This window comes from Chaetodon auriga, chromosome 9 (assembly GCF_051107435.1).
Source record: "Chaetodon auriga isolate fChaAug3 chromosome 9, fChaAug3.hap1, whole genome shotgun sequence".
Lineage (NCBI taxonomy): Eukaryota > Metazoa > Chordata > Actinopteri > Chaetodontiformes > Chaetodontidae > Chaetodon > Chaetodon auriga.
Window position 1 is genome coordinate 22,998,451 of NC_135082.1, and position 72,089 is coordinate 23,070,539.

Consider the following 72,089-nt stretch of genomic DNA (forward strand, 5'->3'; position numbering starts at 1 on the left):
TCTCCAGCTTTTTGCCTGCGTCCGTTTACCACCACATCAGCATTTTTGCTCCAAATGAAATCTGAAGGCATTCCTTTCCCTTTCTGCACCCTTTTCAGAGACCTCGTCAAAGCCAATATGGCTTTCTCTCCCACTACAAGACATGTACCTCAGGAGCTGATGTTGTACAATTACTGTACACTCTTTAATACAAATGAATAGCTTTAGAGCTTACAGAGATAAAGAATTTATCATGACAGAGATAGAGTTGATGGACGGACTGATTGCTAAAGTCTGGTTTCTTTCACCACAGCAAAGGTTTAATTATGAACTGGCCTTAAAGAGTCCCAGAATATCTGACAAATTTTGGGGCTGTGCTACTTTAAAGTCAAGATCAGAAATTTTCGTCTGATGCAAACTGTGCAAAAAGTCTAGACGGGAAATGTAATGGAACATTTTGTGCAGTGAAATACAGTGGTACTTAATACTTGTGGCCCTGCAACTGCACATTTCTAGCTTAATACAAATAAGAATACACCATCCGTGTGCGACTCAAAGTGTCTCACTGGTGACAATTCTTTTAATTTAGACATGGTAAGTTAACAAAATCTCCAATAATGTACCGAGAGAGCACAACTGGGCATTATCCAGTTCAAAGAATCCATATTTTTTGTCGATTATGGTTCATATGGATTCTAAGTGTTTGATTTTATATGTGCATAACATGAATTACAAGTGATTTCCATTCTATGCAGCATTTGTAGCTGAAAAAAAGATCTGGCTCTGTTTATTTAGCTTGAAGTTAATCAACTGAGTGTAATCTGTATCCTCAGCCTATGATGATATACAGTATATATACAACTGTAACTCAGTGGTACCATAGAATCTACTTTTTCCAAACACGTTTTGACTGAGATCCATCTGATGTGAAATTTCTCCAGAACAGATAACTGGCAGTCTGCAAAATAAATGATCTATTGGTTATTGTTCTGTGCTACATGAGCATATCATTTACTCTTAAGTCATTTCACCTTAGGCTTGTGCACAATGTCTACAGTAATATCCTTGGATGTTTTAGATCTGCTGAACACAGTGAGGCAATTTCTAAGATGGAACATAAATATGCACTGGCAAAGGCTGATATCTTGTGGTTTCAGAACTTATCCCACAGAGCTACTCATGGCTGAAATGATTGACATATTAAGTTTAAATAATGGTGTAGCCATCCCATGCTGTCTTCAAAGTGCAACTCGTGCAATTTCTGAAATGTTAAGAAGTATTAAACTCTGGGTCTGTACTATAAGCTGGGGCAGGGTTTCATCCTATAAGAACTGAATGCTGCAGGGTGGTTTGAGAATTGTATGCATTTATCCATTTTAAGAACCCAAACCTCTGTCCAAGTGGTGTATACATTTCACATACAGCAAGAAGCAGCAAGAAAAAGTCCATTGTATTGTATCACAGCAATGTCTGTTGATGATGCAGATGGTTTCCAATAAAAGCTGGCTGATAGACAAACTGTAGTTCAGGCGGTAAAATCTGGTCACAGCAGAAAGTGTCCTTCCGAAAATGGCGGCCCTGGAAGCTTGGTCATGTACAAGCTAACAGCTAACATACTAGCCAGCTAGGAACATTTAGCATGAGTCAATAAAAGCTCTTCAACCAGCTAATTTGTGAATGAATACCCTTCAGCATCTGTATGAGACAGAGGAGGTCTAATCTAACTCCAATGCAAACCCATCCACTGCAATTTTAGACGCTCAGTTAAAGTTAAACGTCTGCAGGGTGGATGGAGGGATAAGACTGTCGACCAGGAGACTGGAGTTCGTCTCCTGTTGAAACCAAAAGTCAACGTTTACTACTATTAGCTTCCGTCACGCACACAAATGTACTTACTTTAACCCAAACCATGATCTTTTGATCAACCTAACCAAGCTGTTTTCGTTCCTAACCAAACTGTGACTGGTATACATTAAACCACCTGCCGGGGTACATGCAGGTAGTTGGTGCAAAAGAGCCAATAAGTTCCTCTGTTTTGGTTTCTTCAAAGGTGAGCAAAGTCTATATGGTGTGCTATAGGTCAGCGGAGCGAATTGTTGTGTCAAAGTTCACCAAAGCTGAATTTAGTCTAGTTTCGTTTCTCATGATCAGAAAAATAATCGTTTCATAAGCTTTATATAACGGGATTCTGATGAGATACAAACACTGATGCTATATTTATATCAAAAAGATCATAACATGACTCAATCAACAGTTTGATATCTTGCTTTTCCCCCACATGCACGCAAATCAAAAGGATATTACTGTATCACATAGCTCACCACTTTTCTGTATTCTGCACTCATCTATTGTTACCATTTCTGTCTGAGGAGAGTAAAAACTAGACGGTATGTATTTAAATGTACTAGAAGTGTTTGATAATGTTATCCGACCGTTGCATCTTCTGCACTACTTGTAGCAGACAGCACTTGTGAGTCTCAAGAGTCCTCATTCTCCGCTTGAGTTGACCACCACCCAAGCCAAGAGAGGCGGTATGAAGTCATCACAAAAGTGGAGAGCTACTGTGCCACAGAGACTGATGTTCAAGGAGGGAAGAAAAGTTGGCAGAAAATCAGTGTTGTGTCACTGGAAAGGATTTGCAAGTGGGAGGAGGGAAAACCAGGGGAAGTAGGGAGGGAGGAATTGAGAGAGGAACTCGGGCTGAAGCGGAAGAGGGATGCTTCGGAGAGAGCAAAAGGAGGTTGAGGGGAAAACGTTGGATGAATAAAGCAGAATGAAGAAACACTGGGAAAGTTCTGGGGAGTGGGAGAAGGTGAAAGAGACTATTGGTTGTGAAGGAGAGAGAATGACGGTGTTGATAGAGGAGGTGAGAGACATTTTCTCTGGCTCCAGGCCCAGCTGGTGTCTACGCTGGACCGCTGCGGGTGTCAGATCTTTATTCCAACCCTGGAGACAGCTGGAGGTGTCAACGCCACGCCAGCCTCAGTTATACTTCCCCACAAAACTCAGCCATGTGTTTGTGCACACAGCAGTCCCACTGTCACAACAAGCAGATATCATATTGACACAGGTTCTGCCTCATCTTTCGACTATTTGTACAATAATCCTGAATCAATGGTTTGATTTGTTATTCCACCACTTCAGAAATTCTATTTAAAAAGGAATAAAACTTACTATTTGTATTTTGAAACTGTAAAATGGCCACTTGAAAACCAGAAATCACTTGTGGGATTTATAATAGAGCATGACAAGACCCAAAAGAAAAGTTATAGAGGGGCTTTCATGCCCCATTTACATTGAAACAATCACTCACTACTGGGGTTTCAAATTCTCAAGAACCACAGACAGACATCTCAGGGGTTAACCGTCCCACTACAAATCAAACTGGTAGAAAGGCATTTTATACATTTCTTAATGGGTTCCAGAGGAGAGGATGGCTCTCGACTATCATGTGTGTCTCTGAAGCTCCCGTGTCACCTTTAAAGAGTTACAGCTTTACGTAAGAAGAGGGCAAATTCAAGACATTAGAGGAGATGAGAGGAATTTGTTTCTTTTCCTGTTTAGTTTGATGAGTTCTACTCAAACTGAGTCCAGAAAGGTAGCACATCCTCCCACTGAGACATAGTGTGGAGAGCAGGAGGCTGAAGCATGTATGAGTGAGGCACATTCCTCGGTAATGAGGTTAGTTCTGGTCTGATAGGTGAATGACGACGATATGACGGTCCCTGCAGGAATCTGGTAACAGCAAGGTCCAAAATGATACTTTGAATTCAAAAATAATACTCGAAACCTTTGCAGAAGAAACAAAGTGAGTTATGTGCACTAAAATAATATTTTATGATTTAAAAAAAAATCATCTGTCTGCCCTTCGCTGGACTGGAACTCTTCCAGCTGAGATTTGACAGATCACTCTCCACTCAGCTGCAGCCTTCTTCAAAATAATGTGTCCACTTCATGGAGGAAAATCATTTACTATCTGTAAATCAGACGGGATCGAGGGACTGAAATTCTCAGAGTGATCACTTATGCTTCACTTTTTCACGTGATTGAAGAGGGTTAGGGTAAATAACTATGACGAAACATTATCTGCAACATCGCCGTCGTTTATAAGATTAAAATAAGCGACGAAAGGGAAGTTAAAACTGAATCCTCAAAGCACTTTGTTTCATTCTCTCCACAACCAAACAGCTCTGAAATACTTAACATATCGTCGCACGGCCTGCATCAAACTCAGAGAGCAGATGTGTTTATGGGAAATGGGATGCCTAATAAATCTTTGGCATAATGTTATTGAATTAGTAGGGACTTAGGACCAGATACCATATTAAACCCTGTCTTTTCCAGTTCACTGCTTTTGATAGCGATATATTAGAGTCCCACATGATATACTTGCGTATCCGCCGTCGTTTTTCATCACCTCTAGTGAGGCACCGGTGAGGGGGTGACCATGAATAATAAATGAGTCTGAATTTTCTGATGGAATTTCCATTTGCGCTGTGAACAATTTTCAGGAAAGAGGATTTACACTTAATACCTCGCGGTGCCCCCTCCAACAGTTGCTGTTTGTAGCACAGATTAACGGTGAGATCTCCATCTCTTCCATGGCATGATGTGATATTTGCTGCCATTTAAAAGATACTTATTAATCTGAGGACTCAAATCTTAGACGTTCAAGCTGAATTAAAGCGACTACCCCTGGAATGAATATTGGTAAAGCATCAAATCTACAAATACACAAGTCTAATGCACTGCAAATAAACACGTTACACCCCAATATCACATCTTTACAGGGCTAAATCTTATGATATCTTATTTTCAACAAGTCTGTGTGCCTGGTTCAGGAAGATGTACTTTTAGCTTTGCTGATAGCGATCCATTGTAAGTACAACATTAATACTGTCAATGACATGAGGATCAGTTACATGAATCATGATGCTGATGTCATGATCACCAGCCAAAAATTAGATACTGATACTGAGATAAAATCATTAAATTGAGCTCAACTCATACATTTTATTGCTACAGTTCCTTGATTAAAATGTTCTTGCAGATGCTGAAAGCCACACATTACCAATGAATAGTTTACTTGAATGTATAGCCCATCCAAAGTTCCATACTATGCACTATACAGTCAATATGAAGTGTACTGTTGATGTTATCCACAGTATCAACATACTCTTGTGTAAATAGATAATAGTATGTATCTTTTCAAGCATACTGGTCAGCAAGGAAGTGACACACACGCCGCTTCCCGAGAGCCTCCTTGGAGACACACTTAACATTACTCTAACAGTTTTTTAAAATGCAGTGTCGAGGCATCTTTGTTGACGTCAGTGCCGCAATGCATTGTGGGTTAGTGTCCAGTGTTTGCACACTGGAATAGCATACACCTCAGGTACTATTTAGTTCAGACATAAAAAAAAAAAAAAAATCATACTATTACTATATAACACATTGAGCTGAAGCCCATCAGGATCCTCTGGGGTTCCTGATCCCCAGAGAATGAATGAACCAAAGTGGTGCACCCTCCCACCAACTGGAGTTAGAGCCAAGCTACCAGCATGTCTTAAAATTCAGACAATGCCCAGCCCTAATTTAAGCCATGGCTGCGGTGTTTGAATGTGCAGGGTGCAAATGTATAACCAAAAAATTATAAACTGTAAACCAAAGTTTTGCATGCTCATCATACATTTCCTGTTTTCAACAAGCCTCAGCCTTTTTGCCTTCTTGATCCAGACAAGACAAAGCCGGGAACATCTGGGATAAGAACTTATAACAGAAGTACAAAAGCGCCAAGCATGTTTTTTTTCGTCCGGCAGAGTAACAGACACCGTTTGATTGACAGCCTCTTATCACCTGACATGTCAACAACAGTCCCAGACTCTCCCTCCCATAAACTTCTTTCATGCATCGCCTCCTTGCCGCGACCTTTCCTCTCCTTACAACGTTTGCAATGCAGGACATTCATCCCACTTTTCCTCAGGATGAAAGCAGAAGCTAAATACCTCACAAGTAAATGTAAACAAGCTCACACACCCTCACATGACACATCTTTCCTTTCTTCCCAACATGGCTCGTAATCGGATGCCTGGATGCCCCTTGCCATCGCTCATTACCCAGCATTCCTGAGGGCTACATGCCGAGGGTGCGGCAGAGAGACTGGTGCGAGGTTGGCGCGGGGCCAGGTGACAGTGATTGATCGAAGTATGATTGATGGCTGCAGCTGATGCTCCAGCTCTGTTTTCAATTGTTGTTGGATCTGGCACTTCTCACCTTGTAAAAGTGCTTTAAGGGGAGCTTTGGGATGGATGAGGGTATAGTGTTCGAAGTAGAGGATGGTAAGTGTGAAAAGTGGTTGAGTGGTAGAACATGAATGGATGGACTGGACATTTTCTTACACTGCCGCTCTCGGAGAAAAGATGGCTGCTGTGGAAGTTTAATGACACCGGCTTTGTTTTGTATGGGGCCTGTCCCTACAACTGGTGCTGGGTTGTGCAGCCTCTTATGCACCAGAATCAAGTATTTCGCATTTTGCATCTAACTGACTACAAAAGGTAACATTAATTTGACCTTTATATACATATTTTAGCATCCAGGAGGCAAGCTGTGGACTTAAAGAACTGATCTTCCACAGGAGTTCACCAGCTTCCTAAGTACAGTAGCTTGTGACTGACTCTAATTTTTTGCAGAATAGTTGTATAACCATGGTTCAGTCTAGAAACAACTGTTAGAGTGAATCGAGCCAAAGCTCATTATGATGAGACGGCCCTCCCACGAAAACAAAAGCTTCAGCGGTTTCAGCAAATGCCCTAAAATAACATTTGTTTACATTCGAGTTATAAAGTGCAGCGTGATGTTACAGAGCCACAAAGGCTGCAGATGGAGGAGGTCGGGGCGGAGGGATGGGTCAGCAAAACGTCGGCGTTCGACAAAGTGCACCACTGTTCGCTTAAAGTTTCCAAACAAACGTCAACATTGGTTTCTCTTAACCGTGAATAGCATTCCCTGACCTTAACCGAGTAGTTATTTTAACCCAAGCCATGTTCTTTCCCTAAACAAGTCGCTTTTGTGCCTTAACCGAACCGAACCTAAACCATACTGTTTAAACAGTTTTAAAAATGATGACAAGTAACAATGGCTGAAATCCCCGATGATGACTGAAATCCCACCGATTACAAGATATGACAAGACATGCGCAGCATTCAGAAATAAAATGCTACAAGAGAAAACCACGACCAAATACAGAAAACACTGGAGCTGACACCTTCTGGTCACTGGTCGACTGGGGGTTGATAATCTCATTGGCATTCAATCTCTGGTGCTACTTTCATAAGGAGGAAACACTATAAAGACGCACAACAAACTCCACTGCAAACGCATCTGTGGCAAGAGCAAGTCAGCTGACGTAGTATGAAGTCTGCGTATGGAGGAGGTTGGGGTGGACGGATGCGTCAAACACACCCAGGACAGCGCTGTTCGTGTCCCACGTGAAAGCAAACGTTGACGTTGACCAGCTAATCTCCTCTCCAGGCTGCCACCTGAGCTTGATTTTAATCAAAAGACCGAATAAGTAAACCAATATGAATTTCCTGTTTTCTTCAGTCATCAATAAAATTCCACCTCCAGTCGGCCAGAATGCTACTGGACACACTTTGCACATTGTCTGTGTGGGTCAGCCGGTGCATTTGGAGATACATGTGTAAGGCAGTGATGTGTTTTAAAGGCATAAATCTCAGCGCACTATTTCAGCCACTGGTATTAATGAACATCCCTGTTAATCCTCAACCATCACCGTGGCCATACTGTTCTGTGAAGGCAGATACAATCCTAGCTGTTTCCATGTTAAACGGAAATACCCGTCCTCTCTTTCCAAGTGCTCCGTGTTGGACGTTTAGCTGAGGCGAACAGGTGGTGCCTTCATTCCTCCACCCTGCTAGCCCACTGTTTCCTGCTGGGGGCTGCATAGCTGACACCTTGGCTGTATGAGTTCCTGCTTCGCGGCCAGGACTGAGTCACTATGCGTCCCAGCAGGGAGGCAACCTACCAGGAGAGCCAGGGTGCTCCACGGCATGCCAACAGAGAGTAAGGAAGGACATAAGAGCCTCATCTGTGACCTTCTGAGACACCAATAGCTATCTGCCCTTTACTGCACTGCTGTGGTCCCATATTACATCAGTAGAAACAAACAAAGCAGCTAATGTCAGAAGTAAAATTACAATTGTCACACTCCTAAAGCTTCATGTCATTTATGGGAAAATAAATTATTTTGGTGTATTAAATTAGCAGGATTCAATCAGTGGAAAGAGATTTTAAAGTATTTCACTTGATGCTTCGCCTGCTCAGAGAGTCACCAGCCTGACATTTTTATCAAAGCCGCTGATATTAAAAGGTACTGAAAAATGACTCCCTCATGCAGTGTACCAGCAGACACTGTTAAACCTGTGATAAAAAGTCTGCTCTGATTCCAGCTCACTCTTTGATTTGGCCGCTCTGGTTCAAAAGCTGAAAGGATCTGCGGTTCGTATGCTGAGCTAATTGGACTGATCGCTAATTGGGCGTCAGGAGAGAAAGAAGCAGGTGGGCACACTAGAAATGTTCACTTTTTTTAAATCAGCGGAGGGAGAAAGTAGACCTTTTCTGCTTTTTATTGTTTGATGTAACTGAGCATTGTTCTAATTTCATTTCAAGCCAGTTTTTTTTTTTTCCATCTAATTTGAGGTACAGGTAAGCTTGAGTGCTGGAGCTCCACAGGAAAAAAAAAAATCTGCTTTATGGTGTTTTTCTTCTCTGTGGCCATAGACCAGTTATGGAGTCAGGAGTTGATCGATCTGTTTCCCCTAAAGATCCTTGAAGTTGAGTGGGATTGGTGACAAAGCCTTGGTTCTGTTAATATGGGCCCCCGATGACCTGACGGTATTTGAACTGCCCTTCAGGTCCAGTGATCAGAATGCTCTGTGTTATAACCATGAGCGCCATGGAAGGGGTTAAGACTCAGTTGGTCCGCAAGGGCCAAGCCTCCAACATACTCGAGGATCTGCGGTTCTCTTCGCGAGGATCATGGACCTACAACCTGTCAACCTTGGCTGAATTCATGTCTCGCTGGCCGATGGAAAATATCAATCAATCATTACCTGAAGCCGACCATTGAACGGCAGCAAATCCAGTCTGTAAATGTTTTATCTTCTCGGGCTATTCTTTTTAAAACGAACAGTCTTGTTTCAGTTTTTCAGTCAATAATATTTCAAAGCATTATCTTCCCGAAGACGTCTCCTACAAACTTTGGGGCAAATATTTAGGTTTTTTTGGAAAGCCAGTTCATCTCTATCAGTATTGTGTTCAAGGCCATTTTCTTAGTTGATGTGTCTGTAAATTATTGTGTGAAGCTGAGGGTTATGGTTAGTTGTGGAGGGACGTATAGATGAACCTACAAGATTAGGACCCCAATTCCAAGCTGTGCCTCTGCATGCACTCAAAGGTCTGCAATACGTTAAATAGAAAATGTTTCAACCCTGCGAGCGTCTCCTCGGATTACATTTGAAGAGCAGCAGTATGAGTTTGCATGTCAGATGTGTCATGTCATGTTAAATGTCTGTCTTTAACTGTCTCTTCAAGCCCATTTTCACAACTGCAGTATCCTCTAATCTTGGAGTGTTGCTTTAACAAGCCTTGATAATGACATTTATATCTTGGTTCTTAAAATGATAACACGGCCTCAGTTATGTTTTGGAATAAAGCCCCGGGAGAAGAGGAAGAAAAACAGGTTTTGTTGCATCACTTTTAGGTGATTTCCATTCAGCCTGCCAACCAGAGCAGACTTCAGTGAACACGCCTACATTCAACCTGTTGCCTAGAAATAGAGAATATCAGAAAGAAGCACATTATTCCTATTAAAACATACTTTTGAGGCACTATTGAGGTTTCATATGATTTTCCTCAGAAAGCTCTCAGGTCCTATTTATCAGCTCCACAACCTCTCTGAGTTTGATCTAAATAATCGCTTTATATATTCTTGCCTGAACTCGGTCAGGATACGAGGCGAGTTCAAAGGGTCGTCCACAGCTGATTCTCACAAAACAGGAATGTGACCGAAAAACGCACCGATTCATTTTGATAATCAAATTTTGCTCGTGCCGTATTTATTAAAGTAACATATGAGAATATGCTGCAAAAGCAACATGAGAGCCTTAAAATTGCCCTGGGTGAGTGTTTGTCCCACCACACATGCAAAATGAAGTCATGCGCACCACCAGGGAAGCACAGCGTTTGCGTGATCCATCACATCAGGCATTATCAGTCATATAATGAAGGCTTTGGTTCCGCTCCCATGCTTTCTTTTTTCTCACACTCCTCAGACGTTTTTTTTTTTTTTTCCCCAAATAATAAACTATCTCATCCCTTTTTCATTACACAAGTATTCCAACACTGGAGTACCCTGAAGGTTAGAGAAGCTTTCTTGTGACCGGAAGGTCATATAGTCTGAATCTGCCAGATCTGCTATGAAAACCTGGGTGGGGTAACTGGATGAATACATCACAACCTCCATTAAAGTGCCCCTGAGCAACACATCGTGCTCTCATTGGCTCCAGTGCAGCTGCTCAGAACAGTTTACAACTTTTTTAGTTAATACCAAAAATCTTCTGAAATTCATAAAACAAAATCACACTTGAAGTTTGCAGAGCTTTTTAGGAATCAATTCCTAAAAGGTTGATCAATCTATCAACACAACAACAGGTTTGACGCATGAAATGAAACCTGTTAAACATACGTTTAAGAGCGGAGGGAGGCAGAGGGAGGCGGCGCAGTCGTGTGAAACGATCTGGAATGAGATTTAACACTTCTAATTGCGTCTATCAACAATCGGGGCATTCACGTCAAAGCCAATGTGTTTCCTGTTAGCTGCACACCGTTCGTGACAGCCCTGCAATTAATTGAAACATTAGAGAGAGGGGGGAATGCTCCGGGGGCTTATGTGGCCTTGGCTGATGCGTCACATGCACTGCAGCCCCCGAAAGACACGGAAAGCACGAGCTATCCAGCGTCGGCTTAGCCTAGCTTGAGTGTCAGCAGGCTAGCTTTCCTCCCAGTCAGGGGGAACCAGATGTAACTTTGCACTCAGCATTAGCACTTCTATCATGTCGAGGCAGCCGCCGCGGAAACGTCCCTTTCGTGACGAGGTTACTGCTCTGCTGTGTATTATTGTGTAAGTCTGCTCTTCAGAAAGTATTAGTCAGGCATCTACTTTCTGGTGCTCATATGATTCACTGACTTGTTACACGGAGGTGTGTTCTGTGGATGAATAAGGGAAAGGGTGAAGTAAGGAAAATGGGAACAGAATAGGGAGTGGCAGGAGGAGACCATCCTGAAGCCAAAAGGTCTCAGTCTCAGCCGACGTGTCCTTCAGCAAGACACTAAACCCACTGAGTGCATTATTTAATGAAATCCTAAAAGTAATTTAGAAAAAACTCCCACGTCAAGCATTTGCTTTGTCATCATGTCACATATTAAAGTTAATATACTGAGAGACTCGTCAACAAAACATTTGCTGTGAATTTTTAAATAATATAATCTTTTATGTCATCTATCAAGCAAAAAATGCCAAATCTTTGCTGGGTCTGTCTTCTAAAATGAGATTTATCGATGTTTTATATGTTTTAAATTGAATATCCTTGCATTTTAGAGTGTTGGCCAAACACAAAAAAAAGCTTTCTGAAGATGTAACTTTGTGTTCTGAGAAATTTTAATAAGCGTTTTTAGTTATTTTCTGGCATTTTTTTTATAGTAAACGATCAATCAGCGACCTAAAACAGAGTCAACAGATAAATCCTTGATGAAAAATATTGTCAGTTGCAGCTTTAATCGTGTCCTCGAGGGACACATCAGTCATAATACACTTTTGGCCTAGTTTGTCTCAGCTATTCTGTGTTTTATTTATGTCACGATAATTAGGTTTTTGGTTGTCATGCTTTACAATGAAGAATATTAAAATTCTTTTGCAGTAAAATAAATAAAAAAAATAAATAAGGTAGATGATTTTGCTTCCTGGCCCAAGTGTATCCATCTGCAAGGGTTTAGGCCACGCTGGCATTTTTTCACATTTCTCCCTCTACAGTTAATGTGTGTGCATCAGTGAATCTGTTGTGGCGACTGACTGAAGCGTTCTGTGTCTGCGCTGGAAAAAGAAACTGATTTCCTCAGATCTATTATTGAGCATCGCTATAGGACTATGAAAGTGTTTTCATTCTGACAGTGACAAACTACCACTACTCTAAATCCATACCAACATTTGTGAGACTCCTTTTTTTTTATGTTGGAAAACTCATTTAGTCATGAAAGTCATGTCTAACATTGTGTGTCTGTTCATTACAATGGAAACTGTTGTGTGACATTCACTGCATGCCAGGGGTCAGCAGCGCCAGCCCGAAGCAAACTAACACGTCAGTCAAAAGACCGACTTGGAAACAATCTTAAGCATTATTTATGAGGCTGGCAACTGCCATTACAATGAACTATGACATCACCTAAGCTTCGCCCATTAAGCATTTATTTGCAGCAATGTGGCACCTCACACATCAAAGCTGTCCGCCTGGTATTCCCTGCACCTCCGACAGCCTGCAGCTAATTACATGATCTGATGGTTACACAAGGAAGGTTGTGGCTGGATGCTCGCTGCTGGGACAGTAAACGTGCTCACCGCTACCTCGACAACAACAGCTGCTGTGCCCTTGAGCAAAGTGCTAAACCCACAACCGGCCCAGTAGCAGCTCACTGGCCGACAGTGCGTAAACTGGGCAGCTCCCTGATATTAACCAAATCTTCTGTAATGAGGGGTTGCCAAAAGAAAACATTAGAAGGGGGGTCATCTACAGAAAAGTGGACATTAGACATCGAGGCGGTGGATATTTAGGGAGTTGTTGACGTAACAGATTAGATTTGCTTAGTTTTTTTTGAAAAGGGACAACAGCAAACTCCACAGTGTTAATTGTTTTTTTTTATTATTATTTATGTCTAATTCTGTTTTCTGTCTCTCCTGCTGTGTCGGCTGATAAGATGTAACTTCACTCACAAGCAAGATAATACTGCACGCACTAAAAGAGACTTTTTATATCCCTGATTCCAAAAAATACTGTGTAGAATAAAAAATTGGACTAATCCATCCATCACAAATTTTTGACTCAATTGAAAACAGTACAAAGACAATATATTTAATGTTTGACCTCCTCAGCTTCATTGATTTTTGTAAATATCTGCTTATTCTGGATTTAATGCAGCAACACGTTTCAGACAAGTTGGGACAGGAGCAACTAAAGACTGGAAAAGATGTTGAATGCGCCAAAAACACCTGTTTTCAGGTGCATTTCAGGAACATTCCACAGGTAAACAGGTTGATTGGTAACAGGCGAGAGGATCATGATTGGGTATGAAAGGGGCATCCTGGAAAGGCTCAGTCGATCACAAGCGAGGATGGAGCGAGGTTCACCACTTTGTAAAGGATATTACTACATGGGCTCAGGAACACTGCATAAAACTTGTCAGTAAACAGTTTATTTTTTAGTTTTTATTTCATTTTTCATGGCATCTTAGCTTTTTTTTTTTTTAGCTCTAACCAGGCAGAACATCTGTAAACATCTGTTTTGGCAAATGAGTGATGAATTTGGGAGCTTTCATGGTGAGGAAATGTGTGCTATGTTTACTAGAACTAGTCCGATATTGAGATTTCAAGTTACTGTCACAGTACAAATGGGACAATGTGAGACAGCATATAAAGACAAATACATCAAAATACAAACAAAAAGTTTGCCCCATTACCAAAACAATCTGAGATTGGAACCTCGGATCACTCTCAAATTGTGTAAAATGTGTTTTAAAACATGGAGTAATGATGTTTCATGCTTTCTGAGGAGTAAAAAACACCTTCGCAGTTCAATTGTTATGATCTGAGCTCTCACTGCTAGATTACAGTAAACCTTCACACCAGTCCTTTAAGTATTTGGGAGAGCAAAGAGATTAAATCATCAGTCTGTCGAGCTCTTAAATGTCCAACAAGAGCCTTTCTGAGGGCCACATTTGGTCCACAGGCCAAACTTTGGGAAGCCCTGTATCAGGTTTTTACATCTACATAGTAAATAGAAATCCACTACAATGTCTTCTCTAATCAAAATATGATCAGATATCACACTTTCACTCAAGTTCTGACACCCAAATGTGCCCTCTGGGATCAATAATACAGTTGATCTTTTCTAATGTCACTTTGATCTTCAGATGGAAGCAGGCGAAAGCTTTGATTAATTTTCTTGTTTTGAAATCTCGCCTCGGGCTGATCTCACTTTCAAGTTGGAGAGGAAGCGCTCCTGGAACAATCGGGCTCCTTTCAGACTGACAAGAACAAACAGGATTTCTGATCAGCTGGAACAGGAAGTTCACAAACAGGTGGCTCTCAGAAAACGTTTCAGGTTATTAATGCTGCCGCTGTGCCAGAAGACACCTCCACCTGTGGCATACGGGTGGTTTGAGCGGCTCATGTGTTTCTTGCCACATTTGAAGCCTACAATTTTGTGGGTGTCGTGAACTTTACGAGTCAAATCAAAGATCCTTCCTTGCTCTTTTCTACTTGAGAGGGAAAAAAAATCACAAACAGCCTGGAGCGCCGGGGTTTTGTTGTGCTGCAGAGAGCTTGTAGCTTGTAGCTCAATCCAGTAAATTATCTCATATCAGTTACACAAAGGCCACATTAAACAGCAAAGCACAGCTTGTGAAACTGAATAATTTTCACTTGAAATAACAATATAAAAGGATCAGGGCCTTTTGTAAGAGTTCAAACTGGACGTCTCGAGGTTATAACATTTTTATTGATATCCTGTGTCATTCATATGAGAGTCACCAGCATGTGAAGAGGTTTGACTTCACGTTCAGTACAACATTTTATTGACACTCTTCATTTGGATATTTGGTTATTTCAGTGAGTGGGCATTTGTTCAGGCTGAAGTTTTTTTTTGCAAAGATCAAAACTCACCCTGGTTTCTGCATGTTTGTACCGTAAGACTTCACTATGCAACCATCAGCTGGCTCCCAAAAGAACAGTGCACAGTTCAGTATCCAGTCTGAGCAGCAAACAGAGCGAGATGCCACTGGTGGAGGGCGAAACCACGAGTCCTTTTGTCATTTGCTCGTATTGGAAAAGCATGTATATTGAGCAGCATTTATTAAAAGTTATTAGCTTTGAACCAGAACAGAACAAGCGTCAGACCATCACTGAAGCCCTTCGAGGCCATCCGCCTGGGAAACGGCAAACATCAAAGTCTCAATCTCTCCTCTATTACTCTTCTTTCCTTTAATCTTTCTCTGACTTGAAGAATTCCACTTTAGCAGAATGTCACACAATTACCGAACAGGTGCTGATGGACTCTCGTAAGGATTATAGTCCCGTCCTAATAACCTCCACTCGAATGGTAAACAGTGAATTTTGAAGATGCTGTGGTGTCTGTAACCATGGATTTCCAGATTCTCTTTCCTCTTTTCCGCTTTATTATACAAAAGGTGTTAATTATCAGGACATCTTTGGTGCGATGCAGTCATTGTTGCAGCGTCAATCCCAGAAATCACTTCCTGTTGAGAGTCAGCTTTCGGCCTTTCAGTTGATGGAATTTGACTTTTTGTCGGTGCTGCTGTTTTCGATTTCATTCAAGCACAGCGGCCATCAGAGCAAATGATAAATACCTACTTCTTCTCCTCCCACATATCCTAAAATATATATTTTTCAAATAATGTTGTTTGCAGAAAATATATAAACTGCATTATTCCCTACACTCATTGAATTTCTTCTTAGTAATCACAAAAGCTTCATTGAAATGGACATAAATGAATTCACTTTGTCTTGCATCAATTGATGATAATGAGTCGCCCTCTGGCCTGCATTCACACGCTCCTATTGTCCATCAGCTTTATGAAACACATTTCTTCTCCAATTTGTAGAAAAAACCTGAATTTCCAAACACCTTCACGCCACTGGTCCTTATTTGTCTCAGACCGTGTCTCCATTGTGTTGACAGAAATCAAAGCTGGCAGTGGAGAGAGAAATAGTGAATACGTACACCTTTAATCCCTCTTATCCTGCTGTTAGGCCAGGGTGTGTCCCCCGGTCTTCTATAATAGTCTGCAATGAGAAGCTTGAGTAAACACAATCAATGGAAGATAGTAGCATACGCACCGCCGAGACTTCCGAAGTCTCCCCCCTTTTATTCACCCCTCCACGTATTTGATTACACACCCCTACCTTTGTGGGTTCCAGGCAAATTACAACCTGAGACAAAGGTATTGATGCAATATTACATGTGGGGAGCAATAATCGCTGATGTTATCGCCGTCACAGGATCGCCTCGCGAGGAAAGCCTGATTCTGCCAGAGGGGTGCCCTCTCTCCCCGTCTCCCTCTCTGCGTATGGTGCTCCTCCATGCTCTCTTACTCCTGGATTACAATCTCTTCATCCATTATTAATGAAGTTAAACTACTAGTGGCATGCTGAATGTGCTGCATGGGAGATTTGTAGCTAATCCAGCGCAAAACAGCCCCAGTCACATAATGAAGGGAAAAAAAAGCACAAATGTCAACAGTTTCACACTGGGACTGGATTAGACACCCCCACCTCAGCCTCCTCACTCACACACACGGCCCCGCTCTCTCTGCCACACACACACACACACACACACACACACACACCAAATCTTGCATCATCCAGCGTGAAGAGTTATGAGTCTACAAACATCCACCTCCTTCCATCACCTTTTCTGGGATGTTTCCCCGCTAACGGATTAGTGAATCTGAAGTGCTGATTTGAAGGCCAAAGGTCTGTTGAGGTCTGTATGTGAAATCGTTCAACTTCCGGCGATTAACAGCTGCAGCGCCGTTTCTCAAAATCTGCCACATTTCAGGGACGTGACACCGACATACGCAGGGCATGCTGACAGTATGATGGGATGCTGACCCTGCGTCGTCTTTAAGGTTCTCGCGTGTCGCGTGGGGTTGGTCGTCGTGTTGTGGTGAAACTCTGCGCTCATGTACAGTTCAGCCATGCGATGTGGCTCCATGAGACGCAGAGACGAGCATGAAACGCTGGAACTAATCAGAACACGGGACATGGGACCGGCATCGTGATTTCAGATTAGCCACCCTCCATCTCTCCCTCTCTCTCTCTCTGTCTTCATATCTTTTATCTTTGTCGTCTTTTGTCTACCTTTTCGCGGTGATGTGTTTGATCTGCATCTTGTTTTTTTGTAAATTTGTCATGATCTTCCCTTTGTTTTATTTTCTGCTTCAGTCTTCTCATCCATCTCATTAACTTGTGTCCATTTTTCTCAGATCTTTCTGAAACGATGTGCTTTTATCAAAACTTCTCTGTTCGTGCTAGTTTGTACGTGTCGTGTTGTGTTCGTTACATTTGCAGTCCACGCTGTAACGTCAAGCGTCAACCGATAATCAGACTGAGTTCATTTTGTTTTCACTTTACTAATGAGTCTGACGTGTTAGCCATTTTCTGTCAGTCAGGGTTGGTTATTTTGTCCTAAAGAACGAATGTTCAGTCAACAAACAAACAGCTCGCAGCAGAACGTTATAGGTCCACATTTTTAGTCCCGCCTACAGAACTCTGATTGGCTCGGTTATTTTCCCAACCAGCGACACAGCTGTCATTGAGGCCTTTTCGTCAAATCAGGCGAGCTCTGATACATCGGACTCCACAGTTAATTAACGAGGCTGTAGCTTTACACCAATTTTACTCCAATTCTGGAGCTTTCCAACCTCATTTCCTCTTCTTCATCAGCAGTTTGCTCAGTTGTCATGAAGATGTCCTTCGTCTGATTCGTACATGATTCGTAGATCAGCTGAGCCACAGCCTCACACACTGATGAAGGCCATGAGACGTGTTCGAAAAGCCCCAGAAAAAGCTAATAAGTGGTCTTTGATTTAACAAGGATTAAATTTCAAATTCATTTTTCAGATGCTGCAGGTTGAAAAACGTTCGCTTGCTAAACTTAATGATGCCAAATAAAATTTATCCGGATGAGTGAGAACATGAAACACAACATTTGAGGGTTTATTTCACACATCTCAGCCACGCTACCCTCAATCAGCCTCTATCTCCCTCCCTCTCCTCATGCCCCCTCTCGCTCTCTGCCACAGTAGACCAATTAGGACTAAGCTGATTCCAGTTGTGACCTTTGGGTCCAGCTCGGGTCTGCTGACAGCAGAGTTAGCATGTAGCTGAACTGTTTTACATGTTATCGACAGAGTGGGAGGCATCATAGTCATTTTATCACACCAATTTCATTCTTGGCCGATTTCCCCTTAGGCAGGTTAGTGGCAGCTTCCCATTGATTTTTCATGTAATTGATCAGAGACCTGCTTGAGCAATTTATTGGCCCGCTCGCACCTGTGATTAAGGCTGAGGCCGCATGTGTTTATGCATGCACCCGCTATTACTTTCCCCAAGATCAACCGCGCACCATAAAAGCGCCGCTGTGCCGTCTGTCTGTGGCTGTCACTGTAATGAATGCCGTCGAAGTCTCAGGGACATTTTTAATCATGCTTGACCAAAGCCATGTCATGTCCAAAGTCAAGAGGAACGGAGACAGGCTCGTCTGACTGACCAGCAATGACAGGAGTTAATGTGTTCACATAAAAACATGGACCAGAGTTTAATTCAAAGTAATCCTTATTCATTTGAAGCCGCTTCATGCATGGGATTAATATTAGAGCAGTCGGGGGGCCAAAACCACAATGACATCAGCTAAGCATTTTCTTTGGAAGCCGGGGATAGGATAATTACAGAAGAAGACAAAGACGAAGAGCTGAGTACTTTTTAAATATACACCATGTTAGCTGGGCATGTCGGGAGAAGTGAGGGTAGCCTATCATGTAAGTCATTTACTGGCCTTGCGTATAATGTTCTAAACCACAAGCCATGCTGCTGAGTTGGAGTGCTTAGCGTTGGTGTAGCTCGTCTCCCTTTGGTACTGTGACAGAGCTGGAATAGTAAGGATCAGGCATAAAGCCGCTCAACAAGCTCAAGAGCTATCAAAGAGCCGCCCTTTTAATTTGGTTAATTTACAGGCAGCTTTTTCACTAATAACGTTCTTGGAGTGATACTTGACAAATGGAAATACACACAGGATATTTCTGTCTCGGCGGAGGCTCATCTAATGTTTTGTCTTTTCTCTTCCTCCTCTCTTGTCTCTCTACCTTCCTCTCCTCCTCCTCCTCCTCCTCCTGTTCTCTCTCTATTTTCATCCTCTTTTCAAATCAAAGACGAGTCACACCCCACAATAAAACTGAATTCCAAGCCATTACTTTATTTCTAACATATTAGCAGTACATAAAGTGATTTGTTTAAAGATTTGTGGCTTTGGAAACACCAATTTGACTCCAAATTTTATTACATGGCCACAGAGTGTTGGCCAGACAGAACACTAGGCGACAATCGCATGTGGTTTGAGGCTAAAACTGAAAAAAAAGAGAAGAAACTCAGGCTGGTTTCTCAGGCAAAGAGCACCCCTGAATAATGGAACCACTTCACATCCGCATTACTCAAGCTTCCCGGTGCAACAGAATGATGACAGTGTATAATGTGAGGACTTGTATATTTCACTGTGGGAAAAAGGTTCAGATTCACTTTTAATCACAACCTATAGGAATTAATTCCAAAGTCATGGTGTGAGGTGAGGGGAGAAATGATTTAAGCGTAATTTAATTGATTCCTCATGGCATGAGAAGGATGCAAAGGCTGCAGACGCAGGAAGACAACACATTTGTCATAGTAAACCATTTATTCTATGTGTCTTTTGGAAATAAATCGAGGCCTCATTTCACAGTAAGACTAATAAGTTTATGTCAAAGCGCAATTTGGCACAGAAAAGAGCCCATATAACAAGCATTACAGTGTTTCAACACAGTCTTTATTCATGGAGATATTGGGCCATATTCTGCAGAGTGTGCATATCAGATAATGATGGATGTGCATATTTTCATCATTCTGTTTTGGCTTTAGAAAACAGCATATTTAGCCGCTTAAAATAATCACGTCAGGCCTTACAGATCTAAATATTGGTTCCAAGGGGAAATATGTTGGGTTTTATGCATCATATTATGAGCACAACCTGTTCTTAGATGATGTGACGTTTACAGGTTGTGAAGTATGAAGAGCTGTAATTACTCACAGTGCAAATTATGTGCAAAAAGGCAGATAAATCATGCAAAATAAAACAAAGAGTTCACGCATTTCTTAAGTTTAAGCCAAACTAAAGTGGCCTAAGTCTTAGACTGTGTGTGTCTGCTGTGGCTGGCTTGATGGGCAGAGTCTCATCTCTCCTCTTTAAAGTGAAGGCTTGGATGCGCGCTGATACACATGCGAAAGCCGGGAAAGAGTGTTTTAAAGTCCTCTCCAGTATGCAGGAGGAGGAAAAGTTGAAATGTCCAACTGTACTGGCGCTGGGGGGGCTGATGTGCTCGTTAAGAATCAGGAGAGAGCATCAGCAGAGCAGGTCACCCTGTTTCTCACATCACAGCCCCATCAGAAATTCTTTCAAGTGTCCTTCTGCGTCGCCAAAGATGACAACGGCGAATCGATAAGCGCTTGAAATGAAAAGAAGCCGCCGGTTTGCCCCCGAGGCGAAAGATTTCATACCCGCCAGCCTCCTCTGAACTTCAGGCATTCCTCTGCACCTTTCTGCGTGAGAAAGAGGAGGCTCTTGACTGCTTTTTTTCCTCCTTTGTATAAGAAGGTAAGCGGAGAATATATAGCCGTGCCGTCGTGCCTCTCCAGACGCCGCTCACCCTATTTTTCTCCCCATGCAGGCGGGGCGTGATTTGAAGATGTGCATGATGCTGCAGGGTTGATGTTTTCTTCACGGGTTACTGGGTCGTTTACTTGCATTTACTGTGCGTGTGTATGTGCGCGCACACATGTTGGTGCTTTTGTGTGTACGTGTGCCACATCACAACGTCTGATATTAAAGCGCACGGGTCAAATTGTGAGGAACTGGTCGAGCTGTGTTGGCAAATAGGCAAATTTATTTATTTTTCCTATATTTGTTTGCACTGAGTCAACGCGCTGTCTGCACGCGTGTTTGCGCGAGTGGAAACGTGATAAAATATGGCCTTCTTGGGCCTTTGTAGAATGTTATGAGGTATTTGTATAATGCATTTAGTCCTGACTGAATAGGCCTGATTAAAGCAGCTGTGAAAATTGCATCAGCTCTTATAATTACACATGTATCAGTCGACACAAGCCTGCAGTAAGCATTTATTATATTACATATGTGTTTGGTACACGAGGATTCAAGCCATTCCTCCCTCACCAAATTTTGGTCGGGGGATGGAAGGGGTGGGCTGATGCGCACGTCTTGCTTCAGTGTCCCCTTTTGCCAGGAAATTCCCGTGTGGATGTGGGCATTAATTACTGGTTTAATGGGAGTATGACTAAAAATGTAAAAGAAGGATTAGGCGCGGGGAACGCAAGGGCCTACGTCCGGTCTGCTCGCCTCACTTAAGATGCGAGTGCAAAATCAGTCTGTATCTAACGAAACGGATCTATAAAGAACATTTGCATCCGAGCCAGCTGTTCACTTCATCTGCACATAAATCCGCAACGCGATAGGGCTCTGTCTGGCCCCGAACGAGCCATTTAAAATGCGCTTCTGGTTTCCACTCACCTCTAAATATTCTGAATATTGTGCTTTTGAAATGTGGTAAATTATTTTAGAATCAGTGCGCGCAGTGGTCAAACAATGAGCTTAATTGGACATTAATTAGGCTATAATTTCCTGATGATGAGGAGCTCTTATAGCAATCAGTATTCGTGACTTATTCCTGTAAATTAACTGCCAATAGATGCGTTTTTCGTGAATCACTAGTTTATTTTGCGTGCTCAGAGTTTAGACCATAAGCAGCCGGTTTTAGGCAAATTGAACCATTCTATGTTTTGCATGCCTGCACCTCAAACGTCGCAAGGTGACAGTAAACGCACCGGGGCGGACTAACAGAAACATCAGAGCTTTTATTTTCTTAACGCGCGTCTTCTATTTCAAGATGCCATCCTGAATTTTTGTGCGATTGTTGATGAAAGTTGAGAGGCTCCAAGTTTGCCCTCTGCTAGACGACACAGGCGCATACATACACAAACACACCCCTTTAAAAGCGCGCGTACAAACACACACAGACACACACAGAGAGAGACACACACACACACACACGCGGGGTCCCTCTCTGAGCTCAAAAGAAGGAGGAAAAAATGCGCCACTCTTGGAGCGTCTTTCAACGGGGGAAAAGTTGAGGAAGACAGAAGAGGACGAACCAAGGGGAGACTCGGATGAAAGCGCCTCCTTCGCTATTTCTCCTCACACTGTAAATAGATGGTTATTTATGCGCATAAATGAAACTAACTTAAACGTAGCGCAGCGTCTCTCTTTTTTTTGGATAACATAGCCGGGGAGCCACATCCAAGCACGTTTCCGGACACAAACTCCAGCGGCTCTGGACCTTGAAGTTGCCTGTTTTTGTCGCTATAAACACGCCCGCTGGTGTGTGAGTGTGTGGACGGTGGAATTTATCTCTTCGCTGCAGAATAAAAACGCCGACGGCTGGAAAAACCAAAACCCCACCGGTGTCAACAACTGGTAAGCGCAGCAGAGGAGTAGAGGCACTTTAAAAAAAAAAAAAAAAAAAAAAGAATAAAAGTGAGGTGTGAGTTAATGCAAGAGGAGGAATTTGTTCCACCTCGTGTTTTTTGGGCGTTTCTGATGTGAATTTCAAAGCGACGGCTGTAACATAACGGAGCATGAAGTGATGTGAGGGCAGGGTTCGCCTTACAGGTCGGCGGATGATAATGATGGATCATTAGCGGTGATGCGGCGGGGATATAGAAAGAAGGGGGGAAACCGGACTGTACTGTCCTGTGCTGCTGGTGGTGATTGTAAGAAAACTGTCACATGTCGGTTAAAGAATCAGAAAAAAAAGACACATTTGTGTGTTTAAGCATCAAATCCTGCTCCAAAGTGATGATTTGTCCGAGCGTAAAAGTCAACGCAGATTCCAATAAAATGCATGAAATTGGGGGTAAACGGATCAATCAAAGCTTTAAAGCCCCCCCTAAAGTAAATGGTGAATAACTCTTTGCAGAAAATTACACATAACCCTGTTAGTAAAACGGGAGCATCATGAGTTCTGTTTCTCCTCATATGCATCATTCTGCAATATAAGGAGAAGGGGGGAAAAAGTTGGGGGAAAGAGGCGACGTTCACGGTCTCACGCCTTTAATTAATACGGGACCATATGGTGGAGGTTAGTCGATTCATCTCCCGGTAAAGGCTGCAGTCTCATGCTCCACTGTGTTAATTTCAGAGGTAAAGCCAGTGTGAGGCCATGCCAGCTTTCTGTCTGCACTGGGCCCGATGCCATGTGAGTCACCGATTCACATCAACTGTTAGTGGTGAGAGCGCGGAGCGTCCGTGAAGTGACAGTGAACGGACGGTTAACAGAAGTATTGATAATATTCATGCAGCTGTATTTATAAAACACTCCTAGTGGATCTACACTTGTGCCATATGTCAGACAAATAGAAATAAAATATTTATTACAAGGCCTAATTAGCGTACTACAAAAAGCACCGTTACTACATGATCAGAAATTATTATTATTATTATTACCATGAGGACATATGAATTGTTATTACATCTCATATTATTAAATACTGTAAGTGTCACATATATTTTAAAACATTTTTCATCCTCGGTAATTTTTTTTGCTCCATATGTTTTAATTAGCGAAATAATGTCCATCTTTCTTTACCTAAAACGTACGTTTATCACATCATTTACCTTTTATTTATTGATGTTAAGTATTTTTTCTCTCTTTTTTTCAGATCAGTTTTTTTTTCTTGTTAGTTTTAAGAGAATTCGTGCCTTTAATTTGAAGTCTCCGCCAGAAAGAGATTCAAAAATAGATAAAAACAAATCGTTCGATGTGGACATTTTTTAAACAATAAAATATAATACGGTTAAATGCATGAATAAGAGATTTCAGAGGCCGCAGAGCAGGCAGGCTGAAATATTGGAGGGACCCCTCATTAAATCGCACTGATTAGATAACACGGAGCTGCGCGCAATAACCTCACACCCTCCGGCCTGACCCCCACTATTTCATTTTGCTGTGGGGAGAAAGGGGAGGGATGGGCAGAGAGGTTGTGCAGGTACGCACCGTAAAACTTAACCTCCAATATCTTCATCTTTTGAATTAAAGGGGGAAAAAAATCGCCTCACAGAAGATGTAGAGCAGGTGAAGGGAAGAACTGAGGAAAATGGTTAACAGCATGACTGCATGCAAATTCCCCCCGACTTGAATTATCATAAGCAAACAGTGTGAGCCTGGACTAATAAAACCCCATCTGTGTAACTTCATATCGAGGTAGTATGAGGGCTGCGATAATGAATTTTGTAATATCCCACCGACAGACATCTCAATCAGACTCTAATCCCGTGATTTTACTACGGAATCACTCCACTTCCAACTGCTGCAGGCTGCACCACAACACAAGATCCGGCTCATGCAAAACACGGCGGCTTTGATATATTCACACTGTACACGACTTACACTGGAAAAAATATATAACAATACATGGCGCGCGCTAAAGTGGAGTTTTAGAGTCGAATTTGTCTTAAATCGAGAGAAAAGGAGCGTCAGGATGATGAGATTAGTCGTTTTCCTCCAACGCAGAAATCATCTTTCCTCTTTGTTTTGTCCAGAAAGTGTTTCCTGAAATGCAGATGTCGGCGCTCAGAGGATGGGCAGATGTTTCCTAACACAAGTCAAATTAAACAGGAAATAAGTTGTTCCAAATAAAAATACACTTTCACACCTGCTCACGTCACAACTTCTCTGTCCATCTAAACTCATCAGCTCTCGCTTCGCTGAAGGCCTGAATTTTGCATCAATTTGAAATATTTTCTTCCAGCATTTTTTTTTTTCTATTTCTTGCCATCTAACACTCATCCTCTAAGCACACCACTATTCTTTTGGGTTTTATGTCGTCTCCAAACATTATTACTGCGCAGGTACGTCAGAGACCAACACAGGGGGTTGTTGACTCGTCTTAAAGGCTAATTATGGCTCTTTTGTCTGTTATTACAGAAGCGGTTTCCTGAAATTGCCATAATGGACTCCCACTGCCGCAAACTGGCCACCACCTGCGCGCAAATAGGTGAGTATCTGATCCATGAGTCAATGCACGGCAGTTCTCACATATCATAGAAATAAATGTATATATATATTTGGAGATTTAATATAAAATAATTGTCAACTTAATTGTACATAAAAACGTGATTTTAGTTTATTTTATTTACAGAAAAATGGCACTCTTGACAATTATAGGCCTACAGGTTAACAGGTTAAGGGTTTATTGTAAGTGTTGCTTCCAAACATATTTATTAATTACAGCTAATATCTTATTCTTTATTTACTGCATTTTTTATTAATTCGCCTTCTTCAGAAGTGACCCAAACCAGACACACACTGATGTCTTGATCCTAAAATCAGATTTGGTTTAAAAGCAGTGAACAGTTCTGGCACTTTGTGAAGTGTTAAGCTTAACATCTTACATGAAAAGGAAAAATAAGGTTGATTTCTTCATTAAAAAAAAAAAAATCAGTTCTGATGGATTTTTCCCAAAATAATCCTTCATTGTTTTCTTCGTGAGACTCTGAGGTGTGAAGCGTGCTGCTCAAAGGCTGCTGTAGCGGCAGCTTTGCGGTGGATGTCACCGGTTTGTTCAAACGCAGTCGCTCAGGTGTTCTGGCCTCTCTGCTCGTCGCTGTGAGGAAGCTGCCGGCGTGTCTCTTGTTGTTTGCTGTCTCAGAGGGACACCTGGTGGTCGGATGTGGACCTGCAGCTGCAGGTTACACACAGCATCATGTGCGGATCTGACACAAGTCAAAGCTCTGCAGCGATGTTATCTGTTGCAGTCAAAAGGTGGACATATGTGACCACTGATGCTTCTTTTGTGACCCTTTAATCTGCAGTTTTCTGGCCTTTGGCACAGTGAGGTCGCTGTATGACGACAAAACAAAGGCTATATTTAATAAGGTTTCAGAGCTGAATTTAGATTCTGCTTGCACTAAGATTTTTTTTTCCTAGATAGCATCTAAATCAACGAGAGACTAAACAAAAAGCTCCAAACCGCTTGCTCGACAGAGTCTGGGATTTATTAATTATTCTCCAACGTAGTGGGGAAATTACATCAGGTCTTGTTAGGGTCTTAAACGAATAACCAATAACTCTCATTCGGTTTCGTTTAGCCGACATTGATGGGGCTGTGTGACAGAGGGCAGGCTGTTCACAGCCTCCGAGCTGCGCAGTGTGGACGACCATTGATTAAGAATAATAAGATAATAAGACATAGACACACCAGCGTCAACTGTTTTGCTGTAATGTATGCAGCGCTTGTTGGATTGACTCCGGGGAAAACTAAATGTATAATGAAAGCCCATTCGTGAGGAGGAATATACTAATGGAGGAATCTGATGTCTCCTTAATCCTATGTAAAAAGCCTTGTCGTCTCCCCCTATATTGACTGAATTGCTAATTAATGGCCCTCTATGGCGGAGGCCTATTGCGCGCGGTAATCCGCAGAAGAGAGATAAAGCATTCAGAAGGTAGAAATGAAGAGGAAACCGATAATCCACTTCAAGATTAGTATTACAATACGACTGCAAGGGGGAGAAAAAGGAGCAGCAGAGTTCGTTGTATGGCATAAAATAACTAAAATAACACATGGAAATGACTGTTTTATTATTGTTATTTATAATAGAATAGTAGCCGACTTCTGAAATATATGAAGTTTATCCGCTGCGCATTCTTATTAATTCTGCTTTCTGTTTATTTACTAAAATACACCTGGTTTATTTTCCTATTTTAAACTGCCTGTAGCGAACGAAAATGTAAGGGCGTGATTGACTTGCTTAACCTTAAACGATAAAGCATCAATAAAAATAAAAACCATTACTCTTCAATTGTACATGAATGATAATCACTTAAACCATGCATCATCTTAACTGAATTACTCTGGACCATCCAAACAAGGTTTTATTGCTCTGTGTGAGAGGCGATTGGTTCCCGAGTTTTCAGAAAGTATCTTCCCTCCCTCAGTCTGTGTGTGTGTGTGTGTGTGTGTGTGTGTGTGTGTGTGTGTGTGTTGCATACACTCTATGGTCTGCTGGTATTTATATATCAGGGGCTTTCACGGGATTAGCCCAGTAACTTCTTAACATCGCCAAGTCCAAATGCGCTGGCTGAATGGGCGTCCGCCTGGCCACGTGGACATGGGAAGTGTGTTATTTGATGGTGGTGGTGGTGATGATGAGGATGATGATGATGATCCAGTTGTGTTATGGAATTTAAAAAAAAAAAAAAAGGACCAAAAAAATGAAGACCCGAGTGTCATCAGTATTTTTCACAGGTATGAATCGCACTAACTGTCGCGAGCGCTTCCTCCTGTCTGTGCAGTCCGTCCATCACTTCAGTCACCTGTTACCCGGCTGACATTTCTCCACCCTCAATCTCCCACCTTGAAAATTGAAGCCGCATTTGTTTGATTAGACGTGTTTACTTTGTCTTAACGCGTCACAATCTTTGGGGAATTATAGGTACAAAAAAATTATTGCTGGCATATGAGCCTAAACTCATTAAAAGTCCTCCTTCACAAATTCTTAGGCAAATGAGAGTCTTATCAGATTAAAAGAAAAAAAAAACCCTACGGGAGCGCTGGCTGAGAACGACTGAGGGGTCCAAACGCAAAGTGAGGAGAGATCTCCAGTTAAGCACCCAGATAAAGTAATCCGTCGTCAACAAACTGAGTCTGCGTGGTTAACTGTGCTCCGATGGGGTTGATTTAATGGATATTTGAACCTCAACTCTGTGGAGATCAAGAGGATCGCCTCATTTGACAACTCGTGTCACTGGCAGTGCTTTTCCTGAGCCTATAGGCTGCATACCGGGATGCAGCGGATAGTAAACCACTTTAGGCCAGTTTGGTCACGTTTTTGGAGCGTGTGATGGAAATGCACTACAGACATCTCCCTAAGTAGAGCTGGATATGAGGATTAGACCTCCGGAGAGGGGAAAACGCTTCAATTCAAACTGTTGATGTTTGATTGCCTTTAAAGTAATTTTACCAGCTTCTTTCCATTACTTCTTTCCTTTGAATGACGCTAAAATTCTGCATTGCTTTGCAGCGCCGCACCAGCTGCGCCTGTGCGCCTTTTAACATACATGTCTGGCAGTTAGCGTCAGTTGACAAGTGCGCACAGACAGTTTTAAGGCCGGCTGGCACATCCCTCCTTCAGAAGTTACTTTTCTTCCTTTAATCGGGCGTCCTTTCACGGGATTATTGGGCTGTAGTAGGTTTTTGTGTTTGCAGTGTGCATATTTTTTTTTCATACGGCTTTCAGTACAATCCGCTCGGTGGCTCGCTTTATCCACACTGAGTCCCTGAGTAAACTGCGGTGACAGAGGCTGCGAGCGTGCAGCTCAGCTTGGGTATCAATAGAACGGCGTCGTTTTACTGGGCCACTGGACCCATCTCATAAAATGAGACCAAACTGTGTTATTTTCATTTTTATTTGGTCTTGGGCTGCTGCGCAACGGCACCTCGGAGCGCCGCGGGTACACCGTGCGTCCCATCTCTCTTTACATGCTTTTATTTGGAAGAGAAAAATAAGCGCCAGACCCGGCATAAACACATTGGCACACATATCTCGTTTCTGCAAGCTCCGGTTGGCTGGGCTCACCGTCATATCCACATGGATGTGCCTGTCAGAGCGAACATGGGCGGGCGCAACATGGTGACGTGGAGGTCTAGAGAGGGGCGCAGTTGGATAGGCGGCGCGCAGGCAACAGCTGAAATGAACAGAGAGCGGTGTAGAGTGTGTATGCCTCTGGATCTAATATCACCTACCTGTCCTTGTCACTCTGATAGTCAGCCGAGGTAGCCGCTGCTTACCACCGATGCTAGTATGGCAGCACTCAGTGATCTATTTTAAAGCATTTTCCGCTTAAAACTGAAAGGGGGCTTCATCTCAAGCTCAAGAGGAACCGCTCTCCTGCGCGTCTTTTTGGAGAACTGAACACATTCCGCCGACGGACTTTTCCGCTCATCCTCGTTGTACTAAAGGGGACTTAATCTGCTTTTGACAGCCAGTTTTTCGATCTTTTACCGATGATCTCTATGAGGGATCCATTAAACATAGACCATCACCACCTGACAGGGAATAAACTTGCCTCCACACACCACACGGCTCTGGCGATGGCATCAAGTTTACAGCCGCTGCAGCGGTCTGTGGACTCTAAACACCGGTTAGAGGTGCACACCGTGTCGGACACGTCCAGCCCGGAGTCTGTCGGTAAGAACCGCCCGGGGTGCAGATGTTCTCAGCACGGCGCCGCAGATGTCACATCGATATCAAACAAAAGATGGCTCCAATGAAGGGAGCCTTACATGCATGCAAACAGGCGATTACAGCCGTCATTTAACTCGCAGATCATTCGTCTTGACACTTGTCTGTTTGTGGTGTAGTAAAAAGTTTCTGTGTTATGTAGATGAGAAACAGCTTGTCTTGTGGCAACTAAAATTTGTAAGGCATTTACTTAAATACTCGGTGTCGAGATTAAATCAAAAGGTCAACCAAAAAGGAAATGCAAAAATCCAAACACGGGGGAAAAAAAGTAATTAAGCTTATTTTACGACTCAGAGCATTTGTTCCGCAGTGAAGTCAGCGATTAGCTCATCCATTTCCCAACAGTGCCGCGGATTCAGGATCTTTTTTTGTTCTCTCTCTAAAGCATGCAGGCCTTAATCCGCCTGACCGTGACTGAATCAGCTTCTTTCCTCTTGACAGAAAAAGAAAAGAACCAAAATAAAAACGACGACTCCTCAGACGACCCGTCTAAAAAGAAGCGGCAGCGGCGGCAGAGGACTCACTTCACCAGCCAGCAGCTGCAGGAACTGGAGGCCACGTTCCAGCGGAATCGCTATCCTGACATGAGCACAAGGGAGGAGATAGCCGTGTGGACCAACCTCACAGAGGCCCGGGTCAGGGTGAGTATTCCCTCGGGTGCAAACAAAAACAATTCGTCTGTATAATTTCGGGTAATTTGTGCCAATTGTCCGGTTAAACCACAAATAGCCTGTACCTTTATATTATTACGCACGGACACCAAACTTTACGCACGGCTCACATTTCCTTGAAAATAATGTATTACACAGTTTTTAGCTGGAAAACAAGGAATCAGAGTCTTGTTTAAATACACTGCTGGTTGGAGCTCTATTTAATTAGACTGTATATGTCTATCTTTTGGGCTAAATATAACTGAAATCCTCTGCACACAATGCAAAATAAACTTTATGCTTCTCGGCACATTTTAATCTTTTCGGTAATTTCACAGTAAAGTAGGACTATTTGTTATTTGTCCAATGAGTGTAATTACACATTATTACGCTGTTAACAGTTGACATGTGTCGGTGGCAGATACCAGTCGTGTTCTCCTGTTCGTGTGAAAGAGGTGCAAAGCTTGTATTTTGCGATTGTCGCCCTGGTGTTGTGTGATTAAGGTCAGCGTGTTTGCGGAAGCCTGCAGAGGAATACACATCCTCTCCACATTAAGATGGTGCAGGAGCAGCCCAGTGTGTATTCTGCTCAGATAAAGACCCAATCAAAGCGGAGTGGTCTGCGCGGGGAAGCAGAGATTAATAAAGAGAGTTTGGATTTACAGACGTTCAAATTAGGGGGATAATTTAAATTTAGCACGAATATCACAAATTAAAGATTATGTGTCTGATATTAAAATGTAAATATAGATGCTATAAAATATTTACACTCCTAATTCCTAACCTGCTCTTACTGCTTTTCCTCTAGGTTTGGTTCAAGAATCGGCGAGCCAAGTGGAGGAAACGGGAAAGAAACCAACAAGCCGAGCTTTGCAAAAACGGCTTCGGCCCGCAGTTCAATGGACTCATGCAGCCCTATGAGGACATGTACCCCAGCTACACGTACAACAACTGGGCCGCCAAGGGCCTCACGCCGGCCTCCTTATCCACCAAAAGCTTCCCCTTCTTCAACTCCATGAATGTCAACCCCTTATCCTCGCAGACCATGTTCTCGCCGCCCAACTCCATATCCTCCATGACTTCCAGCATGGTGCCATCGGCGGTCACCGGCGTGCCGGGCTCCAGCCTCAACAGCCTCAATAACTTGAACAACCTCAGTAACCCGTCTCTCAACTCGGCGGTGCCCACGTCGGCGTGCCCCTACGCGCCCCCGACCCCTCCTTATGTGTACAGGGACACTTGCAACTCCAGCCTGGCCAGCCTGAGACTGAAAGCCAAGCAGCACTCGAGTTTTGGATACGCCAGTGTGCAGAATCCGGCCACTAATCTGAGCGCTTGCCAATACGCCGTGGACAGACCAGTCTAATACCCAGCTGCACTGCAAAAAATCACCACCTTAGCAAGTCATTAGAGGCTAGTAGTGGCGCTTCAAGTGTTACTTTTCTCTGAGGGGAGTGAGGAAATCTGGCGGTGAGATAATTGTACTTTTTTCCACGCGTTTCAGGAAATGTCTTGATTATATGGCATTTTCTGATACTATTGGAGTTGGTCGATTCTGACTTTTTTTTCCCTCGAGATATTGCCACTTGTACCTTGAAAATGTCCAAACATGTCAAGAAACACGTGAGATGATTCCATCGCACATGATGTACTTTTTTTTTTTTTTTTTTTTTTTGGTGGGGGGAGGGGGGGTATGATTTTGAGGGTGATTACAAGACCAACTGGCTGGTGATGGTGGTCATTTTTTGCAGTGTGTGGGTAATCACAAGCAGCCGGCCACAGGAACAAGAGACTACTACAACTACTTTTTTCATTTTTCAAAAAGGGCACTAGAAGACTGAACCACTGAAGCAAGCTCAACTCCGGGTCGGAGTCAAACTGAAACGGGAGATTTTAGGTTTATTCCCCTTTTGATGAGTCCAGGCCAAGCGTCACGCTGCGCCACAGATTAAAAAAAAAAAAAAGGCCTATTTCTTTTTCATAGCTCGTCATGAGGGTTTTTTTTTCTTTTTCTGATGGATTTTGGACGATAACTGTTGACTGAAAAGGTTGTATATATTTGAATGATCATCTCTTGTTTGTCGAGGCGAATGCGCTATAACCCTCCAGTCCTCTCCAGGTTCAATTTATCAACGCATGTGGAAAAAAAAGAAAAAAAAAAAAGAACCCTAAAAAGGAATCATGTTTTGCTTGCAAACAAAAGGGAATGTACATACTAAAACGCACCAGATGTGTGTTTCTAACATATTATAAATTTATTATTAATGTCTGTGTGAATATCGATTTAGAATAGCAATTCTGGATTTTAAAAGAAGAAGCATCAAAAATGTTCCTGCGACAAATTATTTGGTTTTTGCTCTGTGTATACTATTTGGTACGGAATTATGTTTTTTTTTTTTTTTTCCAACATCCAAAAAAACTATTGTGTTTTATTTAATGGAAGTAAATATATTGTTCAAAAACATTCTGATGGGAGACTTTTATTGAATCTTTGTGTTAGTAGTCTGTTAGTGGAGTGCAAAGCAATGACAGTCTGTCTATAGCCTTTCGATTATGTGAGGTGCTTGTGCGGCTAATCTATAGAGGAAAACAATGGGCCGCTCCAATACACACAGCAGCGAGATGCTCCGTCAGATTAACTGCTGAATACATGTCTGCCTGCCCAGCCAAGGGCCTCGGCTGCGGTCACTGGTGCTTGAAATAACACGGGAATCAACAAACAGGATTTGGACCACACAACAGTGACGACAGTCCATTAGTGTTTTTTTTTTTTTCCTCTGTGTTTGAGCTCAGAAGAGATGGCTGATGGCTGGTCTGTGAAGGCATTATTAGAAACACATCTTTAAATCCACTTTTTAACCCAATGCATGCATTAATAGGTTTTTTTTATTATCATTATTTTAGAAACGCAATTGTCCAAATTCCTATTTTACTGGTGAATTTGATTATCTTTAAAATATAATTGTGATAACTGTGATATATTTAACCATGGAGGTGTTTGTTTAGAGCTTAGGATTTTTAAAGCGAGTCTTCTTTTGTTCCAGGCGTCTAACTGACCTGAATGCAGCCTCAGCCACACTGACGCATGCATCTGCTTGTCTCTGCATTGTTTTCTTTTATGACTCGGCGCGTTTTGAGTCACGCTTTACGGTGCGCAAATGTGCCAAAGCTACGGTCTGGGGGAAATTGTGATTCACAAGCTTGAGCAAATAAGCGTACGCAGAGATACAGAGGTATGCGGGCCGAGGCTGAGTGGAGGAGGCGGGGGGACGAGTGCAGCGTCGTGGCTGCAGGCAGAGCGGGGACGCCGGGGAGGAAACACCGCAACGCTCCCTGCAGAAAAAGAGGCATAAACAGGCGCGACTTGGCGTTTGCAGGCTGAGCTGCGCGCAGTTTGCAGACACAGCTGTGGATCATGTGGGTTGTTTGTGGTCAAATTCTGTTCAATGAAATATCACAACATAATGAACTACAATATCCAGGGGAAAAAAGCAAATGTGGCCGCTTGGTGAAAGAGCTGATTTAGGATCTGATGTCATGCTGCAAGAGGCCTTTAAGGTCACCTCCCGAGGGGGGGATTATTATGAGGAGAAATAAATCACAGCACAAGTGTTGTTTTTACAAAAACTGCTAAATAACAAACACAGGAGAAGCCTTCTTCTCTTTTTCCATCTATGAATGCATCTGATTTTCTGAGGCGCATCCTGAACTCCTCACCCTCCAGAAGTAGCTTTTCCTCTTTAAAAGGAAAAAGGAAAAAAAAAGCAGTGGGCTCCCTTTGTTGCACAAGTGTCACCTTTTGATGGAGTCGGTAACGCGGAGCAATAATCAGCTGACAGGGGATAAGCCTCGGCTGCTGCAGAGGCGAATACGCAAGTCTGCGGCCTCAATACACATCCACACAATCAACATGTGAGCAGAGGGTGACCTGAAGAGAAGAGGCTCCACAGGGAAATGTTCATTTGGCTGAAACGGCGCCCAGGACTGCAGACCTTTAGCCTGCCGCCTCCTCTCCAACCTGCACAAGGTAAGAACTCACTAAAGTTTCCATGAAAACCACCACATGTGCCTTTTAGCTGCTGTGGCTGCATGTTCACTTATGTTTAATCACAGATTTCTGCAGAGAAATTTCACAAAAAACAAGCTTATTTTTGCAACATGGCTACTTAAATTCTGCTCACGTTTTAGCTGCATTTCATATTCTAAATCCAGACGCTGCAGTCACTTACGCGTCAAAGTAAACTCATTTTAAAGTCGAAAAATTCACGCTTCCCACGCGTAACCGCGCATAATAATAACGAAGAAATATACATAATAAACTTTATAAACATGTAGTTCATGTTCCAGTGGAGATACAATTATCAATCTCTAGTTAAACCAAATTCCTATTTGTCCTGCCTCAGCTTCCGGACGCCTAAAACACACTAGTCCATCTTAATGTGAGATTTGTTCCGCCGGATGATTAAAAAAAAAACCCGATGTGAGGAAACACACCGAGCCGACACAGCTCTCACCTCCACTCCGCTGGGAATTCAAATAAAACGCGAGCAAGTGCAAATATTCAAACGTGTATCGTTACACCTCCAATCTAAATAATTAACAATCTCTCAATAGTCATGCGGCGCGTTTGGAAGAGACTTCAGGTGGTTTGGTAATAACACTGCATGCGATGTATCAGGAGGAAGGTTTCTAATTAGACTGTGCGTTTTTCTGGAGAATCCGCCGGTTTTTGCTGAAGTTGCCGCAGAATATGAACGAAAACAAAAATCTCTTAGTGAATTTTGATTTTTAAAAAACTACTGCAGGACATCTTTAGGACAGTCAGTAGGTGCACGGTTATTTATTGCATGTAAATAGATATGGGAACTATTTAAGTTTCAAAGATAAGAATAACCATTTCTAACCAGTTTATGGTCAAAATTAAAGCTTGCTTGTGTTTTTTTTTTTGTTTTTTTTTTGTTTTTGTTTTTTTGTTTTTTTTTGTTTTTTGCATGTGTGCCGTATTCCCATTTACCCTTTATTTTCACCCACAGAGCGCATCAAACAAGTACTCAGTGGACTCTGGGATGTCTTAGTCTGGTCAGATGTAGCAGGTTGAGGGAATGAAGGCAGATTTCACATGTTTCAGAGCACGCAGGCTGCCTCTGATCAGCAGTATATTTTTTAAGTGGGCAGTGATGCAACAGGCTCAAACACAACCACAGCAGGACTGAAAACAAGCAGCTTAAAAAAAAAAAAAACTCAAAAGCTCATGGCTTTCATTTGAAAGGAGGAATTCAGTCCATTTCAGATTGTTAAAGCCAAATTTGTATCTATACGATAAACAGTCTTTTTTGCAAACAAATATGGTGGATATGATAGAAATAATGGTAATAGTATACATATTAACCTTTCTTGTATCTCCAAATGTAATATACTTGCATGCATGTGTACTCTCTCTCTCACACACACACACACAGTATTCAGCAAGGTATCTAATTTAGGGCTGCTATGGCTGATGAGACAGAACTCCTCTATGTGCCTCAGAATAAATGAAGGACAATGGCCACAGAAGATGCACACAGTCGACCTACAAACACAACTAGTCTCAGCACTTTGCCAACGAGTGCAGCGGTCAGGCAGCAGAGAGGGCTGCTGTGTGTCTTGGGGGAGGTGGGAGGTTGAGGGTTTGGGGGTTTGGCTCTGGACCAATGGCGGCCCAGCGGCTTCAGCTAAAGGTCACATGTTGTGACCTCACACATTCTCACCCTCACCTAAGGCCCGAGAAGTTCTCCATAACAAGACGCACAACCGTCCACCTCAGCTCAACTCTAAAAAACCTCAAAGGAGCTTTAAATGGTCGCCTTTTTTCAGCAGAATCAAGCCAGATAATCAAATAAATGAATTGGCTTTTGATGCACTGCAGCAACATTCACGTTTGATTTACACTGCAAAATGAAAAATGTGTCTTTGCCTCTGGCTTCTATTGAAAAGCGTCCTTTGTGTGAAAATATTGACTTCCTGGTGTTCATTTATGCCTGCATGCTTGAGAACAGGCGCACATGCAGACTTGCTCGCTGCTGGTGTCTTTTGCATGTATGTTGGCTGTATGTTGTGCATCTTGTGCGTGGATCTACATGCGTGTGCACGGATGTGTGCATGTATCAGGCCCTGTCACAGTGGGGGCTCGGTGCTGCTTGAGGGCAGGCGGCTGGCCAGAGCGTGTGAAAGCAGATAACCAGGGCGAATTTCATGACGCACACACTTCCTGCTCTCTGAAGTTCTATTAAAGAAGGATGAAAACAAAACACACATCTCAGATGTTTTCTCTCCAAATCAATTTCTACACATTACGCATGCTGAAGAGATCAGTAGCACTTCTTTCATGAACCTTGAACTAGTGGAAAAAATGATCCATCAGGAGAAACTCATGAGTTTATCTGATAGAGGAAACACACTGCTTGAAAATCTTTGAGAACGCAGGTTGTTTTTTTTGGCTTGTTGTATATTTCAGACTTGAATCCGTAGCATCACTCATCATAGGTCATGATCTGAAGTGTCTGCTGAAGAGCTTCAATGTAAATGTTTGAGGTGTCTTTAAGCCATTTTGCTCTCTGAGGTCCCTAATTATACACAATAATACATGAAAAACAGACACAAGAGTAGTGAAAAGGGACTCTGTCCAAAAAACTGCTGCTGGAGCTCTCTGATGAGTCTGTGTTTATGTTTGTTCTGCTACTGCAGAGTAAGAGCTTGCATGCTCAAACCGTCTGGATAAAAATGCCATTCAAGCGGCATTATTTAGCATTAAGGCTACCTACAATAGACCCACCAAGCTGCAAGAAACACCTCTGAGCCTGTACACAGGAAACACATCCCATAGATAGTATATGTCAGAGTTTTAGTTCAAATCACTGCATTTTCTAAAATCACAGCATAAATGTGCACAGAAAGTATAAAAAATACATATAATTCATAAATAGGCAGCCTGTAGGCACGCCAGCTGCCTGAAGTCTTCCTCATGCCTCTTCATGTTAACCTGACAAGTCTAAGGCTGCTAACATTTTAGCCTTATCTGAGGCATCGTGTTCAGACACCTTCAGTTTACACAGTCTGCCCCAGATGGCATCTCTCAGCACTGTTTTCTTTAGGCCTGTCATCTACTGTAACGTCTTAATTGACGTTTACCTCTGTTCGCTGCTGTCAGCCACCCGGAGTCTGTGTCTGATGAGCAGCCTGGCAGAAGAGTTTCCCAGGCTCCAACTTCAGATAGAAAATTACACCTGAGCGCTTTTGTTTGTTTTAGTTTTTCTTTTTTTTTTTTCATTTCGTGTCTTACAATACAATTTTCCCTTCACACGCAGGGTGAATTACAAAATGCTGTAGAAATTGTCAAAGTGTCTAGCGTCTACCTCAACGGCTCATGTTAGTTTAGCGGCCTGAGTGAAATCCTGGCTTTCCCAAATATCTTATCTAAAAAAATAAAATAAAATCAAAGTTCAGATAACAGCCCATTTTGCCATTACAGAAGCAAACCATTGAAGGGTTTCCAGCTGAATCTCAACACTTTTCTGTACGGCAATAATCCTACATTACTCTGCTCAGAAAGACTCAATATCACAGTCAGGATGTTTTTTTCAATATGTTTCCCTCTGGCCTTCCTGTAAAGTCATGCGAAACATGCAAATAATGTGGACACTACTGTGCACCACGGTTTAAAGTGTGAGATATTTTGTTTGTCCCAGTGGAAACAAAAGCCTGAACGCTTCCAGAGTTAATGTCGTGCATCACATGGCGTCTATCCAGCTGTACAAACAGGGCATTTTTGGGCATAAAATGCACAATATTATGGAGAAGACCACTTAGGGAGAAGCTTTACATCATTTATCCCCATTCAGCTCAAAGCTAGAAGTCAGTAATCAGTGTTTCCTCAATAAAACGTCTTAACGTCTCTTGTGTAACAATTAAATCTTGTGTCAAAAATATTAAAAATTAACTTTACCGGCTGGTAACTTGCCTGTTAAATGTATGTTTAAACGCTCACCACACACATGCTCTTCATAAACATGAGCTCATGCGAGGCTAAATATTGAACTAATGTAATGTATTTTAATGATCACAGCAAAACAGTGTTTAAAGTAATCCTGTGCAGCATTTACAGTGGACACCCGTCGTCACGATAGTGTGACTGCATCTCAGAAACATCCAATGCGGTGCAGTTTGGAAACAGTATAGTGCTGCAGCATTATATTTTCATTAAAAGGAACGCATGGTGTCAGAATATCTGACCAGCCAGACCACAGTTTACCGAAAATGATACTGAATTTTAAGTCAGATTATTTCCAGTCTTCATGTCCAGTCCTAGAACCAGTTTCTGTGGAAAGTAATACTGCGACATCTGCAAAATGCTGAAGCTATAATTCATCTGTAATTCATTTTATAGCCATTAATTGTAAATATTGTCAAACTACTTCGTACCCTTTACTCAATGGCCTTTCGGTGTTTTAAACACCTTAAAACACAAAAACAATAAATAGGTTGCAACTTGGCAAAGCTTATGCGGGTTTAAGCCTAAAAAAATCCTATTCAGTGTCATCAGTGTTGAACACTGAAGAAACATCAGGTCTAATTTTTTGTGAGAATTGTGCCCTTTTGCGCTGAGATAAGTCTTTTCTCATGTTTCGCTGTCTGTCAACCTGCTTTTGTCTCCTGTTAAAGACGTCGCTTGAAGGAAATGTCAAAATTCAGCAAACAGCAGCTGAAATCTGTAAATCACTGAATCTGCACTTTGCTGGACGTTTGCACTGCCCACACATTTGAGCTTCTGGACCGCAGACAAAAACTTAAAGTTTAATTTTGCACATAAGTTAAATAATAACTCTCAGTCTGCTGTCTCGGCGTTGAATGGATGACCGAGTGAGCGGAGCGACATCCAGCAGCCTGGAAAGCAAATCAAACGCTGCCCACCAATAAACAAACGTCAGCTTTTGATTTTACTGCCTAGAAACAGGCCATTCCTCACACAGACAAATGGTGTCATTTACTGCATTTTCCTTGTTATATTGCACATGGCTTGAGATCAACAAGTTTCTGTCCACTCCTTCCAGGCTCAGCTGCTGCCCGTCTCCATCCTGCCAGCAGCAGCTTGTGGTTACCAGCCTATAACTCACCACAACCAGCACCTCCATCGACAGCAAGACTTACAAGCTCTGCCCGTTCCGTCACTGTGAGTCACTCTGCTGCTGGCTGAAGTGTAAAATGTTTACGCCTTATAAAAATATTTCTTTGGATTGCGCTCTTATTAAAGCCAGATGTTGCCCAATCCATTTTCTCTGGTGCAAATATAGAGCTGTGTTTTTTTTCTACTTTAATTTCTATCGTTAATTTTTCCATCTCTATGCAAACTGTGTGGTCAACCGCTCTGTGCAGGTTTATTTCTCTGATGATGATGATGATGAGCAGCTGTTTGAAACAAGCGACTATTAACTACAGATGGATGTAAAGTGAACACAAATGTCTGCATCCCCAAAAACAAATACTGATTGATGCTTTCTTCATTTGTCCCACTGTTACTCGCACATTTATGCTTTCTATGGTGTGATTTTCCATTTTTGTGCAACGTGTTGTTTGATTGCAATCACTGTGTATTATTATATTCTGACATTCATCACATTGGAATTTAAATATTTTCAAATTTTTTGCAATTTTCGTGTTTTTTTTTTAATAGATACACTGAAATGAGTGTCATTCGTGGTTTGTTTCATTAATTCAGGCTGTAATTAAAAAAATGTCAATTTTGAGAAAACAAATCATCTTGAAATTATTATTCTTTTGTAAGCCACTGTGCCTGCACAAACACTCTTATTTCATTTTTTAAAAAAGTGGCACAGTTAAAGGAGTTCGATGAGAAGCTTGATACTCTCTCATGCCTGCACGTAAATATGAAGCTATAGCCAGCAGCCTGTTAGTTAGCTTAGCTTAGCACAAAGCCTGGAAACAGGGGGAAATGGCTAGTCAGCTCTGTCCAAAGCTAACAAAATCCAGCTAAAAGGACATTTAAATGAATGCATTGCATCTTGTTTGTTTATCTCGTACAAGAACCAGCTTGCAGAAACACCACATTGTGGTTTTATGGGAGTAAAGTGCCCGACTCTATCATGCATTAACTTCCTGAAGTCGCTGGTTGCCTGCCAACCTCACAGTGGCGACAAGAATCCAGGAGGCTACAGGTTACTGCACCCGGTCAAGAAATAGTTACAACTATTTAAAGTTACATTTTTTAGAGAAAATAAACAAACATGATATAACAGCTTTATTTGTGCTGGTAGGACAATTTTGTTACCTTTGCACAGAGCTAGGCTAGCTGTCCTTATGCCCTTATGCTAAGCTAAGCTAATTGCTAGCTTTAGCTTCATAGTTATTGTTTAGACCCTACAAGGAGCTATGGAGCTTCTCATTGCTTTCTAGGCAAGAAAACAAATAAGCACATTTTCCAACTGTTGAGCTACTCCTTTAGATAATATCTGGTTCATAATTGATCGTTTAGTCTCTGCTACATGGAGGGATCATCCTGGCATTAATGGCTGATCATCTAACCACTCAAACACACACGAGAGTCAAGGAGAGCGAGATAAAAAATATAGTATTAAAACACTTTCGTGATTGTTTTTCCTGTTGTGCCACTTGCTGTGTATATTTGTGTATGTGTCAAATAAGACGACAAATATCCTCCAAAAACTCAATTAGACGAGCAGCAGTGAACAGTGAAATAACAGGTTTACTGGTGATAAAAAGAAAAAAAAAAAGTGAACACTCCACCTGGTGTACCTGGTGGCTCCACTCATCCACCTCTCCCAGCCTACAGCATTTCCAACCCAACAAGAACAGACGGTGTGGAGAGCGACTTATTGGATTGGATCCCACCCAGCAGCGACTTATACGCTCAACCTATATGTCACAGATGGTAGGATTTCAGCATGGTTGATATAGGAAATCCACTAAGGAGTATTGATCTTTCTAAGATCTGCTCTCTCCGCCTGATCTCCACAGGATCTGAACATCCGCAGAGACCTGTAGGGGAGTGCAGCCGCTGGAATCTCACTCTACCTTTAACGGTTAAAGTTGAGGTAGCGCGATGCAACATTTCCACAAAAATTAATGTCAGAGTCGCAAACTTCACCTCAATCTATCAACACATGCCGCAGCACAATAATGATTCAACCTACAGCCAGTCGATTACATTATTTTCTGTTTAAAGCGGTCAGTGTCAGTCAGAAATCCCGTTAAAGCAAAGTGATGCACGTTACTGTACGTTTTCAAATGGTTAAATAAAGCAGCAGCAGAAGTGGGCAGCTAGCATGACTGGAGCTGCCCACCATGTTTGATCAGAATAAAGAAAAGAATGCCACCTACAGCAGCTCAAAGCAGTAACAACAAGAAACTCCAAAGAAATTCACTGTTGACTCGCTGTTTGCTTGCCAGCAGATCTCTGGGCAGATTAAAGCTCAAAACCACAACAGTAATAATCAGTCTGAAGCAAAGATGTCGCCAAAACGAAATACAAGAACCTTGCAGATTGAGGTGCACATGACCCAGAGGGGGATTTCTCCTTGATACGCCATTCCTTTTTTCCAACTGCACATCATCTGATGCACAAAGCACCAACGCCTGCATGCTAATTTAAAGCATCTGCAGTGAAATGAAACATCCCACATGTCTAATACTATCAATTCTTATGCTACAAGTCTCTCATCACCATTAGTGTTTGCCGGTCGTCTGCTGAGGAACAACAATCAGAGCCTAGTTCTGTACCCGTTCAAGTGATATCCAATCCAAAAGTGCACCTGCATGTGGCTGTGAAAAACAACACCCCGATGCTAATGATTACCATGTTAATAAAGAACTTTGTGTTTTACCACAGTTCTGTTGTCTTCATGTCCAAAAACAATCATCTTAACCAAATTCTTTGACATTTGATGACAGAGAACAACTGATTTGGGAGGTGATCTAATCAAATTAAATCAAAAGAGGGAATTAGATAAAGATTTGAGTTACAAATATGGAGCGTTTGCAGGGGAAACAGTTTAGCTGTTCATGTTTGGGTGAAGGTTTGCAATCTCCAGGTGCCCTATAGCTGAAACTCAAAAGTGACACTTGAAAAACAACCTATTTTTGTCATAGTTTTCCGTTGATTTCCTGTACAGTTAGCCAGTAATCTGCTGTTAAATTGCACGAGCAGGTTGCAGGAACAAGTGCATAAAGCCCGCTAGCCCCCCGTCTCCCTCTGTGTCTCTCTCAGACAGTTTTAATCTCTGGTAAGACAGTCACGTCCAGATTTGTCGTCTGCCGTGTAAACTCTGGTGGAAAGCGACCCGCCGCCTGTGCCTCCAGTCTCCACAGCTCTCCTTCATTACTGCACGCGGTGGGAGAGCCAGAGCTCACGGTGTGGTAATCCCTGCTGGAAGGCGTCACCATATACTGTCATTAATGAAACGGAAGACACACACATATAGCCTACACACACACACGTGCACTTACACAGCCACATGTTAGGATTGGCTGAGGGATGACTGGTTGCAGCAGCAGCATCTTGTAGACCACAGCTGAAGGTTTATATCTCTCTGCAGGGGATGTTATGGTGGCTCAGATTTATCCTCTGTTGTCAGTTATAGGCATGGACTGCTCTTATTTGTTGCTGTTGATGTCATTTATACAGCATGTGTTATACTGCTGTGAGGTCTAATCCTGTTTGCTTAGTTCTGTGTAACGCAATCATCTACAAAAATGTTTTCCACGGGGATGTCAGCAGTGACTTTCACCTTTGCATACTGTAATATTCCTCATGGCCTCCTGCAGCTGCAGTTCCCAACTTCTTATGTTTGTGACCCTCTAAAATGAGGCTAAGACGTCTCCTGACCCCTCTTCACGGGCTGCATGTGTCCAGTAGCTCAGCATTAGAGCGATGGTCTCTTCTCAGACTGTTTTATTTGACTTTTAGTGGTCAGTAGAAGTAAAAATATCCAGTAATTCACAGGAAAAAGCAAAGACTGTGTTGCAGAATCTCACAAACAGATTCATCCTGTGAACCTTTGATGGGTCCTGATGTAAATGGGTTTACCAATGATATTTGTATATTTTAGCAACTATACTGGTTTTAAGTTACAATAGGATTATTTATCAAATATAATGGGATCACAGACTGACTAGTAAGAGGTATTTGTTTGTCTTACTGAAGCAGCTCATGTATCAGGCCCAATTAATAAAGACCTAGATGATGTGTGATCATAAAGTTAATTTAATAAAAGCATATAGTATGAAAAGTACATCATAAAGTATGAAAGCTACAACTGCCAAATGTTAACATTTTTCTGATTTAATCTCAATCAGTCTTAGTTTCTGTGGGACCCCCCATGAACCAGCAGAGGGCGCCAGAGATAATTAAATCTATTAAAACGGCTGTTCATTTGACATTGAAATCAGGTCTTTTTTTCTTCTTCTTTAACCGAATTCAGTATCTGCTTTTAAAGATTTGCCTCATGCACTTTCTTACAACTCAGCAGGTTTTGCAACAGTGATAAAAACTAATATACAAATGACTAACTTCATAGTTTGCAACTTTTCTTTAATGGGATATTCTTAAAATGTGTCACAAAATCTTTAGGATTTAAGATTAATCCTTATTTATGATTAAACTATTTATATTTATTCCTCATTGGATCGTTCTTGTTTTCTTTAACTGCAGGCTTACTGCTCTGTATGGTCACAAAACATACTCAATAAAAATCGAGTCGATCATACTCTGACTTATACATCAAGTGTGAAAAAACGGAGTGCAGAAAAAAAACGACTGCAGCTCCCTCCTCGCTCTTGACGTGACACCAGCACTGTATTCTCCTCAATTTATGAGGTATCATGGTGGGTAATAAAGCGGAAAGGTCAGGGGGGATGTGTTTTTATCCGCTCTAAACCAGCAGGTCAGATTTCCACTTTCCACGCCACAACTCTGTGACTGCAGCTGGTGCCCTTTTGGTTAAAACAATACATTCACCTTGGCCACTCATACATCATATCACCAATTCTCCATCTTATTGGCAATGTCACACAGAGGGCTGGGAGATATTACAGAATAGATTTACTGCACGGGCTCGTCCACAGCCTCAGATATGATATAAACGGTGTGTAATGTAAGCCATACATTATGAATCCAATTTGTTTGGGCGAGATCAGATATTTTGAGTGCAAAATGGATCTACAAGGTGGAGCATCACCGTCCGGCCACTAGATGGCAGCATGCTGGTGACTATGAGGCTGAATCCTGCAGTGATGCAAGTTTTACCATGTTTTCTCCAGATATAATGTATTTATATTAAAACTGCAATAAGAAACTGTGATATTATCACTCATTAAAACATCAAAACATGATAATTAGATTACAGATGATTATTCTCTTACATATTCTTAAAATTAGAAAGGTTTCTGCAAGAAAGTCACTGCAAAAAAGCATCTTAGTATAAAAATATCATTGGAATATGACAGCAATACTTTAGAAAATGGTACCTTGAAGCAGAGGAAGAACAGGCCATTTGTGAAAGATCATACTGGTTGGTACTTTAGCTCTTATTCAATCAATAGACTAGGAACCCCTTTATATTATATATATTATTATATTACATTTTCCTGATGTCCACACATAGTTTAGAATGACTGAACGTTGGGGTCTTGAATTAAATATGGAGAACACCCACACCATCAAATGCATGTGCAGTAAATCTTTAACCTTAGAGAACATTTGTGGGATATTTTCAAGACTGTAGTTTGTACTGTTGTCGTGTCAGATTTGGTTATATTGCACGCATACAGGCGATATGTGATACACTTAATGCAATCTACGACAACAACATCATGACATACAGCCACAAAAATGACCATGAAAGTGAACCAGTATCAACAAAAATCTGGTATCATAAATGTTGCAGGGCTGTTGTATGAGATCACATTAGACTGAACAGCTGTTGAAACACGAAGTCTTCCAGTCAGTGAGCAGGCATCCCTCCAGGCTTATAAATGGCTTAGATGACTGTCACCACAATAACAGGGTAACTGCTGGCCACACATCCAACACATAACTTTTGTAGTTCATAAAAGCCTGTGCAGGTCACACAGTGATACAAATATCACTTAAAAAAACACTTCTCTAAGGAAGAACTGCAGCTTGTCCAATTAATCTAATTTTCCTTTTGACCTTTTTAACCCTTCTTCAGTAAATTGTTAGTTTATTCAGTATGACCTCTTAAAAAATCGTGGAAAATGCCCATCACAAGTGACATTTGTCTTCAAACAGCTTCTCCTACAGCCCAAAAGCCAAAAGCACTTGATTTACAATACAATAATATGAAAAGGAGAAAAGCTGCAAATTCTGACATTTGAGAAGCTGGAAGCAGCAAATCTTTGGCATTTTTGTTTGATAAGCAACTAAAGTCTACTAACTGATTATCAGCATTCTCGTCAGTATTACTCAGCTAATTGTTTCTGCACTTTTATGCTTTTACTCTGCATTAGGGGAAACTGCACACACGCACACTTCACACAAGTCCAACTTAATCTATCATAGCGTGAGCCCCTCAGTGCACCAGATGGTGGATGAAACGTGTTAAACTTTTCCAAGACAGATGCGTTTTTGCCTCAAGGACACCATGTATTTAAAGCATGCAACGTGAAGCAGCGGGGACAAGGTGTTACGCAGTTTAGAAGTGCTGATTCTACAAGGGCACAGACACCGTATGAGGAGGGAGAACGTGTCAAACTGATGCATGATTCTACATGGGTGGTGATCATGGGAAAACAGCCCTCTTCCTTTGGAGGAAAACGCTACAGGCAGATAACACGTAACATTAAAAAGGAGGAAATCCATGTCTTCAACTTCAGTTCTGCACAGATAAACATCAGCAGTTTACAGTACAATGTGCAGCACAGTCAGGAGGTCGTTTCATGGCCACGGGTTATCTGGTGAGATTACTGTAACTGCTACCTTCTTACCGAAACATCTTTGGGTTTCATGCACAGCAGCTGAGGTTCAGCGTGTCCTAATGCTTTTACATGTTTGTATATATTTTGCCACTGTTGGCCTTTTAAGCCTCTGCAGATACAAGGAAGGAGATAACGAATGAAGTCTTCCTGTGACATAACTTCAAATCACACATGCAGACTTGTATCAGTCTGGAGACAGTTAGAGGACACTTTCACAGCAAAGTAAAGTTCGAGCTCAGTTTGCAGGGTTAATTAAATCTTTGCAGGTAAAGTTAAAGGAGGTGGAAGGTCCTAACTTTTAGTTTAAGTTGAATCAAATTAAAAAGGATTAAGTTAGAGTGAATTCATAAATAATATGTAAAAGAAATTTTATTTCCACAGCTAGCTTAACGTTACATCATGTCCATAGAAGCAGACATGCTGCACACGTGTACAGACGCGCTAAAGTGATGCTGGATATCAGAATAAAATGTAATAATTAAGTATGAAAATGTCAGGGGAGATAAAGTTGGATCGCTGCATCCTTAATCAGGAATTAACCAGTTATCCAGAAGATCAGGAGAAATATACCAGCAAACAAAAACACGCATGGGCCCTTTCTGACTTTTGAAATAAAATGTTTAACCATGTGATTTGAACTCACTGTGAGGCAAAAGCTAAATACGTAACAAAAAAAAAAAAAGTCAAAATGAACCTGGCTCTTCATCAGTCTGTGTGATTCTGCTTCAGGGCTGCAAGACCTCAGCTGGGGTCTTTTGAGGGAGAACAACAGCAGGACAGTGTGAAAAGAGTCTCTGTGAACATCTGTCAGGCTTCCAGAAGAGGGAAAAAACTACAAATCAGCCATTTTTGATCCTGTGCAGCAGCCTCTCTCTATCTGTCTGTGTATGTCTCTTAATCTCTCTCTGTCTGTCTCACTGTCTTGTGTTTAACATCCAAAGGCCAAACTCCATGAAGTGTCCGCTGATAAAGAACAGGAGCTGTGGTAGAAAGGTCCACAAAACCTGTTCTGTTACGATAAGAAATATAATAAAATGAAAAAGAAAGTTACGATTATTTCAGTCCAAAAACTCAAAGTGATTTATGTAAAATGAAGATAAGATAGAAAAGAGAAAATAGACTCACTGGAAAAACTCGTCATATAGCAAAGTGGTTGCACTTTTTACTTAATAAATTACTTAAAAGTAGGGTTGGAGCAGTGTACTGCTTTGACAGTACACATTGATATGAAAAATGACTGTTATCATAGCATGTACATTTGCTTATGTGGTACTGAATTCTACCATATTAGTGTTACCAAAAATATATATTTCAGGTTTTTAAGTTTCATGTCGGTCAGGACTTAATATTTTGTGAAGAGTTTCTTCAACCAAAAGAAAAAAAAACACCTCTGTTTTCATTCCTTTAAGGGTCTTTCCAACTGATAATTATGCTAACAGTGATACTACACTACTACTACTAATAATAATAATAATATTTTCTGAGTTGCAACCCTATTTCAAACATAATCATTTATTAAAATTTTGTCTGTCCATTGACTGATTTCAGCTCAAAACAAAAACACATTTATTTTATGTAAACAACAAGAACCAAAGCATTGAGACATTTAAGATGTTCTGCTTGAACACCTCTCGTCTTGAAATCTCAGCACAGATGCTGATGGTAACCTTTCAGTCCCACCACACACACACGCACACGCACACGCACACGCACACACACACACACACACACACACACACACACGCACCCTCGCATATTCACGAGTGACTTCCCCGTTTACAGAAGGACACAACTCATGAATGCATGAACACTCTGTCATCAAGCTCCAATAAGCCGAGGTCCAGATGCCTGAAATGTCTGCCAAACTTCACCGACGAGTCCAGGTCCAGTGCACAGGTGCACTCGCTAACTGACAAAACACAGACACGCAGGTAAGCACGCAGGTAGACACAAATTCATTTACACAGCCCTCACATGCTTCCCAACAACACTTGATGTGGAGAGAAGGAGCAGGGATGGTGAAATCCCAGCTGATGCTGGAGCTCGTCCGGCCTTAGCGGCAGATGCTCCACTGGGACACTTTAAGATGATATGTTTAGGCAGGCAGGTGAGAGGTCGCACCTTTCAGGCCAACAGAATTACGCTCGAGAGACCCGTAGGGAAACTAATGACGCCAACATAAGATCTAAAAGATGGATATTCTGGGAAACATAATTAGGTAACAGGGGAGGAAAAAGAGCAAGAGTGGAAAGGTGCCGGAGCATAGCTGCAGTTCAGTCAGCTGCTCAGGTCAAACATATTTATTTATAATGTTAGTACAGAGATTTGGTTGTAAGGTTGCCACTGTGGTCTGACCAGCTGGTGCAGTTCAAGATGTATGTGTCAACATAAAGAAGAGAGGGTCACACTCATTATCGCTAATAATCATTTGCTCGATCATCCCTGACAACACGGAGTCACCATCCAGGCTCTGACCTCATCAGTGCCAGCAGCCATATGCCTGCAGCTCTGCACAGAAGAAGCTGTGGAGTGACGATAATTAACTCCTTTCCCTTCAGGGAGAAATATATAACCTCGCAAAAAGTTGGGATGCTGTGTGAATCTTAAAGGAAAACAAAATGCAGTCAGTTGAACATCCTTTTAACCTATATTCAATAGAATACAGGATAAAAACATGATATTTAATGATCAAACTGAAAATATACACTCACTCTGAATGAAGCTGGGGCAGAGGCCTCTTCACCACTCAGTTACATCACCTTTTCTTCAAACAACACTCAGTTTGAGGAACTGAGAACACTAATTGTTCAAGGTTTCAAAGGGAAATTCTTTCCAGTCTTGCTTGATATATGACTTTGGTTGCTAAACAGTGGAGGGTCTCTGGTGCCTTTTTTGTGCTCCATAATGCACCATAGACTTTCAAAGGGAGACAGGTCAGGACATGCATGGTTCCACCATGAAGGCAGGCTCCTGTGCAGAATGTGGCTTGGCATCGTCATCATCGTCTAAGCAGAGACGTCCCTGAAGAAGACGTCGTCTGAATGGCAGCATGTGTTGCTCCAAATCCTGTATGCACCTTTGAGCATTAAAAGGTGTTTCACAGAAGTAACGCATGCCACGGCACAAACATACCCTCATAAATCACAGATTCCAGCGTTTGAACTTTGTACTGATAACAGTCAGAATGCTCTTTTTCCTCTAAAGCTCAGAGGACACAACGTTCATGATTTCTAAACACACTTTTACGCTTTGTGCCAGTCCATCTCAGGTGAGCTTGGGCCGAACTGAACCGCGATGACTGAATATAAACCCAGCAAACCACATGAAAAGCAGCACAGGGGACACTGAAGCTGTGCAGCAGATTATGAATGACTTCAATTCAAATTGAATCACAGACATTAGTAACTGCAGCAGATTATCTATGCAGAGCCATGCAGCACTAACAATCAGCAGATGATCATCAGTAAGTGGATGTACGGTTGGCATTGAGTCTGGCTGAGTGCAGCAGCAGCAGCATGCACCACAGGAGCTGAGCAGCTGATACGTAATTATGATAAAAATGACAAACAACCTGACACATGAACCATTACTTTTGAGCTTAACTATTTACTTAATGTTCAGCTGAATATGAAGAACGTGGGGAAAATGTGAATGTGACAACGTGTCCTGGATGTGGCAACAGACATGAGGCCAAATTAGAGAGAGATCACTGTGCATGTCAAATGTGGAAGAAAGCAACATAAGCATCTGATACTGTAAAGGAAACATACACTTAATAGATATACCTCGCTAAAACTAATGCAGGGGATATATTGTAATCAGTTTAGCCCATAACACACAGAAATGACACTCACCGACAGTGATACTCAAACATGAGTCTTATTTGACCCCAGTGCATTGTGTTATCAGCTGTATGAAAGCATCATAATGCATCGACCAATGACGTGAAAAGACAAATGAGCTCAGTCACGAGAGAGAATTCACAATTATTACCCCCTAATTTCCTCTACGGGGAATTAATAAAGTCTCATCTTATCTTACAGCAAATACTGCACTTGCGAAAAAAGCAGCAGCAGCATCAGAGCAGAAAAGAGGCCGACAGCTGGCAGCCACCAACACAACACAGAGAGCAGCAGCAGATAGAGACAGCAGCATCAGCAAGGGCGTACTGATACTGTACAACAAAGCAAACCAACAGCACAGAGCTCAGACATCAACTCAGCAGTGGTGGCAGAAGTACTCTGATCTTTTACTGAAGATCTGAGGTACAAAGATATTAGAGTAAAAATAATATAAGTTCTTATTACGTAGAACAGCACATTTCAGAATAACATATATCACCAGATCATTATTATTGATGCATTTATGTGTCAGCATCATCTTAAATGTTGCAGCTGGTGAAAGTGGGGCTTATTTTAAGAAATACATATACTGCTGGGAAGCTTTCTCTATAATCATTTATCACTTCATTTGTTAATTATATTTTGTGTTAATTATATTGATTTCAAAGTAACCAAGACCGTGTGTGTGAAAAGTATGATATTTCCCACACAGTGGAGTGGAAGTATGAAGGAGCATAAAGTAGAAATACTCAAGTAAAGGAGGCTAAACATGGATGGTACTTGGGTAAAATTACACTCCACCACTGCAACTTACAACATGGAAGCACAAGCAGCAGAAACTTACTGTGAGGTGTCTTGGAGAAGCGTTGCAGAGTGTTTCCAGGCTCTCCACGATCCCGCAGGAGGACTATTTCCGGCACAGAGTCAGTGTGAAGCGACATTAGCGCTGTCCGCAGGTGAGCTTCCTTATGAAATGCTCCATGAGCAGCGGTTGCTGTAAATGTCGACAGAAATGCTGCAGCACAGTTAGCTAAAGAGCAGCTTTGCGGCCCACGCCACCATCGCCGGTTTAAACAGACCGCCATGTTGCAAAAGGGTGCGTTAGTTTAGTAACTGCAGCGCGCGGAGCATATCACATGAGAGCGTAGCGGCGCACCTGAGCTGCGTCTTGCATTTAGTGTGGCATTACCTTGTTTTTTCTGACATCATACAACCTTTTATAACATGCTTGTCGAAAGTTTTGAAGAGAACTGATTATTGATCAATAGACCAAACGTTTACGTGGGGCAGTTTGTTCGCTTAAGAAGGACACTGATGCATTTTAAAGCAGTACAGAACAACAATTCTTTCAGGTAATTCAATATGTCTATCGTATTATGTTATTTTCAAAGTAGAATTACATTTTTTTAATGATATTTCTATCAGTTATGCTATAATCAATTGATCTAACTCTTTTAGAAGTTACTTTAATCACAAAACTGATGACCTTTTGTTACATTTCCATAAACTGAAAATTGGCAAATCAGCCAATACATATTTCACTGATTTGCCATATTCAAAATAATATTTGCCACATATATGTTATTTAAAAATGTGGCATCCTCAATCAGATGTGAACTAACAACCTTCACATTACAGCAGAACAGTTTTAACATCTTGAGCCACTTAATATTGTACATTACTCAATTACATTATAAAATACTTTGGAAAAGTTGCATTGAGCGTGCATAGAAAATGTCCAAGTTTACCTGAAAACACGGTCCTAGGTTTTGCTAAAGCCTTCATCAAACATGGGACGGTGTTCTAACACGCTTTGCAGGTTCAGTTTGCCTGAACACATGCCAGCCAGTCTCTCTTTGACTGTCAACATGCTCACAAACATGAAATAAAAGTGACTGTTCAGTGACAAATGGTGGTTTGGGATAAACATGTTCTCCTGGTTCAATGCTTAAAGGCCCACTTTTTCCAAACACACCCTACACATTATGAGTGTCAGTCCCTCTTCTCTCCAGTTTCCTCATTTTGTTCATCATTGTAATGGGGTTAGGGTTAGGGTGTCCATACACACAGGAGCCACAGATGTCTATATCATACACTGGAGAAACCAGTGCTGAAATATAACCAAACCCATCTGCATCCATCTGTATTTATACATTGCAGTTGAGTAGAAAAGTGACCCAGCAGTATATTCTGTAAAGTAAAACCAGCCCCACATTTACTAGCAGCAACATTAAAATGATGCTTACACATTGTAATGGGAATTCTTGTTATTCATCTTCTCTTTACTTAATCATAAGTATTCACTGTCTTAAAGCCAAATGAACAACCATATCATATGACTAGGTGCGTGCGTATGTCATAATCTGCTGACCATGTAACCACGTACAGTATGTTATTATGCACTGATTAAGTGAACCTTGTGTTCTGATTGTACAACACATTATGACATGCCTATTGTGCTGACATTGTTCTGATGATAGAACAAAGTCATCCTGTCTACAAAGATAATATATTGTATATAATCTATCAACTTCTCCTGCTCCGGGCTCTTTCTTGTCGTCTCACACTCGTGACAACAAGAAGGGAGTCCGTCTGCAGGCGTTAGAATAAACTCACAGAAAGACAACGAACGACTCTGTGCTTTTTAGTACAAAATTGCCAGAACAACATGAATGCATCAATAATCATAAACCTATAATGAAATACACAAATTCAGATTACTTCTTGACCATTAAATGTGCATAAAATGGAAATTCATCTGTGGCACTGACATATGGGACAACACACGCCATACAATGATGTATAACACACGGCAGCACTTAATGAGTGAATGACATTAAAATAGGTGATGGTGTTGGTTGCAGAATGCCATAAAGAGCATGGAGAATGTCCTGGCAGTAGGAGGCACTGTTCATATGCTGCAGGCAGGTGACCTGGGCCATATCATATGCAGATATGGGAAAGGTCACTGCTGCTCCACTGCACTGCGTTTATGCATACTTAGACCAACAGGGGAGACAGTAGTCAGAAAGGATGTGGTTGATGCAGACACACTGGGGTCGTTTTCTCAGGACGTCCTGACCCAAAGGACCGGACTGCAGGTGTTCACATCACACAGGTGCTTTAAGAGGAGGTGGGGCCACACTATATTAACAGAGAAGTCCATAAAAAGAAGACACACACGAGCGTTGGCTTTGTCTAGATGATGGTGGACTTCATCCAAGCAATGAGTGCAGCATCTTAGCTCATAAATTCAGCTGTTTGAGGTGAGAGGTCTTCACACATTAAACACTCCATACGTTTGCTAAGTAGAGATGTGATGGTCTGAAGTCTTTAAAAGATTTGGCATGAGCTGTTTTTGCTACAGGGATGATGGTCTTTGTGTTCCGGGCCTGGCAGACAAAGCTTTAGTTGAGGAACATTTGGAGCAGTAGGTTTTAGCACCTTCCCTTGAGTCTACCTGGGCCGGGGGCCTTACGGGGGTTGACCCTCTGAAACACAGAGACAACCTCCCTCTCCAGTAGGATCATGGGGAATGGAGTCATTCAGTTTCTGCTGCTTTTTTCTTCAGATTTAGGTGATAGTCAAAGCAAACCCTCAGCCCCTCCACTGAGTCATTTATCCAGGCCTGTATATGCTGAACAGCCGGTTTAGCCCTGCTCAGTAACTGACGATACTTTGGTAAGAGGTGGGTAACATTATGATCTGACTGTCCTGGATACATTGTACACATTAGAACCATCCAAATTACCAAAGCATTAATCCAGAGTTTTGTTCAGTCTCGTTGGGCATGTTACATATTGTTCAAGATTTGGCAAGAGTGTGGAAACGTCAACCTCAAAGTCAGCCAACGGGGTCATCATTCGAATTATGCTTGTTATAGCTGGAGACTATGAGATCGGCAGTATTACCAGAATTATTGTGATCTGTCTGAACGACAATTCTGTACGCAATTTCGTTAAATGAGTAGCAAAATTAGCGCTTTAAGTATATTTCGATGCTAATGCTTTTATACTTTTACTTAAATTTTGAATGCAGGGCTTTTATCTGATTTATCTGATCTGATGATTTATCTAATAATGTGGTACTGCTACTTTAACTTTAGTAAAAAAAAAAAAAAAAAAAAAATACTTCCTCGACAGCTGAGGAAATTATTATTAGCATATTTTTCTAAGTAAAATCACATCCATTCATTTTGCTCCATAGTCTTCCAACTGTTCCTACAGCTGGTATTTCAGTCAGTATTAGGAGCAAATATGGTTAGACTGTGGGTGTTTTGGAGTGTAGATTTGATGACCCACCTTCAGATGTGAGGTTTGTTGCTGTGCTGATGCTCTGTTCTGCTCTGCTCTGAATGAATGAATGAATAAATGAATGAATGAATGAATGAATGAATGAATGAATGAAAAAAAAAAAATCCATTCACCAGTTACCTGTAACACTATTTTTCCATGTTTGAGTTAGAGGATTTTGGCCCACTGTTTGTCTATGAGATCAGGGGTAAATGTCCAAGTCAAGTTGCAGTATCATCAGAAAACATCATCAGCCCACCATCCAATGGTAAGTCTGCCACATCTGCATATCAGTGCTGATACTGTACAGTCTGCAACCAAATCTGGAGCAAGCATCATTAAGTAATGTGTGTCTTTGTGCACATGTGCATGTTTCTGCGTTTGCCAGAAGCCATTGAGTCAGTATCGTAGTGAGAGGTTAGTCAGGTGGTGCCAAAAGGGCTCGCTCCACCTATTTGGTAAAAGGCCAGGAGAATTAGCTCCTAGGCTGAAAAAGCAGTAATTAGAACAGTACAGTATTTAAAAACATTGGGAAAAAGCTCTGGACCTGGACTTTTCAGGTTTGAAACTCAGTCGTGCCCATGTCATGAGCCTCTCCAACCCCTGGAGGATCCACCTAGCTCCCGCTACAGCTGTTGTTGTCACTGTTAAGTCATCCATGAAGGCTCTGATGGGAGGTTACCTTACTCCAGACTTACTGAGGGGGCCTCTGCATTCTGCTTCAGCAGCCTTGACCAGCACGTTCATTGCTAGCGCAAAGAGGGTCACTGAGATGGTGCAACCAGTGATTATGCCCACTTCTAGCTGGTGCCAGTCAGTTGTCAACTGGCCAGAGGAGACTCTCAAGCTGGACTTGCTGTAGTAGTCCAGGATGAGGTCTTTCACCTTCTGGGGGACATGGTGTTTCTCCAGTGCGACCTCCACCAGCTTGTGGGGTATCGAGCCATAGGTGTTGGTGAGATTCAACCATAGCACAGCCAGGTCCCCTCTGCCTTCTCTTGCCTCCCTGATGAGTTGGGTTACCACACCTGTGTGTTCCAGGCAACCAGGAACTTCAGGTATTCCTCCCTTCTGCACTGACGTGTCGATGTATTTATTGCTCAGCAGGAAATTGGAGAGTCTTTTGGCTACGATACTGAAAAATATCTTTCTCTCCACACTAAGCAAGGAGATGACGTGAAATTGGTCAGTGTTCTCAGACTCCTCATCTTTCGGTCTGCACACACTCTCAGTATACCTCCATGACTGGGCGATCTTCCCTCTCCTCAAGATTACCTTCAGGGCCCTCCAAAGCCGATGTAGTAGCTTCGGGCAGTTTTTATACACCTTGTAGGGCACTCCACTTGGGCCTGGTGCTGAGTTCGATCTTGCTTTCCACACAACTTCCTTCACTTCACTTAGGCAGGGCTCCTTCAGGTACATCAAGTCCGATGGGACTCTGGTGGTATTGTCAGTGCATTGCATGGACCCAGCGGTTGTTCTGTGATGGAGTCACTGTACGTGGCCTTGAGGTGGTCATTGATGGCATCCTTGGAGCAGGTAAGGTGGCCAGTCCTCTTTTGACCAAGAAGCTGCTTGGTCAACTTGAAGGGATTAGCCAGGAATGCTGCCCCATTCCTGGCTCTCTCTCTCTCCACCTCCTCCTGTGGAACTCTGCCCTACGCAGGGTCAAGAGTTGTTTCCTAAGGATTGCTCTCAGGTCCGCTAGGTCAGCTCTCTCAACCTCCCCTGCTGTCTTATACTGTTTCTTTAGCAGCTTGAGCTCGTCCCTGAGGCACTGGATTTTCCTTGCTCTGTGGCTTGGAGCAAAGGCCATTGGCGTGGGCTTGGGGGCCTCGGTTCCAAATCACTCAGCTGCGATGCTCACAATGAGGGTGGTCATCATTTTCAGCCAATGGTCCACATCCTCCTTGGCTGTCACTTCAAGGACCTGATCCACATCCTCATGTTGCCACTCAGGAGGCTCTGTGGGTTGTTGGGAGATGATGCTGTCTCTTGGGGGCTTAAGGTGGCAGGTGAGCTGCTGGCATTGGATGTTGGTGACACTGGGAGGCTCTGGGTACTGTGGGTTGTGTCTGGGCCTGGCTCCTCCTGCATCTGACCAGAAGTGACTTCTGTGCATTGTGTCATCGTTGCTGCTGTCAAGCATCCCATTCTGCCTTGATAGATTTTTAAACCCTTTAAATTCTTGCAGGTTTTACCGCAGAGCAGTAGGTTTTAGAACCTTCCCTGGAGTCTACCTGGGCCAGGGGCCTTGCAGGGGTTGACCTCTGAAACACAGAGACGACCTCCCTCTCCTGTAGGATCATGGGGCATGGAGTCATTCGGTTTCTGCTGCCTGCCCATCATTTTGTTCAATCCAGTTCTCAGCTTCTCCTCAACTTTGTACTTGTAGTCTGTCTGTACCTTGTTTAGCATCCATTCATTTTGCTCCATAGTCTTCCAACTGTTCCTACAGCTGGTATTTCGGTCAGTATTAGGAGCAAATATGGTTAGACTGTGGGTGTTTTGGAGTGTAGATTTGATGACCCACCTTCAGATGTGAGGTTTGTTGCTGTGCTGATGCTCCACTCTGCTCTGAATGAATGAATGAATATGTTTTTTTCTTTGTTTGTTTTTTACCAGTAAAAAATCCATTCACTAGTTACCTGTAACACTATTTTTCCATGTTTGAGTTAGAGGATTTTGGCCCACTGTTTGTCTATGAGATCAGGGGTAAATGTCCAAGTCAAGTTGCAGTATCATCAGAATACATCATCAGCCCACCATCCAAAGGTAAGTCTGCCACATCTGCATATCAGTGCTGATACTGTACAGTCTGCAATCAAATCTGGAGCAAGCATCATTGAGTAATGTGTGTCTTTGTGCACGTGTGCATGTTTCTGCGTTTGCCAGAAGCCATTGAGTCAGTATCTTGGTGAAAGGTCAGTCAGGTGGTGCCAAAAGGGCTCGCTCCACCTATTTGGTAAAAGGCCAGGAGAATTAGCTCCCAGGCTGAAAAAGCAGTAATTAGAGCAGTACAGTATTTAAAAACATTGGGAAAAAGCTCATGATTGTGGAAGTGGCAGCGGCACATCACGTACTATTGATGCTCCAAGCTAGCAATGCAAACCTGTACATCTCATATCTATCTCCTAAAAAACTGGGAAAAGTGATGGTAGTAGTGGCTCAATATTGACATTACAATGACACAAATATCTGTCCAGTATGGGATTTCATTATATGAGCTGATACCTAGTAGTCATATCATATCTTTTGTGTGCTGTGTTCAATTTGCAGATGAGTAGAGATTTCAATCGAAAGCAAAAATGTGAAAAATGTGATGGTTGCAGCTTCTGGGACTTCTGTGATAGTGACTAAAAAACTTTGGGTTCAGGACAGTTGGTCAGACAAAACAAGCAATCCTCATATGTCAGACTGAACTTTGGGAAAATGTCATTGGTGTGTTTCACCACTGCTTGACATTTTACAGGCTAAATGATGAACCAAGAAAATAATCACTCATTGCAGCCCTTGACTGATAAGATAAGATAAAATAAGATATAACTTTATTAATCCCCCACCAGGGAAATTCGGGTGTTACAGACAGCAAGCAATAGTTGCAGGAAAGGAATGAGAGATACAAAATAGAAAAATCCATTATGTGTGTGTGTGTGTGTGTGTGTGTGTGTGTGTGTGTATCTATATTTATATTTATACAAACACATGGTAAAATACGGATAATAAAATACAATGTTTTGCACTATTTCGCAGTAGATAAAATATCTAACAGTTGGAATGTAGGCTCAGTACGTAGAAACAAATAGGTAGTACTGCACAGATATTGCATGGGTGTAATATGAAGATGTGAAAACGTCAATCACATAGTAGAGAAAACACATAAATCACACAGTTCTGAGTTAGATTCATTTAATTGTGAGGCAAATCATTAAATAGACTGAACCCGGCGGCGTTAGGACCCGGAGCTCACCTTCCTGAGGGAGAGGGCGTAGGCTCGGTCAGCCGGCAGAGGAAAAAGGTGCCGCCACTGCCGAGCTGCTCGCGCACAACCGCGAGGTACTGACAGCAGCGCGAGCGATGCGAGTCAAGGGTCACGAGGAAACAGCCTAAATAAAAACACCACGGCCGAGTATCGTCTTGATTCATCAGCGCGAACAGAAACACAGAGAGCATGTCGGTGCTAGCTCTGCAAGAGTACGAATTCGAGAGACAGTTCAACGAGGACGAAGCCATCCGATGGATGCAGGAGAACTGGTAAGGCTCCATGGCGATGTAACGGCAGCGACGCGTTTTTAATCCCGGTAAACGCACATTCCGCGCGGTGCGTACGTGCCGAATGTGAACGGGAGGCTGTAAAGGCGCGCATGCATCAGCCTCTCTCTCGCCGGGATTAAACCTCGCAGTATCCTGTTATATCAGGCTGTCTGTCAACATCCGCACATTGCCGCTCGTGCTTCATAAAACGAGCGAATTGACGCAGGCCGCGTGAGAAAGCGATGCGCCGCCACACTTCACCGTGGCACCCCGCTGGTGTATTATCCATCTCTCCACTGGTCGGATTTGTCCTTGATTTCCTGTGATTTCTTCTCCCGGCGTCAGTTACCGCGATACTGCTGTAAAGGTCACCCATGGCTCCAGCTGCCTCACCCGTTCAGACAGTGACTGGCCCAGTAGCATACTGAACCGAGCCTGGCCCTGGGCTGGGGAACCACAGCCCCCCAGTCTGCCTCTGAAGAGATGGTCTTACTGTTATTTTAGGAAAAGTAGGATGTTATGCAGGCGTTTTGACAGACTGTAGATATTGTGTAGTACAGGAGAAGGAAAGGGGAAAATACTGCATGTTACTGTAAGTTCATTCAAAACAGTACTCTCCACATTAACTGTTGTTTTCATCATTGATTCATCTGTCCATTATCATTTCAGGAAGAATACGAAGATACCTTCAAACAGCTCAGTTTAGTCCAAACAACAACCCCAAACCCAAAGATTTTTCATTTTCTGCAACGATAGGAAACAGGAAGTAGTAAATCCACACATTAGAGATGCTGGAATCAGATTGTGTTCGGTGTTTTTGCTTAGAAAAAATGACTGAAACCATGAATCAATCAGTCCTCAGAGTCTGATTTTCAGTCTAAAGCTGATGGAGTTTTTTCATTGACTTTTAACTGATTGATTACTAAACTAGCTCCAACTGAGTAACTTGAGTAGCTGAGTAACATATTTCATGAAACCATCTTGGAATAACTCAAACTGAAAACTAATTTAAGACCTGCCATTGTTTGCCCAGGGCTGTGTCCACGAGGCTTTCCGCAAACCACGACATCAGCCGAGTGTGATATTTCACTGTTGCTGCTGGCGTTAAGCAAATATTGCTGTGTGATTGGGTGCATTGATGCATTTCATGTGAATAAGCCCAGTGCAGGTCCAGTGCAGCTACGCGCTGTGTGAACTCACTGAAGGGTCAATACTGTCCAGGTCCATGCCAGGTTGAGCAAGAAATGGTTCTAAGCAAAACAAAATGAGTCATGCGTAAAGTTAGCATAGGCTTCATTAAGCATTCAGTGGCAGTGGGTTTGTGAAAAAGCAGCAAACGGTGAGCGGGAGGCATTCGTCCGGCTTCTGTCTGAGCTGCCAGCAGGAAAAAAGTCACATTTAGCAAATTATTTTTAACACAAATTTGGGTTGAATAGAGCTCTTGAGGGCAGTCTTGTTTGTATTCCTTGAAATGAAATGTGTGTGTGTGAGTGTGTGAGGCAGAGACAGCATGGGAGCAGTGTGTAGGAGCTGTCCTTACCCTGGTACTGACAACCGACCAATAACAGTCATCTTCTGATGTCTGCTGACAGAGCATTAGCCAATCACGTCGCAGCTGATCTGTGCTGACTTCTCTCCGCTGCTCCTGTAGTGGAGGATGTCAGACTGGGCCAGTGCACATGGCTGGTAGAGACAACAAGTGCAGAAAATGGGATTTGATAGGTTGTTTATTACATTTGCAATGTTCAGGGAGCATCTGACTAAGCCTGACATGTTTTTACGACTTACAAAAAAAGATAAGAATAAACTAGTTTGAAGCTAATTGGCATGAAAAATAGAAGAAATCTGAGGCTGTTGTTGAACAGTTGTGTTGAAAACCAACTGCAGGGCCTTTTCCCCATGCAGTGACATTAATCCCAGACATGCACCTTTATCTATTTATTTTATTTAGCCTGAGGTAAGGCCACTTCTGCAAAGCTGCACAAGGGTCTGAAATTAAAGTCAACTAAGCCAAGTATGCTTCAGTTAGATTTTGGCTGAGAAATGGCCACTTAGCACGAGGTTTGGGTGTAAAAATGTAACATTTAATTTGAAAAGAGAAGAATATGATGACACACACCCACATTTTCGGCTCATTTAAGCTGCCGTAAACGGTGTTTTGTAATAACTGGCAGCATATTTTATGAATGAATGTGAATGAATGGATTTATTTGTTTTATTGATAGTGCTAATTGATACACTCCCGTGTACTGGCTCCAGCCCATCACATTGTAAACACTGCACATGTGCACAAAAGCAGGCCAAAGTTCAGTCCAAACTACCTTTGCACTTAACGCCTCAGTCGATGATGTCACAGCAGGTGTGTCACCACTGACCACTGATGAGAAACGCCTGCTGTGACATCATTGATTGGGCTGAGGCCAGAATTGCAACAAGTCTGAACCAATGGCAGCGTTCAGTGTTGTAAGTGAATGGTTTTCCCTTGACACACCTCCTCAAGTCTGATGTTTAAAAAAAGCGCTAACCAGATATGAAAAATGCTGTCAGCCGCCAGATTTAGGGTTAGGGCTGTGTAAGATTAAAAGCCCACATTCAGGTTTTGAAATATTCATCTGTCACTGTGGAGGCAGAGCTTATCACCAGAGATGGAGGATCTGAGCTGATAAATGACGACGAAGGAAGCTATTCAGACATCAGAGGTAAGACAAATTTATGATATATTCAAGTTTGGATGTCGTCAGGTCTGAAATCTAACTTTAGTGTTTGCTACTGTAGCTGTTTCAGAAAAGTGGGAGATGAATTACATGTGTTTGACTAAGCAGTGATTACAGTGAATCAGCATACAGACAGAGGCACTAGGCTGTTTGTATTCAGGACCAGTGATGATGCAGTGATGATTAGTTTCCTGTTTCAGTCCAGCAGTACGAGTTTTTAGGGGCTGATTCGGCTAGATTATCCATTTTAGCATTTGCTCAAATAAGCAGCAGAGTACTGCTGCTCTTAGCAAGTTTTTATTATCACCGTCTAAAGAGGAAAAACTCGATTGTCTTGCGTATTTCTATCATAATTTGCTAACGAGCTGTTAAATGGGTTAGAAGTCATTTAGCTTTGTTTGGCAGATCATCTCAGACCAGGTATTTTGCTGTTTGTTGGTGTTTGTTTTCAGTGCAGCATGTGGCCCTGTCACTTTTCATCCCTTTTAATGGTGATGCATGCAAAGTAAGATGTTTTGAAAGGAATTTCCTGCACAGACTGTCTTTAGCTAAAGCACTGCATGTGTTTCAGAACAGACGTCTGTGGACACTGTAAATACACTGTGTGTACATGTCATTGTTTTGTAGGGATGAATGGAGACTGGTACACCGATCTGATGAGTTCCCTTGAGACTGGCGGCGGACAGTTCAGCATTGTGAAGCAAGGACAATTAACAGCCAGCTGAAAGAAGACGAGGAAAAGGAAGAGGAAGGAGTGGACATGGACCTAGATGTTGTTTTTAGCGACCACATGAGCATCATCCTCTTTCCCTCCTTTAACAAACATTATGAAAGTGCCATCAACTCAGGTAGATATGCCGATAGTGCATATGTTAATTTCCACAACACAGACAACATGGCACAGGTGACACAGTTTGCCAGACTTGACGTTGCTCTTGAAATAGTGGGCAGCCAGCAGTTGCAATAAACGTGCAAAAATTGATATTTCCGACCAAATATCACGGCAGTTTCTGCATACAGAATTAGAAACGTGGGAAAAAAAACTCACATCAGATACTGCTGTCGTCAGTGCTTTGCTGTTATTTTAGAGGTGTCAGCAGCATCACACAGCACCTGGGACCTGAGAGTCAAAGTGCAAAGCGAAGTCAGGTACATCTGAACAATGGCATGTCAGCTGCACGCTCTGCCCAACACATATCCTTCAGCTGTACGGCTGATCAAGAAAAGACTCACCCTGCTACAGATAAGATAGAGTGGATAGGACTGAAATAGCTTGCTCGGCGACTTGATATGATAATTTTAGCCTGATAGAGAAAGTTTGGTTTACTCATTACAGGAACTTTAGTCCTGGGATTCTGCAGAATTAAGATAATCCAGCCAATAGCTTTGGTTTACTATCACCACCCCGCTTTTCTTTCGTCATGAAGTCCATGACTCCTATGTTTTATTTTTACATTTTTTTCTGCAGTCAGACTTCATATTAAGAAACACATATTCACTATTAGCTAGTTTCTTATTAGCATGCATATTAGTAGCATATTGGTCTTTATAAAGCACTTGTGAATGGCTTATTCTGGGGTCAGGGTTATTAAATGTTATGTTTAGGTTATTAAGATCATAATTCATGTTCAACTTACTCACTATCACTAAGCAGTAATTAGAAGTTTATTGAGGGAAAGCTTATGAGAATAGAGAGAATATGATCATGCAGAATAAGGCATTGATAAGCGCTTTATACTGACTGATAAAGAGCCAATATGCTGCTAATATGGATGCTAAAAAGCAGCTAGTCAATGATGAATATGTGTACCTTAAAATAAAGCATTACCTTTTCTTCTTCTTTGCATTTTCCTTAAGCTTTGCATCTTAGATTCACTTAAAGTACAAAATACACTGATTTGCATTTGGCTCATGCACATTTATTTTTCTGTCCTATCCCACTTTATCGCATGCATTTATTAACAGTTATAGGCATGGTGCTGTGTTATTTCTTAAGTGGGTGATGTTATGATCTTGTATGAAATACTAGTTTTACATATGTGCTGTGACCATTTTTTCTAAATAAAGGGTGTTAAACCTCGAATATGTAAACACTGGTGTACTTGTCATTTCCTTTCAGATTACATTAGTGATACATTAACAGTTTCTTGAGATGTGGGGAGGTGGCGGTGTTGAGGCCGTTAGGGTTCTGACATCTGGCACGTTGCTTTATGAACACTGAGACCTTATTGACTGCTTCGCTGCATAGCTGCTTACAGCTTGCTGTTGTCGTCAGTATAGCACTAACAAGCCAGTGAATGATATTGAGAAATAACAGAATTTAACGCCTGTCGTTTAACTGCTCACTGTGTGACGTGTTGGAAAAATGTCATTGAAAATAATCACATTAAAATGATCAAATATCAGACTGTTGTGTAACGTACTGCTGAGGATTATTTATATCAATCAGCCTTTGCATTGTGTAAGTGCATTTGGGATTTGTGTTTTTCCCTCTATGGTTATGCATTTGATGTGATTGTGTGTGAAGGGTAAAGTCTGCTGCGGTTTAGAAATGCCCTGTTTCACATTAAGACTGCCATGTTTTGCAGTGCGACCTTACTGTCCGAAAGACAGCTGTTACCCTGCGTTATACACACATCTTTAACCTGCTGACTCACTCCGGACCCTCACAGACGTCATCGCTCGTCATTGCCATGCAGGTTGCTTGGAATCTGTGTTCTCTGTTTCTGAAAAGCCTCTGGGGTAGATAGCATCCCTGAGGCTCTCGCCGCTTTTGATGGATCTCTTGTGGTTTTGCCCTGGACTGATAACAAGGGACGCAGAGTCTGAGAATGATGCAGTGAGAATGAACAATGAAACCTTTGCTGCGGTCTGTTAATATTTATTCCGTCTGTTTATATGATTCAGCAGCTCGACTCCTTTTACTGGCACATTTTAAATACTGTTGTTGGCCAAAATGAGATTTTTCATACTTTGGAAGGCTCCATAAGGGATATACCAGGACAGGTGCTTTGTTCTCATGGTGGTATACATCCAGCTTATCATGGCTAATCAGTTTTTTGTTTCAGAAGTATCGTAGCTCATTGGTAGTCTTGAAGGTCAGGTTACTATGATGAGTTAAGGAGATAAGTCTCTTCCTTTCCGAGTGTCATATTACCTATTAGGAGTCCAACCTATTGTCTGAGTTCCTGAGCCCTGCTGTTGGATGGATCAGACCAATACACTCATCTTAAATTTGGCGTCAGGGTATCGTTTCAGCGGTCATCACATCGTTGAGGAATATTGCTGACTTTCCACTGAGTAGAAACATTGGAATAATGCATTTCCAGATGCCTGCTTTACTGGCAAGTGACTAACTAAGCTATAATTCAAAACTACAGTGCAGAAGATGTAGGAGAGGGGGTTGCGGTTAATGAGAGGCCATTTCAGGATGCTTATTAAAGAAATCATTTTTCAGGTGTCAATTTTTTATTTTGTGCTAAATCAAATGTAACAAACAAAACAAATGAAAGTAAACAATGACATCTATAGTTTTGCTAAATGAACAAAAGAAATAATTATTCCCGAGTGCAACCTTTGAAGCTCCTCTTGATGGTCATACAGTTAAATGTACAAAGTCTTGGTTCTACATGCTGCTGCCATTTTAATGGGAACAAGGCATGATGATGCTGATGATTTCTGACCATGTTAACCCAGAGTTCACCCCGGGCTTGATGTTTGCGAGGCTGCTCTCCTTCTCACGACTGGTGAGGCCAGAGATGAAGATGTGGGCTGGCTCCTCAGGAATTGAGGTCTGCCTGGAGTGTCGCTGCGCTCTGGTTTCATGTTCAGATTTCATCCGACTGTCAAGGAAAAGCTTAGATGCGAGGAAAGGAAAGTGCAGTTCATTGTACAGTTTATTGGCCAAGTATGTTTGCACATACAAAGAATTTGACTCCGGTTTAACCACTCCCAACAATCCCCAGCTAAGCCCAAAATATCTTCCTTGAGGATTTTAATTTTTGCCTTGTTTTTAAAAATATTTTCAAACCTGCAGTGAGCACATTGGTCTTGTTCTTCTGTGCTGTAGCAGTGCTTTGCAGCTTGTCTTGGCACATTATCTCCATCAGCTTTCAAGTGGAAGAGCATGGCTTGCATGCAGCACGTAATTGCATTACTGCCCCTCTTCCTTGTGCTTGACCTGTATATGTGTGCCATTATTTGACGCTTGTAGAGCAGGAGATGGAAGCATGATGGACCTGCTCATCAAAACATTAGTCCATGGCTCCACCAGTGCTCAAAACTCTGTAGAGTAACCACTGCTGGATTTAGGTAACATGGCCTTCCTTGCATCTGCTATGCCACTAGCGCGAAACATTGCCAGTCATTGTCATCCCATTGATATCTGAGATGGCACGTTGGTTGGACAAACAGGGAGACACAGCTTGAATCAGAGCCTTTAAGTGTAGTTTGTCCTGGCTTCTATCACTGTATCTTGTGAAAAGATAGGCAGTGACTGCCTTTGCAAGCTTTAGAGAAAATGACGTGTTGAACACAAATGTACAGTAAGGAGATACGATAAAGGTGCATTGATTTGGTGGAAATCTGTACATTGTGCTTATGCTGTTGAGTGCTATGCAATACAATCTTCCTACAAGCTATTGGCCTCGCTGCTCAAAATAAGCATGACTCAAGAAGTTCTTAAGTACTTAACAGGCTGAAATAATTATCACTCAAGAAAAGTACTCTTCTCTGTCCTGAATGGGTAAATTGTCCGTCTAACATCACGTTTTACCAGGAATCGAATGTTAAGTTTTTTAAGAACAGTATTGACATATGAGAATAATATTGCATTTAGTTTGTACCAGACTTTCAAGGGGCAGACAGACACGATTGTACACTTTACTTACCTCCGCTGCCTCATGAGTGGCGAGCCAGCAGGCAAGCTAGCAGATTTGCTGTGATTTTAGAGTAAGACAGCTTTTTTATTGATGGTGTAGAACTCAGACTACTTTCACATGCTGCTTCTCTGCTTGCTTTGGTTTCGTGATTGGCCAGTCAGGACGGCCTTGCTTGCTAGTGTCCTCCAACAACACATTATTTTAGTTTACCGATAAATCAATAAGGCATGCAATACGTCAAGCTGATTGGGATTTTCTAGAGCGCCCACAAGGTTAAGAATTCATATGGTGTGTTGTGCTTATACGCTGTGAATTTGAAGTGGTCTTTATAGTTTGAATATTAATGTTACCCCCATGTTTGAGCAAATGTACGAATGTCAAATATAAGGTGAAGACTGAGTGGGTGTGTTACTACTTGGTTTATATCTGGGTGCTTCCTGAATGACAGATTATGCTGTAATAGCTAAATCTTACTTACAGCTCATCTCGGTCTTATTTAGTGGCTTGCTGCTCATCCTACACTTTGGCACAGTAACTCTGATTGCCTTTCCACTGTAGTGGATACAAACGATAGTGCCAGGGAATAGAGTTATACACCCTGGACTGAACTGAGTGTCTGCACACACAGTGTTGTGCATACAGTTACATATGCATATGTGACACACACACACTCACACACACACACACTTTGGTGAGACAGTTAGACACTAGCTCACTGGCACAGGCGAGCAGACTCATCCTCAGACTGCACACTAAGGATTACGTAACGGTTGAAATCTCCTGGACAAGCTAATACAGATCCAAGTTCCACAGCAGGTTATCCAGCAGCTTTATACAACGCTGTGAGTGGGGGAGGGGAGGGTCTATGGGATCAGCATCCTTATTATATTATGTACTGTACTGTAACAGTAGGTTATATGCAAGCACTGTGCATCGGCCACCTAAATCCACAAGGATGCAGTAAACACCTGTATAATACTTTATATGAGGTCTGGACCTGCTAGTTTACTGTACAGTTCTTTATAGGATGTGGTGCCTTTTCTCACGAGCAGTTATCTGGATGTCTTTTTCAAAACCTTTGCAGCATGCAAAACAACATCTTGAGTGGAACCCTCATTTTGACATTTTTTGACGTTTACTGTTTTGTTTGGCTACAGGGGCAGTGCCATAGTTTTGGTTTGTTGGCTTTGTCACTTTATGTTCTTTGCTCTGTCAGATATGAACACCTTCTTTTTGGACATCTCAGATATTCAGCGAGATTTGGCAACAGTGCAATGTGGGCCAACGCCCAGCGTCTCACACAGCGTCTCAGCCTGTGATAACAATCACACATGAGAGAAAGACATGCCTGAGATTCCTTACCTAGCTAACTGAGCAGCTCTTGCATATCGTCCTTATTGTAGACATAGATCACAATCTTTTAAATTAGTGGTTACAGTATATGATTTATGTGAATTCTCCTTGCAAGTAGAAAGTGTATCAAGCTTTATGGACATTAAAAACAATCCATGTAAACACTTTGGACATGTATAATTTATGCAGTGGATCTGGAGCACCTATCATATTTCTCAAATGAAGCCACTGCTGCTTAGTGATATTTGGAAGAAGTCTCAGCTGGAGGAAAGCAGTTGGTTTCCAACCTTGTAGCAAGCAAGAAATCTCTGCTGATTCTGTTATTACTCCATGCTGATCCTCCCCAAAAGAGCTCTGACGTTGTAGTTTTTCATTTGTGCTGCCTCGGCCCACTTTGACAAACAGCAGAGTCAAGCCTCTTGCCACACCTCCCTAAGTTGTATATTGTCCCATGTAGACACCAGCCTGGACCGTAAGTGCTGCTTCCAATTTGCTTTTTTCTGTTATCTTTGTTTTGTTTTGTTTTTTCAGTTATATTCACTGATTGTTGTTATTGACATATGATTTCATGGGCTTCTTCAGTCTGCTGTTTCTTTGTATGATGATGGAAATCATCATATCAGCTTTTGTTCCTTCATTGTTTGCTATTTTTCAAAGAGACCTAAAGGATGATGGGAGTAAAAGTGATGCACCTGTTGCAGATTTTTCCAAGTGCACGTGGTATCATTTCGAAATATTTCTGAAGTCCTTGATGGCATCATCAAATTTCATCTTTTGTTCGCCCCCAAGAGTCCAAAACCCAGATACATTCTGCTTACAACACTCCTCACATTTAAGAAGCTTCAGCCAGAGAATGTTTGCCAATTTTGTCATTATCAGATGTAAATTATTATTGGAAGCCAATCGAAGTGTTCCAGATCTAGTGACCTGGCATTTGTCAGTTCATCAGTTCAAACAAAGCTTTGAAAGTGGCGTTTCGCTTTTCTAAACTTCTACAGCTCAGTAGAGGAGAAAAAAAAACTGATAGAAATGATTTATGTCTACATATTTCTCTAGTACACATCCACCCTCTCATACTCTTGAGTGACTGTGGCTGTTGTTTCATTAAATAACAATAAAGCCTTCAGCTTCACACAGTATATAAGATAGCTGCTGTAATTTGAGTAAAGATCCACCAGAAAGTGTAAAAGAGGAAGTAAATGGGCCGTGTCTGGACGCTGAAGTTGGTCTGACGTGTTTGTTCGAAAACAAAGACAGAAATTGTTTTCTATAAAAGCAGAACACCTGCACCTGTGAAGCATTTTGTTAAATGCTTGGCGTCGATCAAATATTCCTCACAGATTGTCAGTCGTTCTCTCTCTGCAAACAGTGAGAGTGTTTCTTTGGCCCTTGGGTCGTCTAAAAATTGCTCGTCACTTGCATGTAGGCTTTTATTTTGTGCAGCCTGTGGTGGAAAATCCTGTTTGAAGTATTATTTCTGGGCGAATCTGAATACAGGTCAGGAATAGAGCTGTTAGAGGCACCAGGGAGCATGAAGGGGTGATGTGAATTCACACTGATGTCTCAAATAGATTCCTGTGACTGCAGACACTTCTTGGCTGCAGCTGGCACTTCAGAGCCTTTGCAAAGACAACAGCAGAACCTCCTCCACCACCTCCACCAACTTGCCAGCTTTGACCATGCTCTTGGGATTCTTTGCCCTTTGTTACTTTTTTCTGTCAGCAGTGTAATCCATCTTCCAAACATGCTGCAGTCGGCAATGTGCATCTTACCCTTTGGCTTAGTCTACTTGTACATGATGATGATAAAACTGTCAACCAAATACCTCTGTGCAGGGACTGGACAGGAAAATACATTGCCTCTATCATTGGGGTAGTTTTCCATAGCAGTAGTCTTTGTCCTGACATTGCCATACATGCAAAAACTACATGTTAAAGCAGCTGAGACTTGCTATGTTGAATCGCACAATAATTTCATCAGTCTGCTGAGTTTTTACACTCCCTGCATCAAAGATAGGTACATGAGCTTTTAAAATAATAACAAAGATAATAGTCTTAGAGAGTTTGACAACACCTTTTATAAGCAGGTATGGTTCACGCAGTTCAGAGGTTCTGTTATATAAAGGAAGCATTTATGGTAAAGCTCAACAAGGTGGATCAAGCTGTGATTGGTTGAGCTTAGGGTGAATAAATTATAACGTAATTGCACCATTGAGTTGATTTATAAGTTTTGCTGCATAGAGTAACAATAATTCAACAATAGGGCTACAACTAACAGTTATTTTATTATTGATACATTACTTTTTAAATTTCAGTCAGTTGCCCGTGAAATGTCAGACACGTGCTCATTTTATCTTAACAATCCAAAAAACGTTGTAAGTATTAAGTTGTGATGTGATGTGACTTGTGGCAAAGCAAGCAAATCTTTGAGTCTAAGACGCCATGACCTGCAGATGTTCGGAATTTCTACTTTGTAAATTACTTACAGCACTATACTGGGGAAACTGGCTCAGTAATGTCCTTTGTACATTTTACACATTAGCTAACGTCAGCCTCCCTATGCTACTGGTCATATCAGACCAAGCAAGGCTGTAGTAGCAAAACTGCTGTGTGTATTGAATTGCGTGACTGTCATTGCTTATGAAATAAAGTTTTCATTTGTAAGATGGAGAATCTGTTATTTCTTATCTCAAGCTCCATAATGTTACTTGAAATTCTGAATTTATTATCAAAAATCTTGTTGTTGTTCCAGTGCTTGAATTATACGTGATTTACTACACTAAAAATGAAAGGAATGCAGGATGTCATTACATGTAAAATGTTTACTGCACACTGCAGAATCATGACTTGGGCCATATATCACTCTGACCTTTGACCTTCCAGCTTGGACAGCAGTACGCTGAAGGGGAGTGCAGAGATTGTTGCTCCTCTCCACTCCTCCCGGCCTCAGTACAGTATGTAGGCCACCGTACTCTCTGTTGCTTTGTTCTCCCCTCCTTCATGTGTAGCTGAGAAACAGTGATGTCATTCTGCAGTCCAGCCCTGTTGTCATTCTGTGAAAGCGGCTCCTTTCGACTTTGACTGGACCGCTTTGTCCTCTCTTCTGCGGAGGTGGCCTAAATCAGTTTGTGGGCTTCCTGCAAGAACAGGAAGGTGGCACCTTTCATTCTTCGAATACAGGCGCACAGTGAGGTCCATTATATGAAACAAAGTCGCTCTGTCATTGCACTTTTGTTCTCATCTTTATTAACTTGTACGATTAGTTGCTGTTCTGACAGCAGTAGTTTAAGCCTCACGCTCTGAGCAGCATTTTCCTTTCAGTGAGCAAAGCTGGAGAAAAAAATGACAACTAAAGAGTTAAAGTTAGACTTAACAAGACCAAAGCACTGTTGGTTGCATGATAACAAAAGTTTTTCCTGTTAGTTGTTGTCCATCCCCCGTGTGTCACACTGCCACGTGGCCAAGCGAAATGCACACCTTTTTCTCTTTCATACCTTGCTACACACCTGATCAGCACAACCAAGTACTGTTGTCACTGTGGTATGCTGAGGAGGCAAAACAAGACAGGATGGATTGCTGTTTGTCACGGCTCTGTGACAAATGTTTGGTTTGTAATGTGAGTAGAGCACAGGCCATTTGACTAGTGTACTAGTGTGCTATCATACTGTATCTTCCAGAGGTAACTGACCTTGAATAGATGATTCTATCCAGAGGTTTAACTTGACTTTTGTATCATACAGGACTACACACTTCAGGCTTCCACTGAGTAATAGACTTTAATTTGATGATTCATTTTAACGTCATATCCTCTTTGTATCACCTCTAAACAGCAGCTCAGGAACAACATCATTAAATTGGAACATGACTCCTTCGGCTAGTTTTATGCAACTCATCATTCCCAGGGCTGTTGGTCCCAGAGCTCCCAGAATGCCTCATTCCTGATGCCTGTGCACTGTCCTCTGAGAGCAGATTTTCTTCGAGGGTGTTATTGCACATGCTTCTTTTCTGCAATCGCACACGTCTCTACCTCTGGTCACTGAGAACCCTAATGCATGTCCACTGTCTTGTACATTGGCATCTACAGCCTTACGGTACCTTCCTAAGTTTATTTTCCCCAACTTTTTTGGCGAATGCTGTTCCAAACTATTCCTCTGCTCCCTGTCCAACAGACCAAACAGTGTTTTTGGACCAAGCTGCTCTAGTTTTAGGCAGCATGCCCCAGTCTTCTATTGGTCCTACTCAGCATCCAGTCTGTCAAGTCTGACCACCTGCACTTTGTGATTGTGCTATGGACTGGGAAATGCTTTTCTCTGCGTTATGTTGGGCCAGGTGGTGCTACAGCACAAGTCCTTCGCTTCATGTGGCACAGCAGTGATCTTTGACAAGTCAATTAAGATGAACAGGCATCAAAGGATGGTGGGAGTTGGAACTGAATAGAAGCAGTGACTGTAAACTGAAAGCTAAGCAGTTAGCGACATTTGGAGCTGGACACAGATCATCAAATCATTGCTTCAGGCATTGCTTTTGAAGTCAGTACAGCTATTGTGTTCTGTAAACAGTATGTCGCACTTACTATAGTTGTGCTGCTGGAAGACAAGCAGTTAGTGAGGCAGATGCTTGATTTTATACATT

General features: G+C 42.1%; 2 protein-coding genes across 3 annotated transcripts in view; both read left to right on the forward strand.

The window, feature by feature from the left end:
• The first annotated feature begins 22,281 nt into the window (after nucleotides 1-22,281).
• pitx2 (paired-like homeodomain 2) lies at nucleotides 22,282-32,569 on the forward strand. 2 transcript variants are annotated; one of them, XM_076738324.1, is made up of 4 exons: nucleotides 22,282-22,640; nucleotides 25,150-25,219; nucleotides 29,910-30,109; nucleotides 30,927-32,563. In XM_076738324.1, exons 2-4 carry the CDS (start codon nucleotides 25,174-25,176, stop codon nucleotides 31,482-31,484), a joined length of 804 nt encoding a protein of 267 aa, XP_076594439.1. In that variant the 5' UTR covers nucleotides 22,282-22,640; nucleotides 25,150-25,173; the 3' UTR covers nucleotides 31,485-32,563. The 2 variants fall into 2 exon arrangements, with proteins under 2 accessions (XP_076594439.1, XP_076594438.1); XM_076738323.1 differs by lacking the exons at nucleotides 22,282-22,640; nucleotides 25,150-25,219 and adding an exon at nucleotides 28,888-29,414 and having other exon boundaries at nucleotides 30,927-32,569.
• A 25,656-nt stretch (nucleotides 32,570-58,225) lies between these two features.
• elovl6 (ELOVL fatty acid elongase 6) overlaps nucleotides 58,226-72,089 on the forward strand; it is a 17,494-nt gene continuing 3,630 nt past the window's right edge. The window contains exon 1 of the mRNA XM_076739530.1: nucleotides 58,226-58,511. Coding sequence (XP_076595645.1) covers nucleotides 58,429-58,511 — 83 coding nt within the window. The 5' untranslated portion in view covers nucleotides 58,226-58,428. The remainder of the gene's footprint in view (nucleotides 58,512-72,089) is intronic.

Excerpts from the sequence above, each read along its gene's own strand:
- pitx2 (XM_076738323.1), top strand. The coding sequence starts at position 29,231 with ATGATCTCTATGAGGGATCCATTAAACATAGACCATCACCACCTGACA. Across the intron at positions 29,415-29,909 it reads GTCCAGCCCGGAGTCTGTCG|AAAAAGAAAAGAACCAAAAT; the intron begins GTAAGAACCGCC and ends TCCTCTTGACAG. Across the intron at positions 30,110-30,926 it reads TCACAGAGGCCCGGGTCAGG|GTTTGGTTCAAGAATCGGCG; the intron begins GTGAGTATTCCC and ends CTTTTCCTCTAG.